At 47.0% G+C, this 68713-nt stretch overlaps 1 protein-coding gene across 1 annotated transcript; it reads right to left on the bottom strand.

The window, feature by feature from the left end:
• Positions 1-32787: 32787 nt before the first annotated feature.
• On the bottom strand, positions 32788-68018 carry TRAF1 (TNF receptor associated factor 1). The gene is made up of 10 exons (XM_088460911.1): positions 67562-68018; positions 62709-62793; positions 61469-61567; positions 59786-59947; positions 56525-56596; positions 55539-55607; positions 50419-50802; positions 49078-49255; positions 37330-37478; positions 32788-34172 (listed from the first exon to the last, which is right to left on the bottom strand). Exons 1-10 carry the CDS (start codon positions 67753-67755, stop codon positions 33954-33956), a joined length of 1611 nt encoding a protein of 536 aa, XP_088317037.1. The 5' UTR covers positions 67756-68018; the 3' UTR covers positions 32788-33953.
• Between the last annotated feature and the right edge of the window lie 695 nt (positions 68019-68713).

Below are 68713 nucleotides of genomic sequence, written 5' to 3'. Positions count from 1 at the left end.
GCGACAGGTGCACAGTAATCAGGAGCACAGGTGTACAGTAATCAGGAGCACGGTGACAGGTGCACAGTAATCAGGAACATGGCGACAGGTGCACAGTAATCAGGAGCATGGTGACAGGTGTACAATAATCAGGAGCACAGGTGTACAATAATCAGGAGCATGGTGACAGGTGCACAGTAATCAGGAGCATGGTGACAGATGCACAGTAATCAGGAGCACGGTGACAGGTGCACAGTAATGAGGAGCACAGCGACATGTGCACAGTAATCAGGAGCACGGCGACAGGTGCACAGTAATCGGGAGCACGGCGACAGGTGCACAGTAATCGGGAGCACGGCGACAGGTGCACAGTAGTCGGGAGCACGGCGACAGGTGCACAGTAATCGGGAGCATGGGGACAGGTGCACAATAATCGGGAGCACGGCGACAGATGCACAGTAATCGGGAGCACAGTGACAGGTGCAAGGAGCACAGTGACAGGTGCACAGTAATCAGGAACATAGCGACAGGTGCACAGTAATCAGGAACACAGCGATGGGTGCACAGTAATCAGGAGCACGGTGACATGTGCACAGTAATCAGGAGCACAGAGACAGGTGCACAGTAATCAGGAGCACGGTGACAGGTGCATAGTAATCAGGAGCACGGTGACAGGTGCACAGTAATCAGGAGCACGGCGACAGGTGCACAGTAATCAGGAGCATGGTGACAGGTGCACAGTAATCAGGAGCACGGTGACTGATGCACAGTAATCAGGAGCACGGTGACAAGTGCACAGTAATCAGGAGCACAGAGACAGGTGCACAGTAATCAGGAGCACAGAGACAGGTGCACAGTAATCAGGAACATGGCGACAGGTGCACAGTAATCAGGAGCATGGCAACAGGTGTACAGTAATCAGGAGCACAGGTGTACAGTAATCAGGAGCACGGTGACAGGTGCACAGTAATCAGGAACATGGCGACAGGTGCACAGTAATCAGGAGCATGGCGACAGGTGTACAATAATCAGGAGCACAGGTGTACAGTAATCAGGAGCATGGTGACAGGTGCACAGTAATCAGGAACATGGCGACAGGTGCACAGTAATCAGGAGCATGGCGACAGGTTACAATAATCAGGAGCACAGGTGTACAGTAATCAGGAGCATGGTGACAGGTGCACAGTAATCAGGAGCACGGTGACAGGTGCACAGTAATGAGGAGCACAGCGACAGGTGCACAGTAATCGGGAGCACGGCGACAGGTGCACAGTAATCGGGAGCACGGCGACAGGTGCACAGTAATCGGGAGCATGGCGACAGGTGCACAGTAGTCGGGAGCACGGCGACAGGTGCACAGTAATCGGGAGCATGGGGACAGGTGCACAATAATCGGGAGCACGGCGACAGATGCACAGTAATCGGGAGCACAGTGACAGGTGCAAGGAGCACAGTGACAGGTGCACAGTAATCAGGAACATAGCGACAGGTGCACAGTAATCAGGAGCACGGTGACAAGTGCACAGTAATCAGGAGCACGGTGACAAGTGCACAGTAATCAGGAGCATGGTGACAGGTGCACAGTAATCAGGAGCACAGCGACAGGTGCACAGTAATCAGGAGCATGGTGACAGGTGCACAGTAATCAGGAGCACGGCGACAGGTGCACAGTAATCAGGAGCACAGCGACAGGTGCACAGTAATCAGGAACACAGCGATGGGTGCACAGTAATTAGGAGCACGGTGACAGGTGCACAGTAATCAGGAGCACAGAGACAGGTGCACAGTAATCAGGAGCACGGTGACAGGTGCATAGTAATCAGGAGCACGGTGACAGGTGCACAGTAATCAGGAGCACGGCGACAGGTGCACAGTAATCAGGAGCATGGTGACAGGTGCACAGTAATCAGGAGCACGGTGACTGATGCAGAGTAATCAGGAGCACGGTGACAAGTGCACAGTAATCAGGAGCACAGAGACAGGTGCACAGTAATCAGGAGCACAGAGACAGGTGCACAGTAATCAGGAGCACAGCGACAGGTGCACAGTAATCAGGAGCACAGCGACAGGTGCACAGTAATCAGGAGCACGGCGACAGGTGCACAGTAATCAGGAGCACGGCGACAGGTGCACAGTAATCAGGAGCACGGCGACAGGTGCACAGTAATCAGGAGCACGGCGACAGGTGCACAGTAATCAGGAGCACGGCGACAGGTGCACAGTAATCAGGAGCACAGCGACAGGTGCACAGTAATCAGGAGCATGGTGACAGGTGCACAGTAATCAGGAGCATGGTGACAGGTGCACAGTAATCAGGAGCACGGTGACAGGTGCACAGTAATCAGGAGCACGGTGACAGGTGCACAGTAATCAGGAGCACGGTGACTGATGCACAGTAATCAGGAGCACGGTGACAAGTGCACAGTAATCAGGAGCACAGAGACAGGTGCACAGTAATCAGGAGCATGGTGACAGGTGCACAGTAATCAGGAGCACAGCGACAGGTGCACAGTAATCAGGAGCATGGTGACAGGTGCACAGTAATCAGGAGCACGGCGACAGGTGCACAGTAATCAGGAGCACAGCGACAGGTGCACAGTAATCAGGAGCACAGGTGCACAGTAATCAGGAGCACAGGTGCACAGTAATCAGGAGCACAGGTGCACAGTAATCAGACTCCATGAGCACTTGACCTCACATGTAGAAGATCTCCCACCTGCAACAATGAACAAATTACAAATATATTTATAGAACTGAATGACCTCAGACACATAACAGATATAACCGGCTCCTTTCCCAATGTGGATATCAAAGTGTCTACATACAAACCAAATGGAGGCTATGATCAAGTCATATAGGCACGCTGGGGTGTGGCCATATATGCATGGGAGTATGAGTAGATTTAGAGCATGATCTGGAAGTATCCGGGGTTTTCTTTTCTTACACTGGGGAGTTGCCGAATAAGCATGGGGGTATGAGTAGATTTAGAGCAGGGGTGGGGAACCTTTTTTCTGCTGAGGGCCATTTTGATATATATAACAGTATTCGCTGGCCCAGTGCAGGCCACGCCCTCTATGTGTGATGTGAAACGGGGTGTGGCCACAATCACTGGTGTAAGAGCAGCGGTCTGACCGTCTGAAGCGTCCTAAGGATGCTCCAGGTGACACTGCTGCATAGATTCTGGCTGCAGGGTGACATTCTAGGTACCATGCTAGCCAGATGAGGATAGCAGAAAAAAGCTCAGAGGGCCAGACCAAATGATTCCGCGGGCCTTAAGTGGCCCCCGGGCCTGAGGTTCCCCATCCCTGATTTAGAGCATGACCTGGAAGGATCCAGGGACTATTTTCTTACACTGGGGTGTGGCCATATATGCATGGGGGTATGAATAGATTTAGAGCATGACCTGGAAGGACCTGGGGCTTATTTTCTTACACTGGGGTGTGGCTGAATATGCATGGGGGTATGAATAGATTTAGAGCATGACCTGGAAGGACCCGGGGCTTATTATCTTACACTGGGGTGTGGCCGAATATGCATGGGGGTATGAATAGATTTAGAGCATAACCTGGAAGGATCCGGGGCCTATTTGCTTACACTGGGGTGTGGCCATATGTGCATGGGGGTATGAATAGATTTAGAGCATAACCTGGAAGGATCTGGGGCCTATTTTCTTACACTGGGGTGTGGCTGAATATACTTGGGGAAAAAAGAAGATCCCTTTTTAAAATGGCGCTGAATCAATATCACCCTGCAGCTGTGAAGGGGATGTGTGGGGCCCCCTGAATTGAGGTTTCCAAGGCATCCACTAAACAAACAGTATAAAAGAACACAGCGCTGAATGCAATATTTAGTGAATTGTAAGAAATTGTATCTGTGTGCAATATACAGATACAATTAATTAAAAAAGTAAAATTAAAGTGTATTTAAAAGTATCCACTGTACTGTGTCTATTTAATGAATATAAACACACTGAATATCCAGATAGTATAAAATAGTGCCTAAAGCACAATTCTGTAATTACCAATCCGTGTAAGGTGCAAACGGGAGTCCAAAAAGCAAAGGGACCTTTGTTAAGTGGTCTCCAGTCAGGGCCGGATTAAGTCTTGTGGGGGCCCCAGGGCAACTAAATTGTGAGGCCCCCTCCAAGCCACTAATCCTCATTGGTGAGATTGACATAGTGTCCGAACTCTTACAAACAGTAATTCCTAAGGAACAGCCCTGGATTGAATGGAATGGCAACGTCTGGCTCTCCAGCTGTGGTGGAACCATAAGTCCCAGCAGACCCTATCATCCTGAAGTTACATGCTTTGGGCTTATAGGATAAACTAAGCCACCCACTTCAGTCTCAGGGCCTGATTCAGCAAGAAACGAAACAGCTAATATGCGCGCAATCGGGCGATTGTTGCGTACTGCCCGTGCAAATGCATCACAATGCGTGTGTACGAACTAGCCACTGTGATCGGGACTGCGATTGCAGCGGCTACGCAGACCCATCGCAGAGTGATTGACAGGAAGTGCCGTTTGGGGGTGGTAACGGGGGGAGTGGTCAGCCGAAAGCAGGCGTGCCAGTGCGTTTGAACGCCGTTGCATGATGGGCGTGCATAAATGATCCACCGCGATGCCTTACACAGCCTGAGGCCTCGTAGCGCGTGCTGAAGTTAGCGATTTCTGAGTAAGGTCTGCCCTTGTGCCAGTGTGCATGGGGCTGCGTTGGTACTTGATTGTACCGATGTTTTCGCAGTCCTGATAAACGTTACGGATGTGTGTAAGGTAAAGTGAACGTCCTTATGTTGTGCTGAGATTGCATTGCGGTCGCAATGGTTTAGCATACATTCACAGTGGGACTGCGTGCGTAATGGTTATTGCATTCGCATCTGCGTTCAGTCAGGCCCTCAGACCGCTTGCCCAGTCAGAATAGAATATGGAATTATGGAATGGTCCTACACTGGGTTTTCACATTGTTGCTGCATTAGAACTTTCAGTAACATCATTTTCACCAGTTAACACACGCAGGGAGCAGACACAGTTTTTATACACTATAAGTGTCCAATTCCCAAACCAGTCTTTCTTCTTTTTTTCTCGCGCTCTCCAGATGTGTTGAATCGATGCCAAGAACGTAACAACTTAAAGATTTGTCTATTATCCTCGCAGATCAGATCCTGGATGCATCTTTGATTGGAGGAATTGTTGCCAGTTCTGTCACATCCTGAGTAGAAAGAATTTTTTGGCAAAGTGACTCAACTAAACTGCGTGTGTGTAGGTGTGTGTGTGTTTGTAGGTGTGTGTGTAGGTGTGTAGGTGTGTGTGTGTAGGTGTGTGTGTAGGTGTGTAGGTGTGTGTGTGTGTGTGTAGGTGTGTGTGTGTGTGTGTGTGTAGGTGTGTGTGTAGGTGTGTGTGTGTGTGTGTGTGTGTGTGTGTGTGTGTAGGTGTGTGTGTGTGTAGGTGTGTGTGTAGGTGAGTAGGTGTGTGTGTAGGTGTGTGTGTGTGTGTGTGTAGGTGTGTGTGTATAGGTGTGTGTAGGTGTGTGTGTGTAGGTGTGTGTGTAGGTGTGTGTAGGTATGTGTGTGTGTAGGTGTGTGTGTGTAGGTGTGTGTGTGTGGAGGTGTGTGTAGGTGTGTGTGTGTGTGTGTGTAGGTGTGTGTGTGTAGGTGTGTGTGTGTAGGTGTGTGTGTATAGGTGTGTGTGTGTAGGTGTGTGTAGGTATGTGTGTGTGTAGGTGTGTGTGTGTAGGTAGGTGTAGGTGTGTATGTGTGTGTGTGTGTGTGTGTGTAAGTGTGTGTGTGTAGGTGTGTGTAGGTATGTGTGTGTAGGTGTGTGTGTAGGTATGTGTGTGTGTAGGTGTGCGTGTGTGTGTAGGTGTGTGTGTGTAGGTGTGTGTAGGTGTGTGTAGGGGTGTGTGTGTAGGTGTGTAGGTGTGTGTAGGTGTGTGTGTAGGGGTGTGTAGGTGTATGTGTGTAGGGGTGTGTGTGTGTTTCCTGAGTAAGATGGGAACATAACAAATTCTTAATATTTTGACTACCTCTGGGCTTTATTCAGAGTTGGCAGCAAATATAATCACAAAATGTGTCTGGAACAAAAATTTGGGCACATATGCAGGTTACCAACTGCGACTCCCTCCCTTTCACATATCTGTGTGAGATGCAGACTGAATACATCTAGAGCCAGTGACATCACAGAAAATGCTACCTATCCCTTCACTATTAGCCAGTGACATTACTGAGCATGCAGTCTATCCCTTCACTAGGAACCAGTGACATCATCACTGAGCATGCAGTCTATCCCTTCACTAGGAACCAGTGACATCATCACTGAGCATGCAGTCTATCCGTTCACTAGGAACCAGTGACATCACTGAGAATTTAGCCTATCCCTCACTAGAAACCAGTGATATCACTGAGGATGCAGTCTATCCACTCACTAGGAGCTAGTGACATTATAATGACATCACAGATTGCAGCCTATCTCTCACTTGAAACTAGTGACATAACTGAGAATGCTGCCTACCCCTTCACTAGGAACCAACATAACTGAGAATGCAGTCTATCCAAGTTACTAGTAGCCAATGACATTACTGAGAATTTAGTTTATCCCTTCACTAGGAGCCAGTGACATCACTGAGAATGCAGTCTATCCATTCACTATGAACCAGTGACATCACTGGGACTGTAGACTATCCATTCAATAGGAACCAGTGACATTACTGAGAATGCAGCCTATCCATTCACTAGGAACCAGTGACATAATTGAGAATGCAATCTATCCAGTCACTAGTAGTCAGTGACATCACTGAGAATGCAGCCTATCCATTCACTAGGAACTAGTGACATCACTGAGAATGCAGCCTATCCATTCACTAGGAACCAGTGACATAATTGAGAATGCAATCTATCCAGTCACTAGTAGTCAGTGACATCACTGAGAATGCAGCCTATCCATTCACTAGGAACTAGTGCCATCACTGAGAATGCAATCTATCCAGTCACTAGGAACCAGTGACATCACAGAGATAATCAGTGGCGGAACTAGAGAGAGGTGGGCCCAGGTGCAAGAATATGCTTTGGGCCCCCCATGTAGTGGTACCCCTATGCAGTTCCCCCAGTAGTGCCCCCAGTAGTAGTCCCCTGCTATGCAGTGCCCCCAGTAGTAGTCCCCCCTATGTTCAGTGCCCCCAGTAGTAGTCCCCCCTATGTGCAGTGCCCCCAGTAGTAGTCCCCCCCTATGTGCAGTGCCCCCAGTAGTAGTCCCCCCCTATGTGCAGTGCCCCCTGTAGTAGTCCCCCCTATGTGCAGTGCCTCCAGTAGTAGTCCCCCCTATGTTCAGTGCCCCCAGTAGCAGTCCCCCCTATGTGCAGTGCCCCCAGTAGTAGTCCCCCCTATGTTCAGTGCCCCCAGTAGCAGTCCACGCTATGTGCAGTGCCACCAGTAGTGGTCTCCCCTATGTTCAGTGCCCCCAGTAGTAGTCCCCCCTATGTGCACTGTCCCCGTAGTAGTCCGCCTATAGAACAAACACACACAAAAAAACAAGAAAACACTTACTCCTTTGTCCTCCCGACCCGCTCTCGCTCTGCACTATGGGAGAGACGTCATGACATCGCTCCCATCACCCATTGCGGGAGCCGGAAGGCGGAGCTCATGCGTGAGCTCCAGCTCGGCTCCCTCCATGGACGCAGCAGCCAATGAGAGTCTGTCTGACTCTCATTGGCTGCCAAAACAAACACACTGCCGCCGGGTAGAACGAGTGTACTGCCCGAGGCCGGCGGCGGTGTTTGTTGTGTAGTGCAGACCGCACTCACTACACTGTGGGGCCCGGGGGACAGTGGTGACGGGTGAAGCGGTGCTGCTGGCTGCACGGGCTACGGGCCCCTGCACCACAGCGGGCCCCCGGTGCAAGCCACCGGCTGCCTCGTCACTAGTCAAGCCAATGGAGAGAATGTAGATTAGGGGGCAGAGTCACTGGGAATAATGCAATTGTCTTGATATTTAATGGTCGCCCAGTGTTGAAATTCAATTGTTCTGGGGCCCATCGATTATCGCGGTCATCGCGCCCTATTAGACCGGGATTAGCCATGAAAAACGGCTACACCCGTCTAAAGTCCTGGTTAGGGCCCCCAAACAACAATGTTTATTGCATATTTTTGCTCTCACCCTTCTTTTGATCACCCCTTGATGTATTACTAAAATGATAAACTGACCCAGAGCCCTTGATCTTTGTGTGGCATAATGGCATAACCTTTAAAACCCTTTTATGGCTTCAAGTTTAGCCCATCCTGTATGCACTGTGGGGAGTACCCCTGTTCCGTCTGCTCCGATGGTGCCAGTGACCATTGATCCAGCAGCTCTTTACTGGGGAAGCAATCGGGAAGCCGACTGCCTAAATACCGGCAGCCGGCTTCCCGACTGTCTTATCCCGGCAAGGGTGAAATGCCGGGCGTCTAGATGTAGACACCCGCATTTCCCCGACGCCGGGAGACCGGCGCCCGGCATCACGATCGTAGTGATGCCGGGTGCCGCGAGCGGACAGCCGTGGGGGGGGAGGGTTAGGTTTAGGGCTCCCGGGGGGGACTTAGGGTTAGGCACCCCCCGGGAGGGTTAGGGTTAGGCTAGGGGGAGGGAGGGTTAGGGTTAGGCACCCACGGGGGGGACTTAGGGTTAGGCACACCCCCGGGGGACTTAGGTTTAGGTAGCGGGGAAGGGGGTGGTTAGGGTTAGGCACTTAGAGGGGGGATTAGGGTTAAGCACTTGGGGGGGAATTTAGGGTTAGGCACCCCTAAGGAGGGTTAGGGTTAGGGGGGTTAGGTTAGGTTAGTGGATACTTACCTATCCACGATCGGGATTTCCAGCGCTGTCGGGCTTCCGCTGCTTCGTACTCTGCTCTTGTTGGGCTGCCGCTGACGGGAATCGAACCGACGGCCATGCGGCCGGCGGTATTTCATACCCATTCCCTTTACTGCAGGAGAGCAGTCCATGTGGCTGCATTTATCTTACCAGTGAGGAGACCACTATTGGGATCTATCAAAGTGTATTTGAGGTATAATTCCCGAAAACACACATTTTGGGGGGTTTACCTCAAATATTAAGTATCCCCCGTATGTTCTAAGGAGGGACCGCAGCAGGTATCTCCGATACCTGCTGTGATCCCTCCATTACAACTGGCAGCCGCCTCCCCCATAGGTTTCTATGGGGGATACCAAGAAGAAAAAAAAAGAAAAAAGAGGAGGCGCTATACTTAAATGTAGATTGATCTATATTGTCACTATCTCACACTCCTTCACCTCTGCTGCTGCTACCACTGAGGAGCTGACCCTCTGTACACACAATCATAATGGAGAACTAGTCTGGTGTGGAGCGCTGCTATAGGTTTAAGAAAATGCAATCAACATACAATAAATAACCTAATGGTATAAATTTAATAATACATACACATAAATGGATAAAAATTAATATCGATATGTATCAAAGTAAAATAACAATAAATAATGACCATATAAATAAAAATAAAAATAAGCATATATAAAAAAGGCATAAAGATGGGGGCCCTAAACTCTTATTTTCACATTGAGATAAATACAACAAAGTATCTCTTATCTCTCATCCTAACTTGCTGCTACATGCTCCTTCCTCCGTCTTCCCCATCTGTATCATGCCCGTCTGTCTGCCCCTCCCCTTTAGAATGTAAGCTCTTCCGAGCAGGGCCCTCTACCCTCTTGTGCTTCTCCTTACTTTACTTTCATCTACTTCTTACCCACCACTAGGACACCTAACACTTGGTGCCTATGCTTTGTTGCTTATGTGGGTGTTATAGCCACCTATGTATCAATCTATATTATCCATGTCCTTGTCCTGCATTGTATTGTATTGTACTGTAAGTCACTTTTTAGTTATGTACTATGTAAGGCGCTGCGGAACACTAGTGGCGCCATATAAATAAACGATAATAATAATAATGTTGTTACGTTGGTATAGGATATAAGCAATATTGTGTCTATTGGTGGTTACAATAGTAACCTAATTTCCCACAATATTGTTCAGAAACTCCTTGGTGAGCCTTTGCACAATAGTGTATTAGTATTGCTTCCAGCAAATGGATATTTCTATATAGCTGTGCCTTGGCCACGAGATAGTCTCTCATAAGTTATTGAGTAATTGTCTCTAGTAATCTGGATACATACATACACATAAAAAATTTAATCACTGCTGTTAGCGTCTCTTCATGTAATTAACTCCAGTAGAAATAAGTAAATGATGTCAAATTTGTCCATCCGCTCTTCTGATGATATGCGTCGCAGAGTTGATCAGGCTCTGGTAGAAATGACAAAAAGGTCCGTAGGAGATCGTACGAATTTCCGATCCCACACGTGAGGTTGTGTGGACGGCTGTGGTCTCGTCTGTGTGTCATGAGCCGGAATCTGTGTTGTCTGCGGCGCAGTTGTATTCACCACAGTCAAGAGGTGTGGCTGACGCATTTCTCGGCTGGTTGCCGTTTCTTCGAAAAACCTTTTTGAGGAATCAGCAACCAGCCGAGAAACGCGTCAGCCACACCCCTTGACTGTGACGTAGATTGGGAGTCCCCATCCATCCACTGCATTTCAGCGTCCTGTGTTCTCCCGCCCGTGGTGGATACAACTGCTTCCGCCCGTGGTGGATATTGCATGTTGATTGCATTTTCTTAAACCTATAGCAGCGCTCCACACCAGACTAGTTCTCCTTTATCATTCTATGGGGGACGCGATGCTGCCAAATTTACCAACATCTGGAATATGATGCATTCCAGATATTGGCCCCCTTAACTAACGCCATCTTAAGATGGCGTTAGCCTCTGAAGCCTAAGGCTACGCCGTACATAATTAGCCGACAGAGGGATCCGCCGGAACCCTCCCCGGCTATGACGGATGTGCAGTCCGCGGTACTGTGCAAGCACAGCACCCTCTGCCTTTTGGAGCCTGTGCCCCTGCATGTCCTGGATGATAAATCCGGCTGATGGGATCGCATTTTGCAATGCGACCATGGGCGTTACTGTTATGTCCTGATCGCGTTGCAAAAGTGATCAATGAAACATGGGCCCCTTGTCTCTTGGTAGCCTCATTCTGGAGTCGTCCCTATAAGGATCCACAACTCCTGCTTTCCTGTGCCTGATAGTTCCTCACTTATAGAACTCTATATAGCTCCGTTATATCTGACCTGCTTCTACTGAGTTGCTGGCTGTGTACTAGACACCTTCCTGACCCCTGGACTTCCTTGCTGGAGCTTGACATTGCTGGTACCCTTCTGGGATCTGCCAGCCTCTTTAGGCCTGAGGCTCCTGCCAGTGGTTACTTGGCACCAAGATCCTAACACAAAAGCTTTAAATGGCTTCTTCCCTAAGTCTGAGCATTTTGGATTGTTTGAGTCGTCTAATTCCATCCTGTACCTGACACTTGAAACAGTCGGAATATTTAGTCTGTGAAAGCATAGTCACTCCCCTTCCTACAGATTCCTTCCAGTTTGAACATGTTGAAATATAAAGTCGTCATATATCACAGGTTGTTTACGGAGAGACATTTAAAGAACTATGGTCTGCTCCCTGTGCTAAAGAAAATGAAAAAATATTTAGTTAAATAACAAACGGGTGGTGTCTAAACTAGCATCAAGGTCGGAATTTTCTCACAGACCTGGCCTATCTTGGTATCATCTGGATGAAAAGCCATTTAATTTGTGGGACCGGCTGAAGTTTCCTTTCACACCGGAGTAAATGATTCACCCATTCTGAAGATTTAACCTTTTCTGTGATTTTTTTTTTCATTCAGTTGATATGAGCAATGTTGAGAGCAGTAATAGCGGGTTGTACTAAGCGTTGCCTCCGCAATGCCGTACATACCACTCATTATCGGGTACATACCGGAGATAATATCGCCGGGATGTACCCAGAAAATTGCAAAGGGCATCCCTCCTAGTAAGAGCTGTAATGTGCGATAGAGCGACTTCTGGGTCTATGGAGGCGCCTGCCGCCGGGCTCCAGCTATGAAGGGGCACCTCCTCCAATGTCCAGAACATATTCACCCCACTTAGGGCTGTAACTATGTACCGTCATGGCCGCCCAATACATGGCACCTCTTCCCGGTACCTGAGAAGCCACCATACACTAGTGGAGAGCTCCAAGTCAGACCATCAGCTGCTGCCTTCATCTATCTATAGCCTGTTTGCATGCGAATTGCTACATTACAGTGTCAGCGACTGTGACGGGGGGGGGGCACCAAATTATAACTTGCCTCCGGGCATTTGGAATGAACTTACGCTACTGGTCCTATGTATGCTGTCAGAACCATGAAGTCTCCCTCTGTGTGACTGAGACTCTCCGTAAAGGTCAGTGTTTTCTTAACATTATGCACCAAGCGTTCTAAAAATATCATCTGATCTTTATACAAAGCAATGTCACATACAGTAACACTGACTGGTACAAGACAGATCTTAGTCATTGGGAAGTGGTTATTGGCTAGAGCTAGCAATAAACTCTTGAGATGTGTATTTTCAGTTTCGCCTGAGTGGACGCTCGTGTACGGTGATGCTGGAAGGTTTGCGAATAGTTTAGAATTTCCTGAATTTCTGCATAATTGTGACCTTGGTTACACTTTCCTACTCTAGCAGAATTTCTGGGAGAGCAGACATCCCCCCTGTACCCCCAACACTTATCCTATGAACTGAGGTGTTACGATACTGACAGTGCAATTTGCGGCATCCGGACCCCGCACCCTTTCCATCTGGACCTCCCCCTGCCTAGATCTCCTGCAATACAAAGCAGTAAAGTAGGTACATTTGCCTAAAATCTGTTCTACTAGCTATAAAAAATAAAAATCAAGAGAATGCAAAAAAGTATAAAACACACAAAGGATACTCTCCCGGTTGGTGCAGGAGGCTCCCAAATTTTCGGGTAGACCCCCGCACCACCGGAATAGTATCCCCAACGGCTGCAGCCCGCCCACTTCCTAATGAGGTGGGCAGGATGGGGAGATAATTGCCGTGAATCGCGACATAATTGCCGGTTATCGTGGCTCCATATGGAGGGGGGTTCTAAATGACACAAAAACGGGGTCTAATGACATAGAAACTCAACCCTGCCCCCCAAAATATCCAGCTGTGCAGGGGCATTTCTAGAGAGGAGGGGGCCCGTGTGCAGTTTCCGACACGGGCCCCCTCCTCTCTGCCCGATGGCCGGCAGCGCACTGAGCTGTGCACGGCCAGAGTTATAGACTCTGGGCACTAGAGTGTGCACAGAGTCTATAGTGTATGCACAGGTCACCAGGAAAATGGGCGACGCGGCCATTTTCCAGTCGTTTTACAGCGCCGGACCCCTGCACCGACGTGGGACTCCGGAGAGGTAGGTAATATTATGGGTGCAGGGTGTGCGGTGCGGGGCCCCACTGGACCCATTATAGATACGCCCCTGGTGCTGTTTCTCCTCTCGGGGCATCTCCCAGAGAGGAAATATTAAAAGTCGGTAAGTATGGTACAGATGGAAGTAAATCTAACAGACAGTGGCATCACTAGAGGGGTGCAGACCACACTGAGGACCTCATTCAGAGTCGGTCAAAGCGGCCGCACGGTCGTACGCCACCGATGTTCGCTATACTGCGCATGCGGAAAGTTCGCAATGCGCGTGCGCAAACTAGCCGCTACGATCAGAAATTTCTCTCTCCTTGAACACAGCCAGGTCGGTAGTTTGAGTGACAGATTGAGGCGTTTGTAGGTGGTAACAGGGGAAGGTGCTTGAAAACGGGGGAGTGGAGATCCGAACGCAGGAGTGCCTCATTATGCGAACTGCGTTTTATGGGCGTGCATACGGTTTATGGGAGTGCATAATTAACAAAGTAGCGTCATGGCACATGTGACATGGGAGGTTTTTACACTGACATGATCGTAGAGCTTAAGAGAGGGTATGGTCAACCTTAAGCTCTACGACCAGTTCCGATGGTTCCCGATGGTCTCGATTAATCCTTATATGCCCGGAGATGACGTGCAATGCGTACGAGAAGGGGGCGTATTTTTTTTAATTCCGGCCGCTTCCTCCCCTTGGTCGGCCAGCTACCGATCCAAACTTAGGGACGCAACTTGCGAGGGAATCATTTGCATATCCGGCCCCTTTTCCCATACGACCGTGCGGCCGCTTTGACAGACTCTGAATGAGGTCCTGAGTGTCACCGTCCAAGGGGATTACACCATAATGCCAGCTCCTCCTCACTGACCAGGAGCCGGGTGCTGCACTAAGATGCTATTGTGCAGTGCCCGGCTTAGATTTCAGTAAGGACTTACCCCTCCCTAATGTAACATCTTACACCTCCTCCACCTACTGTACAGCGCAGCATGGCTGTACCCAGGTGCAAAGGTACGTGTTCTTTTCTGCGTTAAACCCACCTCAGTGTCAGGCCCACAGCGCCATCTTGGCAAGCGTCGGACTCTTGGATCTGGCCGCATATATCATATAATCCTTTGATCAATTGTATAAAAGATACGTGCAGTTATCTGCTTTTATTTGATGCCTGAATGATATGGGGCTATAAGAGCTCCCATGTTTTTAGGTCTATTATTGTGGAACTCCTTCAGCTGGTGAGGATTAAAACGAGGTCCTGCTGCCTGCAATCAAAAAAATGCTGGTGGGGTGGGGAAGCGAGCGGATCAATTTGTCTTGTGACTATAAGTTTTAATGCTGTATTTCTGTATTTATTATTTATTTATTAACAGTTTCTTATATAACGCAGCATATACCGTTGCGCTTTACAATTGTAACATTAATAGAACAAAACTGAGTAATAACAGACAGATATATAGGTAGGAAGGCCCTGCTCGCAAGCTTACAATGTCACATGATCTTTTGTATTCAAAGATATTTCGTGTTGTTTCTCACTTTCACGAAAATGTGTTAATTGACGGCCATCCTATTGTTTTATCTGTATGCTTCTGCTCATTGTTTCAATAAAAATATTTTGAAAAAAAATAAATAAAAAAAATAATATAAATAAATATATAAATAAATAAATAATAATAATTTTCACTCAAAAGGGTAAAATAGGGAAAAAAAATAATAATAAAATATATATATAGCTATATATATATATATATCTATGTATATATATAAATGCACATATACGGGACGCCCTTCCCCTACAAATCCTGCATTTGCCCCTGCTTAGTCGGAAAAACCCAGCCTGCAGGACTCAGTACATGTTGTGACATGAACACCCCACTATAGGTCTGGCGTGCTGTACTAGTTTACAGCAGTAGGTGGTAATAAAGTCTGACCACGCAGGGAAGGAAGTCAGGATTGTTTCAGTTTTGCTGTTCTTGTTCTTATCTGAATCCTGAATAAAGGTGTTGGATGAGACTGAGGCTCTCTCTGGGACTGATAATGAGACGACCGCGATTCCGATGTTCAAGTAAGTTGTCGATTTTAGGCGACTGTGTGCATGCCTCTGAATCCCCAAAGAGTTGCACGGCGCACGAGTTGCGCGGTGTTAACGCACAGAGTGGCAGGACTGATTAGGTTGTGCGGATTCCGGAATGTGACTTCAGGAGGATGATGTATCAAACAAATCAGCTTCTACCAGTCAATTTATAGAATGTACTTGATAAATGACAGGCAGGATCTGATTGGTTGCTATGGGTAACTTCTGCACTAATTAGAATATATAATACATTACCAGATTCTTTAAATAGGCTTCCCCATACAGGGGCAGTTTAAGAGAGGAGGGAGCCCGCATACAGTTTCCATGCGGTCCCCCCCTCTGGCCAGCCATTTGCCAAAGACTGCGGCACTGATTTTTTTTTTGCACACACGCAGGTCTCCCTGGATGGGGAACGGACACCATTATCCTGGCAATTTCTCTGCTGCGCATGCACCATTTTTCTGGCGATTTCTGCGGAGCTGGCAGAGCGGTTAGTGTAGTAAATGAGTGCACGGTGTGCGGTGTGGACTCCCCTGCACCCAGGGCCGCCATCAGGGGGGACTTCCGGAACTGTAGTCTCGGGCCCGGACACTCCTCAGAAAGGAAGGGGCCCGGGTGTGCACTGGATCACCCATTAGCTAGATAGTCATAAATTCAATTGAATTAACCTCCGTGTCCCGCTCCCGCCTGGTCAGGACCTTCCCGGGAGCACTTAGGGCCTGATTCAGACCCGCTCGCGAGCGCACAGCGCTCGCAAGCGGGTCGATGTTCCCCCACTACGCATGTGCCGCCTCCAGCGCAAGCCCCAGCGAACGACAGCAGCTCCGTTGCTCCGGGGCTCACTACGAGACGGGGCGGCTGTCGATGTTGATTGACAGCTCACCCCGTTTTGTAGGCGGGGAGGGGGGGTGGCTGCACAAACGCAGGCGTTCCCTTAGGAACGCCTGCTGTTTGTGGGCAGCCCTACTGACATCACTCGTGATGTCAGTAGTGGACTTCCTGCTGTATTAGAGCAGGAAGTCCACTCGGGCTTGCGGGAGCCAAAACCCTCCCGCAGGGTCTCAACGCAAGCCAGATGGTTGCGACCATTGCCAGGCCACTCGCACTAGCTGTGGGTGGTAACCCACAGCTTTGCGAGCGGCCTGGAGGCCGAAACAAAAATGCCCTGATTCAGAGCGAGTGCTCGCAAACAGCGAGCGCCTCTGAATCAGGCCCTTAGTGAGTAGAGGCTGCAGTGAGTGAGTAGCAGCTGCCCCCTCCCAACCCAAGCTCCACCTCCCCTGCCGGCTTCCTCAAATCAATGGGCTTTCTGTTGATGACGCGCTCATGACGATGTCACACCTTGTACTTTCTTCTCACTGACTGCGAGTCCATGAAGAGCAGAGGAGCCGCTGGTGGAGGCCCGGAGCAGTGTGCAATCAACAGGAACAGGAGGACGCCAAAATGCCAGCTATACAGAGTTAACCTCAGTCACTTGCTGTTACACACAGACAGACCCTTTAAATACACCTATACAAATGAATATATACACCTATACAAATGAATATACTGTATACACCTATACAAATTTATACACCTATACAAATGAATATATACACCTATACAAATTTATACACCTATACAAATGAATATATACACCTATACAAATGGTCAGCTGCGTCTATTTTTTTTTTGTGTAATCTGTTTTTATTGAAATCAAAGTAGCATAGTACATATATGACCCACAATGGCCTACATAGACACCAAATAAGTACAAATAACAATATAGAATCAATGGACAAACAAATTCACAAAATACATTAAGAGAAAAAAAAAAGGTCCCAGATAAGCTAATATTTAATCATACTTTCATACATTGGTAGATAAAATAAAAACAAAAAACAAACATAACTAATAAAATAAAATATATAAAAATTGAGGAAAAAGAAACTATACATAGGAAAGAAAAGCAGTAGGGAAAGTCACTGGGCCTGATTCAGACCCACTCGCGAGCGGCTGTCCGCTCGCAAGTGGGTCGATGTTATGGACTGAGCATGCGCACGACGGAGGGAGCTCCGTCGTGCGCATGCGCCAGACGCGACGAGCGAAGGAAAGTCCTTCGCTCGTTGTGTCCGATCAAAGGGGGCGTGCTGTCAATGTTGATTGACAGCACGCCCCCTTTGGTGGGCGTGCCGGGGGCGTGCCTCCCTGACGGGGGCGTTCCTAAGGGAACGCCTCCCGTCAGAAGCCGGCCCACTGACATCACTTGTGATGTCAGTGGGAGTGATTTTGGCTCTGATAGAGCCAAAATCACTCCGGAGCTTGCGGTTGAAAACCTCAACCGCAGGCTCCGGCTCGCAAATTCGATGGTCGCGATGGTCTCGACCATCGCGACCATCACAATGCACGCTCGTATAGCCTGTGGGTGGTGACCCACAGCTATACGAGCGTCCAGGAGGACGCTCCATGAAAATGGAGCCCGGCCCTCGTTCAGAGCGTGCGCTCTGCTCAGAGCGTATGGCTCTGAATGAGGGCCACTATGTCCTAGGGGGCGTTGAGGTAATATGTATTCTATACTCAGAAGACTCTTTAAAATTCAACCAACCATACCAAATTGCTGTAAAATCAGAGGGAGGTGATCTCAAAGAGGAGAGTTCTTCCATAGACATATACTGATCTATTCATTGGGTGTCAGCGCTGTACAAAAAGCAGGAAAAATGGCCGCCGCGGGCATTTTTCCGGCGTTTTGCGCATGTGCAGTAGATACCAGGCACACTCTAGTGACCAGAGTCTACTAATGCTCCGGTGGCTGGCCAGCTGCGTTAGTCGGCTGCTGGCCGCCGGGAAAAAAGAAAGGGGCCCCGGACGGGGAATGTACACGGTCCCCCTCTTCACTAAAGACGCCCCTGGTCCCCCCTTTAGAGTGCAGATACAATATAATTGGTGTGACACATATATATTACACACAATACACTCAGAACAGAAGCAATCAATGTTGTTTGGATACAGCGGCGGAACTCCCGGAGACAATGGAGTCATTTGCTGCCAGGCGCCAGCCCTGAAGGGGGCACCTGGCTCCATTGTCCCCGGGAGCTGCATGGAGAAGGAGCACCGCTGATCGGCGCTCCACCTCCATTGGCGTAACTACGGAGGGTGCAGGGGGTGCGATTGCACCCCCTGCACCCTCCATTTGCCGGGCGCCCGCTGAGTGTGTTACCAGCGGGCGTCCGGCTCCTATTCAAACCCCCGGCGGCAGCCAGAGGACGGAGCTCCGTCCGTCTTCCAGGTCCCGCAGTGCACTATGGGAGTGACATCATGACGTCATTCCCATAGTCAGGGCCGAAACTAGGATATCTGTCACCCGGTGCAAGGCAGCAATTTTGCGCCCCCTCAATTCCCGTACCTGGATTTTGTCCTTGCTCCTCCACAAGGCAGTGCATTAGTCAAATGCCCATTACACATTATGCCACACACTGTAATGCCTATTACCAAAGTGCCACTTACATATTTGCCCAACACCATTTTATGCCCCACAGTAAAGCGTCTAATTATTTTAAAATTACCTGCTCATTGTCAGGAGTTTTATGCTCATTACCAGGAGTTCCATGCTCGTTGCCAGGGGGTTTCATGTTCGTTGCCATGGGGTTACATGCTCATTGCCAGGGGGTTTCATGTTCGTTACCAGGGGGTTTCATGCTCGTTGCCAGGGGGTTTATGCTCGTTGCCATGGGGTTACAGGCTCGTTGCCAGAGGGTTACATGCTCATTGCCAGGGGGTTTCATACTCGTTGCTATGGGGTTTATGCTCGTTGCCAGGGGGTTTCACGGGAGAAGTTGCAGCTTTCAGCATCTTCTCCCGGCACTTGCGCTGGCCTAACAGACACTAGAGGTCCAGTAGGACCTCTAGTGTCTGTCTCCTTCTTGGCGGCGGCCATTTTTGGATGGCATTTTTCAGGAGAGTCCATGAGGACGGCTGCCGTCAAGGAGGAGACAGACACTAGAGGTCCTACTGGACCTCTAGCATCTGTCTCCTCCTTGGCGGTGGCCATTTTTGGATGGCCGTTTTCTGGATCTGCAGCCCCCAAGCCACCATGAGTCAGCCCTTTTTCACCCCCTGCATTCCAGGCACCCGGTGCACGTGCCCCTCTAGGGGCCCACCCCCCCAGCTTAGTTTGCGACCAGGAGGTCGCACTTTAAAAAATGAAGAGCCCGCCCTCATTCAGAGAGAGCGATCGCTTCTTGCGACCGCCTCTGAATGAGGGCCATAATGTGCACAGACTTTTTTGAAAATAAAAAATACACATGTAACAAGGAGTGCTACCATTCCAGGAGCGGGGGCTGAGTAGCACTGACAGCCACCAAAGGCCTCACATGGGCAGGGACCGGTGGCCACTTCCCAGGATTCTGCAGTGAGTGAGAGGGGGCGCACCTAATACACCTGTCAGGGAGACATTTGCAGTGTGCAGCAGCAGTCCTAGCCTAATCTCTGGCCAGCATGGCAGTTCCACCTGCCATGACGCCAGAGGGGACCCTTCCTATTTTGTCAGTACCGGGCCCCGCAATTTCTGATTGCAGTCCTGCCTGCACCTATCATAGATACTCCCATGTCCCCAAGCCATGCCAAGGGAAACTAATTTACAGCTGATGGGGTTATTGATTTTTTTGACGGCAATGTGACTCTTTGCCCTTTGATAAATAGGCCCCTGGAAGCCATTATTGCTGCCACGCCCACACGTTGTTGCTCTCTGTAGCCCCAGTAACGTAGTGTGGGGTATTTCCCATTGAGTGGAACAGTGATATGTTCTGGAACGTTTGGTGTTCCGTCTCTGATGAGGAGCACAGGGCATCGGAGCTCCTATATAATCAGGGGCCAGGGCTTATGGATCTCAGCCAAAATTCATGTTTAACACCCAAGTGTGTGCTTGTTACTTAGTATACAGTTCCGGCAGAGGATGGCAGTGTCTGCACAGGCCCAGGCAGACAGGGGGAGAGCTCGGATTATCCACCTACATGTCCCAGTGATAAAAGAATGAAGAATTCAGCTGGAAGAAAAACACGTCTCTAATTCGTCTACTCGCACACGTCCCATTTATTGTCCTCTCTATTGTAATAATAATTCCTGGCAAGAGTACACTAATACTGTATATAGCATATAATATTATATGATGGGGAGTCTTTTCTTACTAAGGGCCGTATTCAATTAGGTGCGAAAAGTCAGTTTCTGTGGAAAAGTATCGCTATGCGAAAAGTTTCCTCCGTATTCAATTCTAAAGACTTTTCCTCGTTGCGGAAACTCAATGCAATGGGACCTGCAAAAAAGTTTCGCCTATGAATAGGTGACGAAAAAAAAGTGCAGAATTGGGGTTTTGGGGTACAAAGCGGAGGAAACCACCCTGCACCCTTGGGACAGTCCTCCAAAGGTAAACTGCGTTTAAAAATTCTTTAGATCACCCCAAAAAAGTACTTTCATTTTTTTGGGGGGGAAAAAGTCCAAAGTTGGGGGACAAAAATAAAACTAGCGAAATAGACTCCAGGGGGGTCCCCAATTATGCCCCCAGGTGTTTTTAAGTTTGCAGGTGCTTGCGGCAGGTGGTTATTTTTAAATTTTTAAATCTTCACTTTAGCAACTTAAAAATATGCTAGCCCCCATATTCATGTACCCCAAATTGGCTGGGACAACTTATTTCACCAAATAAAACTGCTAAATGCTATTCTTCACCACTTATGCAAAGACGCTAAATAGCGCCAAGTGAGATGATTTAAGTACCCCAAATACCTTCAGCTGTGCTATTCTCGGGTATCTATAGTGATCCCCAATGTCAGTTCGACATGAAAATGGTAGACACAAAAATGGTCGACAATTATTTTTTTTTGTCTTGTTAGCCCTAATCTTCACCCTAACCCTAATCTTCCCCTTGGTGCCTAACCCTCCCTCCTGGTGCCTAGCCCTAACCGTCTGGGTAAGTGCCTAACCCTAACCGTGTATAAACGTGGGGGTAAGTGCCTAACCCTAATCCTCCAGTAAGTGCCTAACCCTAACCATCTGGGTAAGTGCCTAACTCTAACCGTGTATAAATGTGGGGGTAAGTGCCTAACCCTAATCCTCCAGTAAGTGCCTAACCCTAACCATCTGGGTAAGTGCCTAACTCTAACCGTGTATAAACGTGGGGGTAAGTGCCTAACCCTAATCCTCCAGTAAGTGCCTAACCCTAACCATCTGGGTAAGTGCCTAACTCTAACCGTGGGGGTAAGTGCCTAACCCTAACCCTCCAGTAAGTGCCTAACCCTAAACCTAACCCTAATCCTAAAAAAAAAAATGTAAAAAAATGTGTCGACCATTTTTGTGGCGATCTTTTTCATGTCGAACTTTTGACCCTGTCGATCTTTTGTATCTATCAAACTTTTTACATGTCTAACTTTAGTGTGTCTGACTTTTGTCTGTGTCGAACTTTTATCCTTGTCTAACTATTAACCGTCTAACATCTGGTGCCTGTATCTAGACTTTGCCTAACTAATTACTGTCTGTCTATAGTCCGTAACCCTGGAAGGAGCAGGGTCCCCCAACGGCACAGAGTTGGGATGAGGGATGCGTATGGTGATAAATTCATGTCTACGTGCAAAAAATTCATGCATCCAATTAGTTTTTACCTTTGGAAGGCGTCATGTCAATATGAAGATACCTAACCAAGGCCTTTGCCATATTATCTGCCTCTCCTGCAAATAGTGCTCATCCTATATCCCAGCGACAGCACCAGGAGCGCCAAACCCGGGACAGAACATTGTTATTATAACTGAGCCAGAAATGGAACTTTCCAACCAAGTGTTGTAATTAGCTGTAACATTGGGACTAGTGCCCAGTACTTTATGTACAAAACGCTGTTTCAAAGTGTAAAGCAGAACCTTTAACAAAGTATTAATTAGGGGATTATTTCATGCAAAGGCTTCGGGGCTTTTTGTCCTTTTGCCATTATTTGCAACTTGTGTATATTCCTTATACAGTTATTTTTTTATTCACTGAGGCTACTAATACCAGTCAGATAAGGTTATTTTTGTTGTCAGAGTATTATTATCAGCAGGTACTGATCCTTATCAACATCTCGCCAATCAGATTAGGGCCGCGGTCGGTGGACGTCTCAGTAGGAAGCCCGTCAGCTGCAGCATTAGTGCACTGCGCAAAAAGAAACAGTCGCAGCTGCTATAGCGACCGCCACTAAAAGCGCGACCTCAATACGCAAATGCCCTCAGGCCAAAGCAGCTCCAACATATAAACCGGTTCATCATTCTCTCTGTTTATTTCCCAGGACTAAAATATGAGAAATTCCCTCAAATTTTACAACTGATTCACCGAATGGTTTGAGTTTCAAAAAGTGCCCGGTTCTAGCATCTACAGCAACTGCTGTTCTGAGGCACCATACGGAGAATAGTTCATCATCTACATTAGGTATGCCATGAGCAGAGCCGTAACTAGACTTTATGGTGCCCTGTGCCAGAAAGAGCATTGGTGCCCCCCTCATTTTTCAAAGGGACATAATGAACCCAAAAAAGGGCCATGGCCTCATGGGGAAGGGCCAGGGAAGAGATAGGGGAGGCCAGGAGATGCTGGGGATAAATAGGGACATAATATAGTGCACCTGAGAGAGGGCCATGGCCTCATGGGGAAGGGCCAGGGAAGAGATAGGGGAGGCCAGGAGATGCTGGGGATAAATAGGGACATAATATAGTGCACCTGAGAGAGGGCCATGGCCTCATGGGGAAGGGCCAGGGAAGAGATAGGAGAGGCCAGGAGATGCCGGGGATAAATAGGGACATAATATAGTGCACCTGAGAGAGGGCCATGGCCTCATGGGGAAGGGCCAGGGAAGAGATAGGGGAGGCCAGGAGATGCTGGGGATAAATAGGGACATGATATGGTGCACCTGAGAGAGGACCATGGCCTCATGGGGAAGGGCCAGGGAAGAGATAGGGGAGGCCAGGAGATGCTGGGGATAAATAGGGACATAATATAGTGCACCTGAGAGAGGGCCATGGCCTCATGGGGAAGGGCCAGGGAAGAGATAGGGGAGGCCAGGAGATGCTGGGGATAAATAGGGACGTAATATAGTGCACCTGAGAGAGGGCCATGGCCTCATGGGGAAGGGTCAGGGAAGAGATAGGAGAGGCCAGGAGATGCTGGGGATGAAATAAGAGGAAGCTACAAGCAAGAATCATAATAAACAGAGATTTGACAGGCCCAAACAGCGCCCCCTGACCTGTGGTGCCCTGTGCGATGGCACCGGCCGCACTACCCTAGCTACGACCCTGGCCATGAGGACACCTTCCCAGGCACCTGAGGGGAACCAGCAGAGCATGGATGGGAACTGATAAAAAAGTTATCTATATCTCAACTATCCGTCAGCTTCCAATTCACTTCTGGGCAGCGAGAGATCATTAATGCTAGGTATTAATGCTTAGTTCTAAATACACTAAAAGGTAAAAGACACCACAGAAATGGGTAATCACCCCAATTTATCCAATTCATCCCCACCTGGTAATATTTCCTGTAAATTAACACTGACAAACACACACACACTTACCTCAGCGCATACACTTCCGTCCTGCTCCCACCTGTAGAATGACTGATTAAAAGTTCTCAGTTACAGGCTATTTTTGGAGTGTGGGCTTCACCTCCATCATTCCCCATTTTACTCTGATTCTTTGGTGAAAAATGCTCCTCTGCATATGATTATTGTGTTACACGCACCTGTGTATATGATTATTGTGTTACACGCACCTGTGTATATGATTACTGTGTTACACGCACCTGTGTATATGATTACGTTGTCACACGCACCTGTGTATATGATTACTGTGTTACACGCACCCGTGTATATGATTATGGTGTTACACGCACCTGTGTATATGATTGCAGTGTTACACGCACCTGTGTATATGATTACGTTGTCACACACACCTGTGTATATAATTACGGTGTCACACGCGCTTGTGTATATGATTACTGTGTTACACGCACTTGTGTATATGATTACTGTGTTACACGCACCTGTGTATACGATTACTGTCTCACACGCACCTGTGTTTATGATTACTGTGTTACACGCACCTGTGTATATGATTACTGTGTTACACGCAACTGTGTATATGATTATGGTGTTACACGCGCCTGTGTATATGATAATTGTGTTACACGCACCTGTGTATATGATTGCAGTGTTACACGCACCTGTGTATATGATTACGTTGTCACACGCACCTGTGTATATAATTACGGTGTCACACACGCTTGTGTATATGATTACTGCGTTACACGCACTTGTGTATATGATTACTGTGTTACACGCACCTGTGTATACGATTACTGTGTCACACGCACCTGTGTATATTATTATGGTGTCACACGCACCTGTGTATATGATTACTGTGTTACACGCACCTGTGTATATGATTATGTTGTCACATGCACCTGTGTATATTATTATGGTGTTACACGCACCTGTGTATATGATTACAGTGTTACACGCACCTGTGTATATGATTACGTTGTCACACGCACCTGTGTATATGATTGCGTTGTCACACGCACCTGTGTATATAATTACGGTGTCACACACGCCTGTGTATATGATTACTGCGTTACACGCACCTGTGTATATGATTACAGTGTTACACGCACCTGTGTATATGATTACGTTGTCACACGTACCATATGATTACTGTGTTACACGCACCTATGTATATGATTACTGTGTTACACGCACCTGTGTATATGATTACTGTGTTACACGCACCTGTGTATATGATTACTGTGTTACACGCACCTGTGTATATGATTACTGTGTTACACGCACCTGTGTATATGATTACTGTGTTACAGGTACCTGTGTATATATTACTGTGTTACACGCACCTGTGTATATGATTACTGTGTTACACGCACCTGTGTATATGATTACTGTGTTACACGCACCTGTGTATATGATTACGGTGTTACACGCACCTGTGTATATGATTACTGTGTTACACGCACCTGTGTATATGATTACTGTGTTACACGCACCTGTGTATATGATTGCGGTGTTACGCGCACCTGTGTATATGATTACTGTGTCACACACGCTTGTGTATATGATTACTGTGTTACACGCACTTGTGTATATGATTACTGTGTTACACGCACCTGTGTATATGATTACTGTGTTACACGCACCTGTGTATATGATTACTGTGTTACGCGCACCTATGTATATGATTACTGTGTCACACACGCTTGTGTATATGATTACTGTGTTACACGCACTTGTGTATATGATTACTGTGTCACACACACCTGTGTATATGATTACTGTGTTACACGCACCTGTGTATATGATTACTGTCTTACACGCACCTGTCTATATGATTATGGTGTTACACGCGCCTGTGTATATGATAATTGTGTTACACGCACCTGTTTATATGATTGCAGTGTTACACGCACCTGTGTATATGATTACGTTGTCACACGCACCTGTGTATATAATTACGGTGTCACACACGCTTGTGTATATGATTACTGCGTTACACGCACTTGTGTATATGATTACTGTGTTACACGCACCTGTGTATACGATTAATGTGTCACACGCACCTGTGTATATTATTATGGTGTCACACGCACCTGTGTATATGATTACTGTGTTACACGCACCTGTGTATATGATTATGTTGTCACATGCACCTGTGTATATTATTATGGTGTTACACGCACCTGTGTATATGATTACAGTGTTACACGCACCTGTGTATATGATTACGTTGTCACACGCACCTGTGTATATGATTGCGTTGTCACACGCACCTGTGTATATAATTACGGTGTCACACACGCCTGTGTATATGATTACTGCGTTACACGCACCTGTGTATATGATTACAGTGTTACACGCACCTGTGTATATGATTACGTTGTCACACGCACCTGTGTATATTATTATGGTGTCACACGCACCTGTGTATATGATTATGTTGTCACACGCACCTGTGTATATAATTACGGTGTCACACACGCCTGTGTATATGATTACTGCGTTACACGCACCTGTGTATATGATTACTGTGTTACACGTACCTGTGTGTATGATTACTGTGTTACACGCACCTGTGTATATGATTATGGTGTCAAACGCACCTGTGTATATGATTACTGTGTTACACACACCTGTGTATATGATTACGGTGTCACACGCACCTGTGTATATGATTACAGGGTCACACGCACCTGTGTATATGATTACTGTGGTACACGCACCTGTGTATATGATTGCTGTGTTACACGCACCTGTGTATATGATTATTGTGTTACACGTACCTGTGTATATGATTACTGTGTTACACACACCTGTGTATATGATTACTGTGTTACAGGTACCTGTGTATATGATTACTGTGTTACACACACCTGTGTATATGATTACTGTGTTACACGCACCTGTGTATATGATTACTGTGTTACACGCACCTGTGTATATGATTACTGTGTTACACACACCTGTGTATATGATTACTGTGTTACACACACCTGTGTATATGATTACTGTGTTACACGCACCTGTGTATATGATTACTGTGTTACACACACCTGTGTATATGATTACTGTGTTACACGCACCTGTGTATATGATTACTGTGTTACACGCACCTGTGTATATGATTACTGTGTTACACGCACCTGTGTATATGATTACTGTGTTACACGCACCTGTGTATATGATTACTGTGTTACACACACCTGTGTATATGATTACTGTGTTACACGCACCTGTGTATATGATTACTGTGTTACACGCACCTGTGTATATGATTGCTGTGTTACACGCACCTGTGTATATGATTACTGTGTTACACGCACCTGTGTATATGATTACTGTGTTACACGCACCTATGTATATGATTACTGTGTTACAGGTACCTGTGTATATGATTACTGTGTTACACACACCTGTGTATATGATTACTGTGTTACACGCACCTGTGTATATGATTACTGTGTTACACACACCTGTGTATATGATTACTGTGTTACACGCACCTGTGTACATGATTACTGTGTTACACGCACCTGTGTATATGATTACTGTGTTACACGCACCTGTGTATATGATTACTGTGTTACACGCACCTGTGTATATGATTACTGTGTTACACGCACCTGTGTATATGATTACTGTGTTACACACACCTGTGTATATGATTACTGTGTTACACGCACCTGTGTATATGATTACTGTGTTACACACACCTGTGTATATGATTACTGTGTTACACGCACCTGTGTATATGATTACTGTGTTACAGGTACCTGTGTATATGATTACTGTGTTACACGCACCTGTGTATATGATTACTGTGTTACACACACCTGTGTATATGATTACTGTGTTACACGCACCTGTGTATATGATTACTGTGTTACACGCACCTGTGTATATGATTACTGTGTTACACGCACCTGTGTATATGATTACTGTGTTACACACACCTGTGTATATGATTACTGTGTTACACGCGCCTGTGTATATGATTACTGTGTTACACGCACCTGTGTATATGATTACTGTGTTACACGCACCTGTGTATATGATTACTGTGTTACACGCACCTGTGTATATGATTACTGTGTTACACACACCTGTGTATATGATTACTGTGTTACACGCGCCTGTGTATATGATTACTGTGTTACACGCACCTGTGTATATGATTACTGTGTTACACGCACCTGTGTATATGATTACTGTGTTACACACACCTGTGTATATGATTACTGTGTTACACGCACCTGTGTATATGATTACTGTGTTACACGCACCTGTGTATATGATTACTGTGTTACACGCACCTGTGTATATGATTTTTGTGTTACACGTGAAGGGCACCTCTAAATGAAGTTCCTACACTGTTGTTTCCTCAGGGAGGGGAGCAGGCAGAACAGAGAGTTGAGTATAATAAGATAATGAGATGTACTGTACGTAATGTAATAGGATTTTCCAGGGATTTCTGCCTTCTGACTAACTCGTGTTGCAATGTGATTTGGGAAACACTTATTCAGAGACCAATGACGCCTGGGTGATGTGTACGGGAAGGTCTGTGTATATCATCTACCAGGCAGCCATCGGGCACATGGAGGGTGGCACATGGAGGGTCTCCATTTAGGCATAAAGGGCCACAAAAAGGGAGTCATTTGTATACAGGGTAAATTGTGCCCCTCTCCCCTTCCATCACGCTGTCCCCAGATGCAGGGTCTATTGCAGCTTTCCTAACATCATCCTATAGGTTGTTTTACTTGTGAACATTACGGGCCTCATTCTGAGTCGTCGCAAATGTGCACATGGCATCAGCGTCCTATAGGTTGTCGCCCATTGACAACAAATGCCGCTACAACCTCCTTCACTTGTGTACATACGTTCGCCCGCCCATGCAAGCTGTGAGACGCCCACTTTTAGCGTCCGTACACGCTGTAATACCGATTTTAACTTCATTATACGCCACCATCGCTTGCACCATCATTTCACCAACGCTATGGGAGGTGTCATTTTTCCGTCTGACTACGGCCTACTAGATTTTTTTTGTGGGTACTCCCCTGCACCCCCAGAAGAGTGGATGGATAATACCGGATAAAGCGTGTCCATAGAGAGGGGAGGGGGCTACAATGGTGCATATTGTGTCATGTTAGACCTGCCCCCTCCTCACAGAGCCACAAGGATGAGGCCCAGTGACATAAAGTCTGGTCCCACCCCCAAAGTGGCCATTTGCATCTTCTCTCTGCCACCCTCCTGCTACGCCCCATCTCGCTCTCTTCTCTGTCCCGCCCCTTCTGTTCTGACCCCTGCTCGCCCCTCCCCCCTGCTTCCATACCTCTCCCATTCCTCCTCTCATAGGGCAATCCCATCTCTTCATTGAGCGCGTTTCCACTGCGCGGTCATTGTGTCATTGAAAGGACAGAAAAGACCCTCTGTAAAAATGTAATTTTATATACTGTGTATATATATATATATATATATATATATATATATTATATATATAATTATATATATATATATATATATATATAGCAACAGACTGGCAGCGGCAATTGGAGACTTTCATATAATGCTGTATTGAGGATGCAAGGTGACCTCTCTTAGAGTCGCATTAAATTTGAGCCGAGCCGCGTTAAGTTAACGTGGCCCGGACTTAACGGCGACTTCGCCTGTTTTGTAGGTGTTAAAGTATTGCGCGTGTGCCAGCTTTACCCCGTATTCAATTTGAAAGTACGCGTAAACGGCACCCGGCGATACTGTAACTAGCGGAAAGTACTGTCATTTTTGGGGAAATCAGCCTGTCACCCCCCAAATGATGCTCTGACATGGGGGTTAGCTCTGGTTACCCCCGATTTGGCTCGCTGAAGGTATTTGGTGTTTTTATACGGGCTGAATATCTGCTAAATAGCGTTTTTCTATACGTGGTGCAGAACAGTATTTAGGAATATTTTTTCCAGATAAAAGTTATCCCAGCAAATTTGGGGTACTTGAAAACGGGGGATAGCATATTTAAAATTGAAAAAGTGAACTTGAAAATATCGTGAAAAATCCTGCCGCAAACACCTGCAATGAAAAAAACACTTGGGGCATACTTGGGGACCCCCCCAGAGTCAAGTTCGCTAGTTTTTAAGTTTGTACCCCAAAATTATTTTTTTTGCCCCCTTTTTCAAAGTAAATTTTTGGGGTGTCCTTTTTTTTTGACACAGTTTACCTTTGGGGGACTGTCTGAAGGCTGCAGGGGGGTTCCGGAAACATTGCACCCCAAAACCCCAATTCTGCACTTTTTTCCGCCTGCCATTCATAGGCGAAACTTTACCGCCTATTACATTGCATTGAGGCGGAAAGTCTTTCAAATTGAATACGGGGTAAAATCAAAACAGGCGATGACATCATCGGCGGTAACTTACGCGGAGCCAGACTTAACGCTTCAAATTGAATACGGGCCTTAGATGCAAACCTGCAGTAACGCAGGGCCGCAACTAGGGGGGGGCTGGAGGTGCACGTGCACCTGGTGAGCCGCTGTACCCGGTGCCAGTGACCTCCAGCCCGGTGCTGCAGAGAGGCTCCAAGCCGGACGGCCGCTGGTAATATTTATTACCAGCGGGCACCCGGTTCCTTCTCTGCAGCAACGCGGTGTAGCCGGAGCCGGAGGCTCTCCCCATGGACACTATGGGAGAGACGTCATGACGTCTCCCCCATAGTTCCGAGGAGCAGCCGGTGGCCCGGACGCGACGCTGGATGCAGGAGCAGGGTTCAAGGTGAGTTTTTTTTTTTGAATAAGCTGCACTACAGGGGCATTATTATGGGGGCATGGGCATTACCACAGGGGCATTACTATGAGGGCATGGGCATTATCACAGGGGCATTACTATGGGGGCATGGGCATTACCACAGGGGCATTATTATGGGGGCATGTGCATTACCACAGGGGCATTACTATGGGGGCATGGGCATTACCATAGGGGCATTACTATGGGGGCATGGGCATTACCACAGGGGCATTACTATGGGGGCATGTGCATTACCACAGGGGCATTACTATGGGGGCATGGGCATTACCACAGGGGCATTATTATGGGGGCATGGGCATTACCACAGGGGCATTACTATGGGGGCATGGGCATTACCACAGGGGCATTATTATGGGGGCATGGGCAATAAGGGGCATTACTAATGGGGCATGCACACTACAGGGGCATTATTATGGGGGCATGGGCATTACCACAGGGGCATTACTATGGGGGCATGGGCACTACAGGGGCATGAACACTACAGGAGCATTACTATTGGGGCATGAGCACTACAGGGGCATTACTATTGGGGCATGGGCACTACAGAGGCATTACCACAGGGGCATTATTATGGGGGCATGGGCATTACCACAGGGGCATTATTATGGGGGCATGGGCATTACCACAAGGGCATTAATATGGGAGCATGGGCTCTACAGCGGCATTACTATGGGGGTATTAACATATGGGCATTACTATGGGGGCATTACAATATGGGCACTACTACAGGGGCATTGCTATGGGGCATTACTATGGGGGCATTATCATATGGGGACTACTACAGGGGCATTACTATATGGGCACTACTACAGGGGCATTACCTCAGGGGACATTACTATAGGGGCACTGCTGCAGGGGGAATTACCAGGGGGGGCGCCAAATTACTGTCTTGCCCCTGGTGACAAAAATCCTAGTTATGATTTTAATGTGGGCTTTTACCATACTTTGTACCTCTGAAATACAAGTTGTATTGATAGGAGTCCTGTTGCTCTGATTAAAAAAAATCTATAATTTTTTATTTTCCATGGGAATATTGAAACCTCACCGCAGACTAACTTGGCCCCCGGTTATTATAAGCAGCGCTGTGAGAAATTAATCGCTTAATTACAATTGTGTTCTGTACACCTTCAAACCTGCTTCTTCCCCTTAATCCTTATATGTAATAGAATCAAGCTGTGAGACTCAATTTTCATTTGTTTGAACCAAAATAGAAGCAGTTGCAGTGGCGGCCGGCTCCTGTCGCTCTGATTGTTTAGTAATAAACGTGTAACCCAATAGTGGCGGGATGGACGTGTTCCTCCTCGGGGCAAGTGGATGAAGAAAAGTGGGATATTGTAGAGTATTAGCTGGGGAGAGATAGTAGGGATGTATACAGCTGCAGCAGTAATCACTTACATGACATTACAGGCAGAACTGTAATCTTACAGCCAATAAAACACAGTATTATCCCATGGCGGGCAGAAAGGTGATCTGGCTAGAAGGCCCTGTGTCTTTCATATCTCTGTATATATCATGTTACTCACGTCTAGTGCTGTGGGGAGACTGACCTGGCCGCACCCAGCATCAGAAACTCTTTGCAATCAGTTTTGCACTTTTTCTATCCTCGGTTACTTCTAAATGTAACAATTTAAAAAAAATTGTATATATATGTATATATATTTATATATATATAGATATATAGATATATATATACATACTGTATATGTATATATACATTTTTATTTGCTACTGGGTTGCTACTTGATCTCCGTCCACTTGATCTTTCTTCGAGGCTTAGTACAAAGACCCCTACAGAATATTCCCTGTACTATTTTTAATATATATTATTCAATGACTGTAATATAAATAATTAAGTTTCATCTTTGCAACGTTGGTTTTCCTTTCATTTCATCCCACATTTACTTCTCCTACGATGTCAGTTTCCTTTGTACAGTATTGACCAAATTAGGCTCCAAGTCCATTAGTTTTTTTTTAATTGAGTATTTTTTATTGAAAAATGTTTTTCCAATTAAACAATGCAATATAACAATATATATATACATATATATAAAAAACACAATAATTATCACACATCAAAATCGTAAAACATATCCATCACAAATATATAAAACACTTAATATAAATAACACATTCGCAAACTGCAGAGCATAAAAAAAACTACAGCATATATAAACATATGATATATTTATATAAAAAAGAGAATAATAGACTCAGTGCAGAAAAGTATCAACATCATCTAGTACAGAATATACAATATATATTACGCTAGAGCATTAACACTTAAATGCTAGGGCACAGAATGTAGAAACGTCCATTCCCTATACAATAATTAGATAATCATATATACGCAGCATCAAGCAAGATCCAACCATAGTCTGACTCCCAATCAATAAACATAACATCAAATTTAGAGTCTAGGTAAAGTATGCTGATCCGGCGGTAACTTGGCGTATGTAGATTGTAGCCATCTCTGCCAAATTCGGTCAAACTTAGATTCAGCTTTACGAGTAGAATATACGGTAAATACCGCTCATGAGATATTGTGGTATTAACTAGAGCAACCCACGTTTGAAACTCAGGACCTGTAGTAACCATCCACGCTCTCGTTATACATACCTTGGCCAAGGTACATAAATTAAGGATGTATTGTCTAGTGTACCTATCAAAAGCATCCTTGGGCAAAGTACCAAGAGTACAAACTGCTGGAGTCAAAACAGATTGGGGTATATTTGATGATGCAATCACTCCAAGCCCCAGAAACTCTGCACCTTAGGGCAGAACCAAAGGAGATGCCAAAAGGTCCCTTGGTAACACCCACATTTAGGACAAATATCATCAGCACGCCCCCCAAATTAAAGGAGACGTACAGGGGTGCGGTAAGTCCTGTGTAGTATAAATAATTGAATTTGCTGGAATGGAATAGTTGCCGTGGATTCTCTTGGACTACCAAGGGCCAGAGACCAGTATTCACCACACACCAAGTACATTATTAACTAACCAATACCTAGAGTACTACAAGCTAAATATTATTACAGACTCAGTATTCATATACTGTAGCACATATGGCAGGATTTCAAGTAGTAAATTCACAATCTCTTCATATGTCCATAACAGTAACCAGTGTTCTGACAAAGCTCCTTACTAGAGATATGTATATACATGTATTCATGCACAGAAGATAATGTATGTTTCAATAGCGGACTGCGTTTTCCCATTCGCTGGTTGCAGCTAGTCGCCTCTAAGAGTTGGTGTCTATAATACACCGGATAAACATGGTGTCATCTCTCACGTAGATGTTCTTTGCAGACTGTAGCTTAGAAAGGGGGCAAAACAAAGGGCAGCCACTGGCGATATTCATGTCATTTACAGGCCGCTGGAAGGAGGCGGAGGAGATGTCTGGGCGAAACGCGTCAAGAACATGCTCTCGATTGCTCTGGTCCAGAAGCATGAATGTCACCTGGGAGACATGGATGCAAAACAGTTAGTGACAACTAACTCAAAAGCCGGACACTTCTGACCTCCACTATAGGGCACAGTGTCACATTGGGGTCACCCATGTTCTAGTTTACTGTCGCCTCCAGCGTCTCTTGGAAACTTTGGTTGTATGAGAGCGCCTTGAGGAGGGGGTGCCATGGTAATGAGTGCAGCCATGGTAATGGGATTTATCATCGCCGTGTGTTTGTGCTCCCTGATCCCTCTCCTCCTCTGTACCACAAAATCCTCTGCCACATCCAGGGGGGTAACCAGGGATAAAGAATCACCATTCTATTGTCATTTCCTCAATTATCAGAATAGGCAACTCTGCAATTAACTGCTGATACAGGAACATATCAGACAGAGTTAGTCCTTAAGTTCCTGACATACAAACACTGACTCGTTCTGTGACTACTGCTGGCTAGAACTAAGAGCCTGATTCAGAGCCAGATGCTCTGACAGAGCGCTCGCTCTGCATAAGGGCCGGCCCTTTGGTTTTTTTGAGCGGCCTCCTGGCCGCTTGCATAGCTGTGGGTGACCACCCACAGCTATAGCGAGCGGCCAGGAAGATGGTCGCAATGGTCAAGACCATCACGACCATAGGGCTTGCAACGAGACCCTTGTAGTAGGGTCTCGTTGCCGCAAGCCCAAGAGTGCTTTCGGCTCTAACAAGGCCGAAAGCACTCCCAGTGACATCACTTGTGATGTCAGTCGGGCCGGCCCCAGACGGTAGGCGTTCTCATGGGAACGCCTCCGTCTGGGCAGCCATGCCCCCGGCACGCCCACCAAAGGGGGCGTGCTGTCACTCACCATCGACAGCAAGCCCCCTTTGGTACGAGACCCGGAGCGACGGTTTGCCCGTTGCTATCCGGGTCTCGCGCATGCGCACGACAGAGCCTGCTCTGTCATGCGCATGCGCACTGGGCAACCATCGACCCGCTTGCGAGCGCATAGCACTCGCGAGCGGGTCTGAATCAGGCCCTGAGAACTTATGCCGACTGCTATGTGCAGGAAACTGCGTCATAAAAGCACAGCATTCCCGAGACTAATACACATAGGCACGCAAGGCGCTCATGTGACGTTAGCCCTAGGAGCTTATATTAGTACCCTTCTAACCTATCTACTTGTGAACTGGAAAGTTTTAGCCAACATTCATCGTATCATATTAAAACATAGAAGTCAGCTTTAACATCCATGACATCCATCCATGGCAGACAGCTATTGAATAGATTCTTAAGGGGAGATGTCCATACCGGCCAATCACCTTCTAGCTATCATTTCTCTAGTATATTCTATAAAATGATAAGCAGACTCTGATTGGGCAACACTTTTCATTGTCCACTCTAGAAAGTTTGATAAATCTCCCCCTACGTTTGGTGTAGCAGTGTCGCTGGGCTCTGGGGGATGTTTTCCCCTGTACAGTAATGTCACCCAGGAGTTTTACAATTCTAGTTTCTACCCAGGAACCTGCTGATCTGTGAAGATGTGGATTAGGCCTGCAGACATTACAGTGAATGGAGCTAAGCAGTAAAGTCATTTTACCGCCCCAAACGCTGCTAGCTGATCGCTGCAATTTGTCGGTCTGAAAACCGCTGCGTTACAAAACGACGCCACCTGTAGAGCTGGGGAGAAACTGGTGAGATGCTCAAGTCGTCCACGATCCAGAGAATCGGTTCTAAAGTGTGAAATTTTTCTTTAAATATTTCTCGAATTTTAGAGCCACTAAAAATTGAGAAAACCAAACTGTTTTCAACATATTCGACAGTGTTCCAGTTAAATTAATAACATTCTGAAAATGTTGAAGGTTTTTGTTGTAAACGGCGAACCTGGAGCGCACGCTGCGAACAGTTAAACTTTAAATCATTTTCTACTATCTAAAAAAAATATTATTTAAAAAAATAAAAATAAAACACTAAATTAAACGTGAAGCTCAAGCGGCAAATCTAGAACCTCCAATACTGAACCACAAGTGCACGCTGCAAATATCAAATTTGTACCAAGAACATGTTCGGGGCTCGTTAAACTGGAGAACTTCAATTCAAATGAATAGTTTTCAGTAACAGAGATAATAAATAATGTTTGCAAATCATCTTATACTTATTTCTTTTCTTTTTTACAATCCGATATAATGTAAACTATATTGCGCACTAGTTATAATAAACGGAGAAGCCTAACATACAGTATGGTAAAAGGTACTAGGCAATATCTAGCTCTCCAACAAGTATCACCATGCCGTCTTTGGGAGCATGCTGGGACTTGTAGTTCCACCACAACTGGAATGTCACACATAGCCTATCCTGGGGATCGTGGGCAGAACCATTAAAAAAAACGAATTCTACAAGTGATTAAAAAAGAAACTATCACGCTTCATATTGTGGTTTGTATATGTATATATATATATATATATATATATATATATATACAGTATATACTGTAGCAGCATATAAATGTTATTGATGTAATATAAAGGAATCGGTATGAAATACCGATTCCCGACAGCGCCTGGCTGACCAAAGCAGAGTTCCCGGTAGCGCTGGAAATCCCGATCGTCGATGGCTAAGTACTGACTAACCTAACCCTAACCCTCCTTAGGGGTGCCTAACCCTAACCTCCCCCCCCAAGTGCCTAACCCTAATCCCCCCTCTAAGTGCCTAACCCTAACCCCCCCTTCCCCGCTGCCTAAACCTAAGTCCCCTAGGGGGGTGCCTAACCCTATGTCCCCCCAGGGGTGCCTAACCCTAACACCCTCCCTCTAGCCTAGCCCTAACCCTCCCGGGGGGGTGCCTAACCCTAAGTCCCCCCCGGGTGCCCTAAACCTAACCCTCCCCCCCCCCGCGGCTGTCCGCTCGCGGCCCCGGTATCCCTTCGATCGGGATGCCGGTGCGCCGGTCTCCCAGCATCAGGGAAACGTTAGGCGTCTACATCTAGACGCCCGGCATTTCACCCTCGCCGAGATATGACAGTCGGGAAGCGTATTAAGGCAGCCGGCTTCCCGATTGTATAACAATATAAACACTCCGCTATGATTGCTATAATTTGCCTCATACAGTATACAAGTCACATGGCAGGAAAATAAAGCATACTCTTCTCTTCCCAGTCACCGGTAATCACACAGAGAGAGGACTGTGCGCTGTATTTACCTTGTGTTTAAATGGCCATGAGAGTAAGGCATCATATTCTCCTCTCATGACACCAAAGAACAGGGAGATGTGGGTCCCCCTTCCAGCACCGTCTCCATTTAAATAAGCCCGCAGGCACACCTTGTAGCCATACTTTGCCGTGTAGAATGCTGGGAATAGGAATAGTGACAGGTTAGTATGCAGGTATTGTTACATCATATATGTTCTGCTGCTCTAATATATATATCCCTTTGTTGGCTGGTGGTCACACTGTAGCGCACTGCTCTGTGTGCTAGGAGTAAGCCTCACATTGGTGTCTGCTCACACTGTGACCCATAGCTCGCAGAGCAGCAGTATCACATTGGTGTATGCTCACACTGTGACCCATAGCTCGCAGAGCAGCAGTATCACATTGGTGTATGCTCACACTGTGACCCATAGCTCACAGAGCAGCAGTATCACATTGGTGTCTGCTCACACTGTGACCCATAGCTCGCAGAGCAGCAGTATCACATTGGTGTATGCTCACACTGTGACCCATAGCTCGCAGAGCAGCAGTATCACATTGGTGTATGCTCACACTGTGACCCATAGCTCGCAGAGCAGCAGTATCACATTGGTGTATGCTCACACTGTGACCCATAGCTCACAGAGCAGCAGTATCACATTGGTGTCTGCTCACACTGTGACCCAAAGCTCGCAGAGCAGCAGTATCACATTGGTGTATGCTCACACTGTGACCCATAGCTCGCAGAGCAGCAGTATCACATTGGTGTATGCTCACACTGTGACCCATAGCTCACAGAGCAGCAGTATCACATTGGTGTATGCTCACACTGTGACCCACAGCTCGCAGAGCAGCAGTATCACATTGGTGTCTGCTCACACAGTGACCCATAGCTCGCAGAGCAGCAGTATCACATTGGTGTATGCTCACACTGTGACCCATAGCTCGCAGAGCAGCAGTATCACATTGGTGTATGCTCACACTGTGACCCATAGCTCGCAGAGCAGCAGTATCACATTGGTGTCTGCTCACACTGTAACTCATAGCTCGCAGAGCAGCAGTATCACATTGGTGTCTGCTCACACTGTAACTCATAGCTCGCAGAGCAGCAGTATCACATTGGTGTATGCTCACACTGTGACCCACAGCTCGCAGAGCAGCGGCCTCACATTGGTGTCTGCTCACACTGTGACCCATAGCTCAGAGAGCAGCAGTATCACATTGGTGTCTGCTCACACTGTGACCCATAGCTCGCAGAGCAGCAGTATCACATTGGTGTCTGCTCACACTGTTGGCCTGATTCAGAGCCGCTCGTAAGCGGCAGTACGCTCGTTCCGAACGATGTTCGCCTATCTGCAACATGCGTACGGTTTTTAATACGCATGCGCGAACCAGTCAGTGCGGCCGAAAATCGTTTGTTCGCTATATAGCGAATGCCTGCTATTTTGAGTGACAGAATGAGGCGTATGTGGGTGGTAACAGGGGAAGGTGTTTGAAAACGGGGAGTGGAGATCCGAACGCAGGCGTGCTTAGAGGTCAAAGCGGGCGTTTTATGGGTGTGCATAAATAATACAGCAGCGTCATTGACCACGTCACTTGGTTGTTTTATAGTCAGAACTGCTCGCAATATAGTGGTAGGAAAAACCAACCACAAGAATAGCGAGCAGTTCATATGCTGGTCGATGTACTCGATTAATCTAATAAATAGCGGACATGACGTATGATGCGAGCGGCCAGGGGGCGTATTTTTCAAATAAACGTCCGCATGTTTTGTTCGCTCGTTCAGACTTAGAGGCGTCAACAGACCGCAAGGAGCGAACGGTTCATTTGAATAGCCACCCCCTTTTTCTGTACGAGCGAGCGCTAATAGCGTCCGGCTCTGAATCAGGCCCCGTGACCCATAGCGTGCAGAGCAGCAGCCTCACAATCTGCTCACACTGTGACCCATAGCTCGCAGAGCAGCGGCCTCACATTGGTGTCTGCTCACACTGTGACCCATAGCTCGCAGAGCAGCGGCCTCACATTGGTGTCTGCTCACACTAACTCATAGCTCGCAGGGCAGCGGCCTCACATTGGTGTCTGCTCACACTGTGACCCATAGCTCGCAGAGCAGCGGCCTCACATTGGTGTCTGCTCACACTGTGACCCATAGCTCGCAGAGCAGCGGCCTCACATTGGTGTCTGCTCACACTGTGACCTATAGCTCGCAGGGCAGCGGCCTCACATTGGTGTCTGCTCACACTAACTCATAGCTCGCAGAGCAGCGGCCTCACATTGGTGTCTGCTCACACTAACTCATAGCTCGCAGGGCAGCGGCCTCACATTGGTTTCTGCTCACACTGTGACCTATAGCTCGCAGGGCAGCGGCCTCACATTGGTGTCTGCTCACACTGTGACCTATAGCTCGCAGAGCAGCGGCCTCACAATCTGCTCACACTGTGGACCTGATTCAGACCCGTTCGCTAGCAAGCGCTTGCTCGGAGCGAGCAATGTTTTTCTCATATACCTCAATAACACTCCCTGGTGTGTCTGCGCTCTCTATACCTCAATAACACTCCCTGGTGTGTCTGCGCTCTCTATACCTCAATAACACTCCCTGGTGTGTCTGCGCTCTCTATACCTCATTAACACTCCATGGTGTGTCTACGCTCTCTATATCACTCTATAACACTCCCTGGTGTGTCTGCGCTCTCTATACCTCAATAACACGCCCTGGTGTGTCTGCGCTCTCTATACCTCAATAACACTCCTGGTGTGCCTGCGCTCTCTATACCTCAATAACACTCCCTGGTGTATCTGCGCTCTCTATACCTCAATAACACTCCTGGTGTGCCTGCACTCTCTATACCTCAATAACACTCCCTGGTGTATCTGCGCTCTCTATACCTCAATAACACTCCCTGGTGTGCCTGCACTCTCTATACCTCAATAACACTCCCTGGTGTATCTGCGCTCTCTATATCTCAATAACACTCCCTGGTGTGCCTGCACTCTCTATACCTCAATAACACTCCCTGGTGTGCCTGCGCTCTCTATATCACTCTATAACACGCCCTGGTGTGTCTGCGCTCTCTATACCTCAATAACACGCCCTGGTGTGTCTGCGCTCTCTATATCTCAATAACACTCCCTGGTGTGTCTGCGCTCTCTATACCTCTATAACACGCCCTGGTGTGTCTGCGCTCTCTATACCTCTATAACATGCCCTGGTGTGTCTGCGCTCTCTATACCTCAATAACACTCCTGGTGTGCCTGCGCTCTCTATACCTCAATAACACTCCCTGGTGTATCTGCGCTCTCTATATCACTCTATAACACGCCCTGGTGTATCTGCACTCTCTATACCTCAATAACACTCCTGGTGTGTCTGCGCTCTCTATATCTCAATAACACTCCCTGGTGTGCCTGCGCTCTCTATACATCAATAACACTCCCTGGTGTATCTGCGCTCTCTATACCTCAATAACACTCCTGGTGTGCCTGCGCTCTCTATATCTCAATAACACTCCCTGGTGTATCTGCGCTCTCTATACCTCAATAACACTCCCTGGTGTGCCTGCGCTCTCTATACCTCAATAACACTCCCTGGTGTGCCTGCACTCTCTATACCTCAATAACACTCCCTGGTGTATCTGCACTCTCTATACCTCAATAACACTCCCTGGTGTGCCTGCACTCTCTATACCTCAATAACACTCCCTGGTGTATCTGCGCTCTCTATACCTCAATAACACTCCCTGGTGTGCCTGCACTCTCTATACCTCAATAACACTCCCTGGTGTATCTGCGCTCTCTATACCTCAATAACACTCCCTGGTGTATCTGCGCTCTCTATACCTCAATAACACTCCCTGGTGTGTCTGCGCTCTCTATACCTCAATAACAGTCCCTGGTGTATCTGCACTCTCTATATCACTCTATAACACTCCCTGGTGTATCTGCGCTCTCTATACCTCAATAACACTCCCTGGTGTGTCTGCGCTCTCTATACCTCAATAACACTCCCTGGTGTATCTGCACTCTCTATATCACTCTATAACACTCCCTGGTGTATCTGCGCTCTCTATACCTCAATAACACTCCCTGGTGTGCCTGCACTCTCTATATCTCAATAACACTCCTGGTGTGCCTGCGCTCTCTATACCTCAATAACACTCCCTGGTGTATCTGCACTCTCTATATCACTCTATAACACTCCCTGGTGTATCTGCGCTCTCTATACCTCAATAACACTCCCTGGTGTGCCTGCGCTCTCTATACCTCAATAACACTCCCTGGTGTATCTGCACTCTCTATACCTCAATAACACTCCCTGGTGTATCTGCGCTCTCTATACCTCAATAACACTCCCTGGTGTATCTGCACTCTATATACCTCAATAACACTCCCTGGTGTGTCTGCGCTCTCTATACCTCAATAACACTCCCTGGTGTGCCTGCGCTCTCTATACCTCAATAACACTCCCTGGTGTATCTGCACTCTCTATACCTCAATAACACTCCCTGGTGTGTCTGCGCTCTCTATACCTCAATAACACTCCCTGGTGTGCCTGCGCTCTCTATACCTCAATAACACTCCCTGGTGTATCTGCACTCTCTATACCTCAATAACACTCCCTGGTGTGCCTGCGCTCTCTATATCTCAATAACACTCCCTGGTGTATCTGCACTCTCTATACCTCAATAACACTCCCTGGTGTGCCTGCGCTCTCTATACCTCAATAACACTCCCTGGTGTATCTGCGCTCTCTATACCTCAATAACACTCCCTGGTGTACCTGTGCTCTCTATATCTCAATAACACTCCATGGTGTGTCTGCGCTCTCTATACCTCAATAACACTCCCTGGTGTGTCTGCGCTCTCTATACCTCAATAACACTCCCTGGTGTACCTGTGCTCTCTATACCTCAATAACACTCCCTGGTGTGTCTGCGCTCTCTATACCTCAATAACACTCCCTGGTGTGTCTGCGCTCTCTATACCTCAATAACACTCCTGGTATGTCTGCGCTCTCTATACCTCAATAACACTCCCTGGTGTGTCTGCGCTCTCTATACCTCAATAACACTCCCTGGTGTATCTGCACTCTCTATATCACTCTATAACACTCCCTGGTGTATCTGCGCTCTCTATACCTCAATAACACTCCCTGGTGTGTCTGCACTCTCTATATCTCAATAACACTCCTGGTGTGCCTGCGCTCTCTATACCTCAATAACACTCCCTGGTGTATCTGCACTCTCTATATCACTCTATAACACTCCCTGGTGTATCTGCGCTCTCTATACCTCAATAACACTCCCTGGTGTGCCTGCGCTCTCTATACCTCAATAACACTCCCTGGTGTATCTGCACTCTCTATACCTCAATAACACTCCCTGGTGTATCTGCGCTCTCTATACCTCAATAACACTCCCTGGTGTATCTGCACTCTCTATACCTCAATAACACTCCCTGGTGTGTCTGCGCTCTCTATACCTCAATAACACTCCCTGGTGTGTCTGCGCTCTCTATACCTCAATAACACTCCCTGGTGTATCTGCACTCTCTATACCTCAATAACACTCCCTGGTGTGTCTGCGCTCTCTATACCTCAATAACACTCCCTGGTGTGCCTGCGCTCTCTATACCTCAATAACACTCCCTGGTGTATCTGCACTCTCTATACCTCAATAACACTCCCTGGTGTGCCTGCGCTCTCTATATCTCAATAACACTCCCTGGTGTATCTGCACTCTCTATACCTCAATAACACTCCCTGGTGTGCCTGCGCTCTCTATACCTCAATAACACTCCCTGGTGTATCTGCGCTCTCTATACCTCAATAACACTCCCTGGTGTACCTGTGCTCTCTATACCTCAATAACACTCCATGGTGTGTCTGCGCTCTCTATACCTCAATAACACTCCCTGGTGTGTCTGCGCTCTCTATACCTCAATAACACTCCTGGTATGTCTGCGCTCTCTATACCTCAATAACACTCCTGGTGTGTCTGCGCTCTCTATACCTCAATAACACTCCTGGTATGTCTGCGCTCTCTATACCTCAATAACACTCCCTGGTATGTCTGCGCTCTCTATACCTCAATAACACTCCCTGGTGTATCTGCGCTCTCTATATCTCAATAACACTCCCTGGTGTGCCTGCACTCTCTATACCTCAATAACACTCCCTGGTGTGCCTGCGCTCTCTATATCACTCTATAACACGCCCTGGTGTGTCTGCGCTCTCTATACCTCAATAACACGCCCTGGTGTGTCTGCGCTCTCTATATCTCAATAACACTCCCTGGTGTGTCTGCGCTCTCTATACCTCTATAACACGCCCTGGTGTGTCTGCGCTCTCTATACCTCTATAACATGCCCTGGTGTGTCTGCGCTCTCTATACCTCACTAACACTCCTGGTGTGCCTGCGCTCTCTATACCTCAATAACACTCCCTGGTGTATCTGCGCTCTCTATATCACTCTATAACACGCCCTGGTGTATCTGCACTCTCTATACCTCAATAACACTCCTGGTGTGTCTGCGCTCTCTATATCTCAATAACACTCCCTGGTGTGCCTGCGCTCTCTATACCTCAATAACACTCCCTGGTGTGCCTGCACTCTCTATACCTCAATAACACTCCCTGGTGTATCTGCGCTCTCTATACCTCAATAACACTCCCTGGTGTGCCTGCACTCTCTATACCTCAATAACACTCCCTGGTGTATCTGCGCTCTCTATACCTCAATAACACTCCCTGGTGTATCTGCGCTCTTTATACCTCAATAACACTCCCTGGTGTGTCTGCGCTCTCTATACCTCAATAACAGTCCCTGGTGTATCTGCACTCTCTATATCACTCTATAACACTCCCTGGTGTATCTGCGCTCTCTATACCTCAATAACACTCCCTGGTGTGTCTGCGCTCTCTATACCTCAATAACACTCCCTGGTGTATCTGCACTCTCTATATCACTCTATAACACTCCCTGGTGTATCTGCGCTCTCTATACCTCAATAACACTCCCTGGTGTGCCTGCACTCTCTATATCTCAATAACACTCCTGGTGTGCCTGCGCTCTCTATACCTCAATAACACTCCCTGGTGTATCTGCACTCTCTATATCACTCTATAACACTCCCTGGTGTATCTGCGCTCTCTATACCTCAGTAACACTCCCTGGTGTGCCTGCGCTCTCTATACCTCAATAACACTCCCTGGTGTATCTGCACTCTCTATACCTCAATAACACTCCCTGGTGTATCTGCGCTCTCTATACCTCAATAACACTCCCTGGTGTATCTGCACTCTCTATACCTCAATAACACTCCCTGGTGTGTCTGCGCTCTCTATACCTCAATAACACTCCCTGGTGTGCCTGCGCTCTCTATACCTCAATAACACTCCCTGGTGTATCTGCACTCTCTATACCTCAATAACACTCCCTGGTGTGTCTGCGCTCTCTATACCTCAGTAACACTCCCTGGTGTGCCTGCGCTCTCTATACCTCAATAACACTCCCTGGTGTATCTGCACTCTCTATACCTCAATAACACTCTCTGGTGTGCCTGCGCTCTCTATATCTCAATAACACTCCCTGGTGTATCTGCACTCTCTATACCTCAATAACACTCCCTGGTGTATCTGCGCTCTCTATACCTCAATAACACTCCCTGGTGTACCTGTGCTCTCTATACCTCAATAACACTCCATGGTGTGTCTGCGCTCTCTATACCTCAATAACACTCCATGGTGTGTCTGCGCTCTCTATACCTTAATAACACTCCCTGGTGTGTCTGCGCTCTCTATACCTCAATAACACTCCTGGTATGTCTGCGCTCTCTATACCTCAATAACACTCCTGGTGTGTCTGCGCTCTCTATACCTCAATAACACTCCTGGTATGTCTGCGCTCTCTATACCTCAATAACACTCCCTGGTATGTCTGCGCTCTCTATACCTCAATAACACTCCCTGGTGTATCTGCGCTTTCTATACCTCAATAACACTCCCTGGTGTGCCTGCGCTCTCTATACCTCAATAACACTCCCTGGTGTGTCTGCGCTCTCTATACTTCAATAACACTCCCTGGTGTGCCTGCGCTCTCTATACCTCAATAACACTCCCTGGTGTGCCTGCGCTCTCTATACCTCAATAACACTCCCTGGTGTATCTGCACTCTCTATACCTCAATAACACTCCCTGGTGTATCTGCACTCTCTATACCTCAATAACACTCCCTGGTGTGTCTGTGCTCTCTATACCTCAATAACACTCCTGGTGTATCTGCGCTCTCTATACCTCAATAACACTCCCTGGTGTATCTGCGCTCTCTATACCTCAATAACACTCCCTGGTGTGCCTGCGCTCTCTATACCTCAATAACACTCCCTGGTGTGCCTGCGCTCTCTATACCTCAATAACACTCCCTGGTGTGTCTGCGCTCTCTATACCTCAATAACACTCCCTGGTGTGTCTATGCTCTCTATACCTCAATAACACTCCCTGGTGTGCCTGCGCTCTCTATACCTCAATAACACTCCTGGTGTGTCTTCACTCTCTATACCTCAATAACACTCCTGGTGTATCTGCGCTCTCTATACCTCAATAACACTCCCTGGTGTATCTGCGCTCTCTATACCTCAATAACACTCCCTGGTGTATCTGCGCTCTCTATACCTCAATAACACTCCCTGGTGTATCTGCACTCTCTATACCTCAATAACACTCCCTGGTGTATCTGCGCTCTCTATACCTCAATAACACTCCCTGGTGTGTCTGCGCTCTCTATATCACTCTATAACACTCCATGGTGTGTCTACGCTCTCTATACCTCAATAACACTCCCTGGTGTGCCTGCGCTCTCTATAAATCAATAACACTCCCTGGTGTGTCTGCGCTCTCTATACCTCTATAACACTCCCTGGTGTATCTGCGCTCTCTATACCTCAATAACACTCCTGGTGTGTCTGCGCTCTCTATATCACTCTATAACACTCCATGGTGTGTCTACGCTCTCTATACCTCAATAACACTCCCTGGTGTGTCTGCGCTCTCTATACCTCAATAACACTCCCTGGTGTGTCTGCACTCTCTATACCTCAATAACACTCCTGGTGTGTCTGCGCTCTCTATATCACTCTATAACACTCCCTGGTGTGTCTGCGCTCTCTATACCTCAATAACACTCCCTGGTGTGTCTGCACTCTCTATACCTCAATAACACTCCTGGTGTATCTGCGCTCTCTATACCTCAATAACACTCCCTGGTGTGCCTGCGCTCTCTATACCTCAATAACACTCCCTGGTGTATCTGCACTCTCTATACCTCAATAACACTCCCTGGTGTATCTGCACTCTCTATACCTCAATAGCACTCCTGGTGTATCTGCGCTCTCTATACCTCAATAACACTCCCTGGTGTGCCTGCGCTCTCTATACCTCAATAACACTCCCTGGTGTATCTGCACTCTCTATACCTCAATAACACTCCCTGGTGTATCTGCACTCTCTATACCTCAATAACACTCCCTGGTGTGTCTGTGCTCTCTATACCTCAATAACACTCCTGGTGTATCTGCGCTCTCTATACCTCAATAACACTCCCTGGTGTATCTGCGCTCTCTATACCTCAATAACACTCCCTGGTGTGCCTGCGCTCTCTATACCTCAATAACAATCTATACTCTATCTGCGATGTCAGTCCCACTATAGTACTCCCTACTCTGCCTACACATGAATTACGTCTTCTATGATACTTGTCCCTTCTCTGTGTTCAGTATGAGGAGAATCTCAAAACCATGAAAATGATACATTTGTTTTACGTAGTGGATGACTCATAGTAATTATAGGGTTTGAGTGACATTTTTTAGAACCTTTAGCATTTTAAGTGAACACCACGGAATTGGGCAGCGCTCCAATCCCACACTGTAGACAAAATACCCCTAAATGCATTTTTATGTAATACTGTACAGGGATTATTTTCTTCAACTGAACCATTTCCCACTAAATGTTTTAAGTAAAAAATATCGCATTTCAGAAATGGAAATTAATAAAGGGATTATTTAGCTTTTCTATAAATCTATTAAATAATATGTAAAATATATAAGTAAGTAGTGACATGAGAATACTCTAATATAATATACTTCTTTTATTACAAATTGGCTTTGGTGTAACTTTCCCAATACTGTTCCTCAAACCACCAGCATTTTGTTCCAGAGTAAATCTGATGTGTATGAGAAGAGGAGGGGATAGAGAACAGATTTTTAAAATTAATCAAAACCATATCCAACTTACAGGGTATATAGAAAAAGGTTCTCATAATCCTGGAGGATCTCCAAGGTCCGGAATTGCAGTGCAGTAATTGTCACTACGGTCCTCCACGCATTTCGCCAAACTCTCCAGTAATGTAATTGCAAAAAGAACTGGGGGTCTCATTCAGACCCAGTTGCAAGCCAAGTTGATGTTAAGGCCCTGCGCACACGCGCGTGCGCAACCCCGGAGCGAGAGAGAATTTCTCTCGCTCCGGAGCTCGCTACAAGACGGGGCGGCTGTTGATGTTGATCGACAGCTCACCACGTTTTGTAGGTGGGGCGGGGGGGTGGCTACACAAATGGAGGCATTCCCAAGTGAGTGCCTGCCGTTTTGTGGGCGGCCGCACTGACATCAGCAGTGATGTCAATGGGGAGCTTCCTGCTCGATCAGAGCAGGAAGCTCCCTGGGGCTTGCGGTTGCCGAGACCCAACCTTAGGGTCTTGTCGCAAGCCCCGATTGTCACGATGGTCTTGACCATCGCGACCATCACTCTGGTCAGTCGCTAATCTGTGGGCACAGCTTAGCTAGCGACCAGGAGGCCGCACTAAAAAAAAGAAGCGGCCGCCCTCATTCAGAGAGAGCGATTGCTTCTTGCGACCGCCTCTGAATGAGGGCCTAGGTCCTTTGTCAGGGGATCACTAAGCGATTAATCTATAGGGGTTTGGAGCTACTGCCTATTTATGAAAGGCCCACTCCTGGTGTTGGCTGTTGCCACCTATTGCAAATGGTATAGTCTACATTGGGGGGACTTCTACAATGCTTCCGTCTACTTATCATGGGCATACTAATACTGCTGCTGTCCTCCAGTGGGTAATGCCATCTTAGAATGGTAAGTTGCCCTGGTGACCCTAGAATATTTTCTATCTCCGTGTTGAGTAGTGATAGAAATTCTTATTTTATGAGGGGGTCTTAAGAAATAGACTAATTTCATTAGATCATCACGTTGAGTAAATATATTTTTTAAATAATGTCATTTATTTAAAAGGTTTTTAATATATTTAATATTTTTAATTCAGGCTTGTCAACCAACGAGATTGTTGTGCGATATTATTCAAAGCTCAGTAGATTCCTTTGCATAGTGAGCCATTAAAAACGTCCGTAGGATCGAAACGCGTTTCACCTTTTCTACCATATCACTGGACCTTATGGTGGAGTGTATGGTGACAATTACTGTATTTTTTTTACAGACTATGGTAAGTTTGATTATCACAACTATTTCCATGATTATGGTAAACTTACTTTCTATCTGTGCTGTAAGTCTGATATTGTTTTGGATATGAAATGAAGTGCAGTTATTTTATTATTCCTCTCTCCCCTTTTCTTCGTATGAAAATAACTAATGTTTCAGTTTACATGAAAATGGTGAAATGATATCAATGAGTCACAATAGTTATTATAATCATTAACAGTTCAATTAAGTTGATTTCCTCTGGGAAATGTAGTTGCCGATAGTTCGTACCTGGAGAATAGAGGCTGATGGCTTTTCCGGTGATTGCATCATGACATTTCTGTCTTAGGTCAGTGATTTTCCATAAAAATATCCCATCGAGGGAAGTTTGCTCTAGGGTGGCGAAACGCGCATATAAATCATTCAGTGCCATGTCCTTCCTAGCCAATGTGCGATGCAAATTAGCAATCTGGGAAATAAAATGAATAAAGTTTTTGTTAGTTTGCAAGTCAAGTATCATTTGTTTCCTGACGTTTATATGGTGATCTGTACGACAATGCCCAACAAGGCGGCTAGGGCCCGTATTCAATTAGTTTCGCATACGCAATAAAGTTTCACCTGTTGGAGTTTTTCTCTACATCGCGTATTTCGTGCGCGTACCTGCGATTCGCCCTATTCAATTCCAAAAGACATGAAAACAGGCGAAAAGTGATGTCTGAATCGGGGAAATCAGCCTGAACCCCCCCAAAAATGTGGAAACATTGGGGATCAATGTAGTAGTGCCCGATTAGCCATAATGAAACAGTTTGGGGTACTTAAGTTCACACAACTGCCTCTAATTAGCGTCTTTGCACAAGTGGTGAAGAATGGCATAAAGCAGTCTTTTTAGGAGAAAATAAGTAGTCCTGTCAAATTTGGGGTACTTGAAAATGGGTGCTAGCATATTTAAAAGTCGCTAAAGTGAAGTTATAAGAAACGTAAAAAACGCACCTTCGGCAAACACGAAAAAACACCCCGCCCATACTTGCAGACCCCCAAAAGTATATTTTGCTACTTTTTATGTTTGTACCCCCACTATTTCGCCCCCATTTTCAAAGTGCTTTTTTGGGGTGTTCCTCACTTTTTTTTTTTTTTTACGCAGTTATCCTTTGTGGACCTATCTCAAGGGTGCTGAGTGGTTTCCCCACCTTTGCACCCCAAAATAGCGATTTTACACTTTTTTTTCCTCCACCTATTCAGAGGCAAATCTTTTTCGCCTATTATATTGCATCGCGTTTTCGCGTATGCGAAAAAGTGATTGCAATTGAATACGGAGATAAGTTTCCGCCTGGCAAAAAGTCGCAATCGGCGATACTTTTTAGTGGATCTCGGCTTTTCGCTACCAGTTGAATACGGCCCTAGAAGTCATTGATATTACGGTAATTACTTTCACAGAAATGTATCAACTTGACTGTCATGGTGCAATGCGATTCCTAGTGATGTGCACAAAGTATATATAGAATGGATGGGCGTAGGCACTCCGTGACCAATGACTCTGCTAGTTTTTCCTGGCAGCCCGTAGAGGTTATGCACTAATACATATACAGAAACACAGAACCTTGGCTGGCAGCGGCTGCAGTGAACGCGTTTTACCTTCTGCTCACAGGCCTTTACTTTCATCTCTTCCTCGTTCCTCTGCTCCAGGGCAGCAGTTATTTTGCCGCTGGAGCTGTCAATCTCCCTGTTCAGCACAGCGATGATATTTTCAAAGACTTGTGTCCGGGCCTCCACAACAGATAACCTGCTGATCAGATCTTGCATTGTGATCATTCCATTATGGTGGCCACCACAGTCCACATCGATATCCCCATTCACATGACTTGCATCCCCATTGTGCATTTTTGAAAATACTTTCTGGGCCCCTCTGGCTGTTGATCCTGATAGGCTGGATTTTATTTGCATTAGAACAGGAATAACCAGTGCTAAGTGAGCAGTTGCAGATGACTTCTCATGTTCCTTCACCTTTTCTCTGCTTCCCTAAAAAGTGAAAGTTGACAACTGATGTAGCTTTTATATATGTCCTTTTCCGGCTACAAGATAGGGACAGTGACATGATGTGTGGAGAGGAATGAAGGCAGCAGAAAGCCACAGACTGAGAGGTATATAGTGGGAGGAGCAGGGTCCCCAGCAGCACAGAGTATATCAGAAGATGAGTGATGCGTTAGTGAGGACAGGGGTAGTGACATGATCTGAGGAGGGGAATGGGGGCAGCAGGAAGCCACAGACTGAGAGTTATATAGTGGGAGGAGCAGGGTCCCCAGCAGCACAGAGTATATCAGGAGATAAGTGATGTGTTAGTGAGGACAGTGCTGCATGTGACAGGGGCAGTGACATGATGTGAGGAGGGGAATGGAGGCAGCAGGAAGCCACAGACTGAGAGTTATATAGTGGGAGGAGCAGGGTCCCCAGCAGCACAGAGTATATCAGGAGATGAGTGATGTGTCAGTGAGGACAGGGCTGCATGTGACAGGGGCAGTGACATGATGTGAGGAGGGGAATGGAGGCAGCAGGAAGCCACAGACTGAGAGTTATATAGTGGGAGGAGCAGGGTCCCCAGCAGCACAGAGTATATCAGGAGATGAGTGATGTGTTGGTGAGGACAGGGCTGCATGTGACAGGGGCAGTGACATGATGTGAGGAGAGGAATGGAGGCAGCAGGAAGCCACAGACTGAGAGTTATATAGTGGGAGGAGCAGGGTCCCCAGCAGCACAGAGTATATCAGGAGATGAGTGATGTGTCAGTGAGGACAGGGCTGCATGTGACAGGGGCAGTGACATGATGTGAGGAGAGGAATGGAGGCAGCAGGAAGCCACAGACTGAGAGTTATATAGTGGGAGGAGCAGGGTCCCCAGCAGCACAGAGTATATCAGGAGATGAGTGATGTGTTGGTGAGGACAGGGCTGCATGTGACAGGGGCAGTGACATGATGTGAGGAGAGGAATGGAGGCAGCAGGAAGCCACAGACTGAGAGTTATATAGTGGGAGGAGCAGAGTCCCCAGCAGCACAGAGTATATCAGGAGATGAGTGATGTATTAGTGAGGACAGGGCTGCATGTGACAGGGGCAGTGACATGATGTGAGGAGGGGAATGGAGGCAGCAGGAAGCCACAGACTGAGAGTTATATAGTGGGAGGAGCAGAGTCCCCAGCAGCACAGAGTATATCAGGAGATGAGTGATGTGTTGGTGAGGACAGGGCTGCATGTGACAGGGGCAGTGACATCATGTGAGGAGGGGAATGGAGGCAGCAGGAAGCCACAGACTGAGAGTTATATAGTGGGAGGAGCAGGGTCCCCAGCAGCACAGAGTATATCAGGAGATGAGTGATGTGTTAGTGAGGACAGGGCTGTATGTGACAGGGGCAGTGGCATGATGTGAGGAGAGGAATGAAGGCAGCAGGAAGCCACAGACTGAGAGGTATATAGTGGAAAGAGCTGGGTTTCCCAGCAGCACAGAGTATAACAGGAGATGAGAGATGTGTGAGTGAGGACAGGGCTGCATGTGACAGGAGCAGTGGCATGATGTGAGGAGGGGAATGGAGGCAGCAGGAAGCCACAGACTGAGAGTTATATAGTGGGAGGAGCAGGGTCCCCAGCAGCACAGAGTATATCAGGAGATGAGTGATGTGTTGGTGAGGACAGTGCTGCATGTGACAGGGGCAGTGACATGATGTGAGGAGGGGAATGGAGGCAGCAGGAAGCCACAGACTGAGAGTTATATAGTGGGAGGAGCAGGGTCCCCAGCAGCACAGAGTATATCAGGAGATGAGTGATGTGTTGGTGAGGACAGGGCTGCATGTGACAGGGGCAGTGACATGATGTGAGGAGAGGAATGGAGGCAGCAGGAAGCCACAGACTGAGAGTTATATAGTGGGAGGAGCAGGGTCCCCAGCAGCACAGAGTATATCAGGAGATGAGTGATGTGTCAGTGAGGACAGGGCTGCATGTGACAGGGGCAGTGACATGATGTGAGGAGAGGAATGGAGGCAGCAGGAAGCCACAGACTGAGAGTTATATAGTGGGAGGAGCAGGGTCCCCAGCAGCACAGAGTATATCAGGAGATGAGTGATGTGTTGGTGAGGACAGGGCTGCATGTGACAGGGGCAGTGACATGATGTGAGGAGAGGAATGGAGGCAGCAGGAAGCCACAGACTGAGAGTTATATAGTGGGAGGAGCAGAGTCCCCAGCAGCACAGAGTATATCAGGAGATGAGTGATGTATTAGTGAGGACAGGGCTGCATGTGACAGGGGCAGTGACATGATGTGAGGAGGGGAATGGAGGCAGCAGGAAGCCACAGACTGAGAGTTATATAGTGGGAGGAGCAGAGTCCCCAGCAGCACAGAGTATATCAGGAGATGAGTGATGTGTTGGTGAGGACAGGGCTGCATGTGACAGGGGCAGTGACATCATGTGAGGAGGGGAATGGAGGCAGCAGGAAGCCACAGACTGAGAGTTATATAGTGGGAGGAGCAGGGTCCCCAGCAGCACAGAGTATATCAGGAGATGAGTGATGTGTTAGTGAGGACAGGGCTGTATGTGACAGGGGCAGTGGCATGATGTGAGGAGAGGAATGAAGGCAGCAGGAAGCCACAGACTGAGAGGTATATAGTGGAAAGAGCTGGGTTTCCCAGCAGCACAGAGTATAACAGGAGATGAGAGATGTGTGAGTGAGGACAGGGCTGCATGTGACAGGGGCAGTGGCATGATGTGAGGAGGGGAATGGAGGCAGCAGGAAGCCACAGACTGAGAGTTATATAGTGGGAGGAGCAGGGTCCCCAGCAGCACAGAGTATATCAGGAGATGAGTGATGTGTTGGTGAGGACAGTGCTGCATGTGACAGGGGCAGTGACATGATGTGAGGAGGGGAATGGAGCCAGCAGGAAGTCACAGACTGAGAGTTATATAGTGGGAGGAGCAGAGTCCCCAGCAGCACAGAGTATATCAGAAGATGAGTGATGCATTAGTGAGGACAGAGCTGTATATGACAGGGGCAGTGACATGATGTGAGGAGAGGAATGGAGGCAGCAGGAAGCCACAGACTGAGAGTTATATAGTGGGAGGAGCAGGGTCCCCAGCAGCACAGAGTATATCAGAAGATGAGTGATGCATTAGTGAGGACAGAGCTGTATATGACAGGGGCAGTGACATGATGTGAGGAGAGGAATGGAGGCAGCAGGAAGCCACAGACTGAGAGTTATATAGTGGGAGGAGCAGGGTCCCCAGCAGAACCGAGTATATCAGGAGATGAGTGATGTGTCAGTGAGGACAGGGCTGCATGTGACAGGGGCAGTGACATGATGTGAGGAGGGGAATGGAGGCAGCTGGAAGCCACAGACTGAGAGTTATATAGTGGGAGGAGCAGAGTCCCCAGCAGCACAGAGTATATCAGAAGATGAGTGATGCGTTAGTGAGGACAGGGGCAGTGGCATGATGTGAGGAGAGGAATGAAGGCAGCAGGAAGTCACAGACTGAGAGTTATATAGTGGAAAGAGCTGGGTTTCCCAGCAGCACAGAGTATAAAAGGAGATGAGAGATGTGTTAGTGAGGACAGGGCTGCATGTGACAGGGGCAGTGACATGAAGTGAGGAGGGGAATGGAGGCAGCTGGAAGCCACAGACTGAGAGTTATATAGTGGGAGGATCAGGGTCCCCAGCAGCACAGAGTATATCAGGAGATGAGTGATGTGTTAGTGAGGACAGTGCTGCCTGTGACAGGGGCAGTGACATGATGTGAGGAGGGGAATGGGGGCAGCAGGAAGCCACAGACTGAGAGTTATATAGTGGGAGGAGCAGAGTCCCCAGCAGCACAGAGTATATCAGGAGGTCAGTGATGTGTTAGTGAGGACAGGGCTGCATGTGACAGGGACAGTGGCATGATGTGAGGAGAGGAATGAAGGCAGCAGGAAGCCACAGACTGAGAGTTATATAGTGGAAAGAGCTGGGTTTCCCAGCAGCACAGAGTATAAAAGGAGATGAGAGATGTGTTAGTGAGGACAGGGCTGCATGTGACAGGGGCAGTGACATGATGTGAGGAGGGGAATGGAGGCAGCTGGAAGCCACAGACTGAGAGTTATATAGTGGGAGGATCAGGGTCCCCAGCAGCACAGAGTATATCAGGAGATGAGTGATGTGTTAGTGAGGACAGCGCTGCCTGTGACAGGGGCAGTGACATGATGTGAGGAGGGGAATGGGGGCAGCAGGAAGCCACAGACTGAGAGTTATATAGTGGGAGGAGCAAGGTCCCCCAGCAGCACAGAGTATATCAGGAGATGAGTGATGTGTTAGTGAGGACAGTGCTGCCTGTGACAGGGGCAGTGACATGATGTGAGGAGGGGAATGGGGGCAGCAGGAAGCCACAGACTGAGAGTTATATAGTGGGAGGAGCAAGGTCCCCCAGCAGCACAGAGTATATCAGGAGATGAATGGCGTGTTAGTGAGGACAGGGCTGAATGTGACAGGGGCAGTGACATGATGTGAGGAGGGGAATGGAGGCAGCAGGAAGCCACAGACTGAGAGTTATATAGTGGAAAAACTAACAGCAGCACATAGCAGTGATGTGAGGATCTAATTGTACTATGGGAGATTTTGATGTTAATGCACCTTCTATTAGAAACATCCATCTTCTTTGTTGGGGTATCCATTGATAAAGCATATAGTGTGCTCAGTTTCCATAATTCATATATTATCCTACATTTCATTAAATGTCACACTTACATTAAAGGTGCATCCAACCAGGGAAAAACTACACCTGTCCTTCCAGGAAGCAGCGCCTGTGTTGTGATTCTGTAATGAGTCCAACATTTTAATTAATATAATTTGGTAATGAAAACACATTTCTCTCCATTTAAGAAGCACCTGCTAGTGATGTGTGGGACAGATATTTACCCATATATGGCAGGTAACAATGAACAACCTTTGAGTTATATCATGAAAGAATGGAATTGTGAAGGAATGGTGAAAGACTGTCAGGATTCTTGCTGTCCCTAAGTCCCCCATCAGACCTCTGGTGCCTGTATTTTTCAGGTGTAATAGTCTGCAGATATCTGCATGTGGGTGGCTCACCCATATGATTGTGGGATGTCTGCTGCAAAGCGACTTGTCAGCTGCCTTGTGAAGAATTTGTATATCTCTGATATTCATGTGTCTGAGGCTGCAGCAGCGGGTAGTCTGTGTCATAGCACTTCCTTGTTCTCATTAAACCCACAGAAAGCCACAGGTTTGTTTGTTTGTTTAACCACAGCTATCCCGTCACATTACAGGTAGTATCCAAGGGGTAGATGTGTAAAACTTTGTCAGGAGACCATATCAGCTGCTACTTATCATTTTATAGAATCCCTTGGATGAAACGGGCGACTCTGCCGCAGTGTTACTGGCTGCAGGAAGCCATTCCAGGGACCCTGCAAGCCACATTAAGGCGGCGTCGGGCAGCGACAGTGCTGCCCCCAGGGCCCTGCGCCCTGATCGACAGCACCGCTCGCACACCTAGTTATGGCCCAGGTTCAGCCCTTGGACTTCACACATACTTATCATAACATTCCTACTAACATTAAAAATTGTCAAATTGTGACAAAAGGGCCATGCCCCTTTAACTGGATGCAAACTGGGATTGTTCGATAAAATCAGGACTGCCTGAAGGTACGCTGCAATCTGTCACTGAGTCTCACAAATTCCTAAAATAATCTTTTTTAGGCATTTATTACCTTCCCCTTGGCCGGGAGAGCTGGTTTTCTGTGATTCTGAATCTCAGAAGAACTTTTCTCACAATTGTGGCTCTGAAACGATATAAAATGTTCACGATTAATAATGTTTATGTCCCCAACACTTTTCTGTGTTCTAGCTGCAATGTGGCGTTGGACCGGATCCAAAGATGGACGTGATGGAGGTGTTTACGCAGTTTGAGAGATTATTGGCAATCTGCCCACGCATCTGAGCCACCCAAATTGTGATACCATTAGATTATATACACAACTTATCACACAATAGATTCCATGAGGCAAGAGGGTGTCTGGTGGCGTGAGATGCTGGGCACCAAAAACCCCCTTCCCTCACACACCATCATACAAAACAAAAACACAATCCCTACACACACATGACACATCCATCATACCCCCTTTATCTCCCCACGCAAACACACATGTAAATACTTGCACATGTATAAAACAGAAAAAGGACATATTGTTTTATATTTGATCATGTATTATATCATGCTTAATATACGATTTTATGTAAATATTATTATTGTTAATAAACAACATCTTAAATTAAGCTAGATTTTGCATGCAATCTGTGTTTATATAAATATAATTACCTTTGCGGAATTCTAAAAAGTTTGGCCAACTTAAAACCACCTTGTGAGTTATTAATGTAATTCGATATTAGTTTTTAAATGATCATTAGTGTATTTACTTCACTACTATACACTATTATGGGTATATCTGTGATACTAGTGTATGGGGACAGCGGGCCATTCCGGGAGAGGAAGGTAAGCAGGAGATATCTGTGATACTAGTGTATGGGGACAGCGGGCCATTCCGGGAGAGGAAGGTAAGCAGGAGATATCTGTGATACTAGTGTATGGGGACAGCGGGCCATTCCGGGAGAGGAAGGTAAGTAGGGGATATCTGTGATACTAGTGTATGAGGACAGCGGGCCATTCCGGGAGAGGAAGGTAAGCAGGAGATATCTGTGATAGTAGTGTATGAGGACAGCGGGCCAATCTGGGAGTGGAAGGTAAGCAGGAGATATCTGTGATACTAGTGTATGGGGACAGTGGGCCATTCCGGGAGAGGAAGGTAAGCAGGAGATATCTGTGATACTAGTGTATGGGGACAGCGGGCCATTCCGGGAGAGGAAGGTAAGTAGGAGATATCTGTGATACTAGTGTATGGGGACAGTGGGCCATTCCGGGAGAGGAAGGTAAGCAGGAGATATCTGTGATACTAGTGTATGAGGACAGCGGGCCATTCCGGGAGAGAAAGGTAAGCAGGAGATATCGGTGATACTAGTGTATGGAAACAGCGGGCCATTCCGGGAGAGGAAGGTAAGCAGGAGATATCTGTGATACTAGTGTATGAGGACAGCGGGCCATTCTGGGAGAGAAAGGTAAGCAGGAGATATCTGTGATACTAGTGTATGAGGACAGTGGGCCATTCCGGGAGAGAAAGGTAAGTAGGAGATATCTGTGATACTAGTGTATGGGGACAGCGGGCCATTCCGGGAGAGGAAGGTAAGCAGGAGATATCTGTGATACTAGTGTATGGGAACAGCGGGCCATTCCGGGAGAGGAAGGTAAATAGGCCATTCCGCAATAAGAAGGTAAGTAGGAGATATGTGTGATATCTTCTGCTTTACCTTTGTGATGAATGGCCCAAATACTTAATTTTTACAATTGCAGGTGAAAATGTTCAAGTGATGATGAATAGGCCCCACAATATGAGTAAGAATGAAAAATAATCTAAGTGGTTGTGTTTTGCCTTCAGACAGCTTTATCTCCTGCAGCTATTACTACATATATGGTACATTCCTTTTATCATTTTGGATTCTGTCTATATTTTCCACTAACAACGTCTTATAGGCAGAGAGCGTTTGTTCTCACCACCATGTCGTATCACTCAAACCTGCCAGATGTATCTTATGCAGGGAGGAGAGGGCACATTCCTCTGACAGTACAAGGAAATCAACCGACAACACAATAAAGTTACTGCAGAGGGAAAACCCCTATATATTGTGTACTGCACAGACTCACTTCTAGCAGGAAGTTCTGCACCAGCATATACTGTTCTGTCTGTGGGTATGTGTTAGAGTAGCGGTGGGGTATTCACATTCTACTGTCCCCTGGAAACTTTTAAACTTATACAAAGTTCTCAACATTTACTCAGTGTTATCCCCCCTAGAAATAAAACAGGAACACACACACACACACGTATGTTGCATGTATGTATGTATGTATGTGTAACAACAGGCATGGCTTTTTTGTTCAGATTGGGTACAATAGTGTTATTAGTGTCTGTGTTGACAATAATTCCAATATAAAAAATGATTATTAAATATATGTCGAGTGATAATAATAAAATCCCGGAGTTAATGGATTGTTAATTAATCTCAAAATAACTCAAACTCATGGGCCCCATCCATCCGCGACGGATTGCCGCGATCCCGCGATGCTGCAACCCGGCATCACAGAAATCCAACATGTTGAATTTTCCCGTTTTGACAATCGCGATCAAAAAATGATCGTGATTGTCTAATCGGGGACATTTAACATTGAAAATTTAGCGATCCTGCGATGGATAGCTGACCATCGTTGGTGGCCGGCCACCGTTTCCAACCGGCAGATCGGCGTTTCCGATCGCGTCGCAGGATCTTGCGGAAACCCCACTCTGATATATGGGTACCTTCAGTTCAACTTTAGTCAAAATAAGTACACATCCAGCTGACAGTTACTTCCCCACATTAACTCCTCAATTGCTGCTGGTGGTTGGGGGCGAGAACAGGAAGCGTTACAGAAAACGGGGGTGTGGGTGTAGCTGGACTGTTTTTCAGGGTGATTCAGCCAATCTGTAACCTCTGTGAAAGGTGAGGACAAGATTGAGTGCTGAATTCTGTGTAATACCTTCTAGTAGACATCCGTGTCACTGGCATGGTGAGAGCGTCCTTTTGTGACAACTGAGGTGGAAAATTGGTAAAAAGTGGAGATTTTTTTTTTACATTTATGCAAAATCACATGACAGTGACGATCCCCCAACTTCCTGTTACTGTGTCTGTATTACATCATAGAACTGATGCAGCATGTGTGATGTCATGTCATGTGATGTGCTGTGATGTCATTTCCCTTACTGGTTGCTAAAGACTGTTGTTTCTGGTTACTTATGAAGCCCTGACACGTCGTTATTCTCCGTGTGCTGAGACCATTTACGAGAATCCGTTTTCCGTTGATATAAAAGAGCTAATTAGAGTCTTACTGGATATTCATTACCGGGGACCCTCTGAGAGCATCTTCGACACATTGTTGTAGAATTAGTACATTCCCTTTCCAAATGGTCGGCCAGATGTCTCCGCTGAACCGTTTGCCCACAGCCGGTGTGGCACGGTATCGGGGCGTAGTCACAGAGGCTTTGGTGACCCTGGAAAATCAGAGGATGGGGGTTATTAGTTTGTTCTTCTATGCGATGTTAGGATTCTCTTATCTTTCACATTTGTTTTTCAACCTAATCCTATTTAATTTTGTCTGACTTTATTTGTTATAATACTATGATAACAGTTCATCATGATTTGTGCCATCTGAATTGCCAGGTGCGGTATCACTAGAAAGGCCCGAGGAGTTGGGAAACCTTTGTCGATAGGAATTTGGTGTAGCGATCGGGAGGTTTAGTGGGGGGCAATTGCCATATAGATCAGACTTGTCGGTCACACAGACCCCCATAGGACAGCAGAGCAGGATTTGCATTACCTCCCGACCTCCCTCCTGCATGTCTGTGTATCTAATACCGACAATCAGGACAGGCGTGTGTGGGCACCGTGATGTGCTTGTGATATCATGCTATGACATGTGAGTACAGACTCCTGTTAAATCTTGTCCCGGCCGCTGTGTAACCTTGCTACTCCCCTGCAGTCATTTGCTTCTTTCGGTTACCGAGTCTGTTCCTCCTTTTGAGGACAAAGGGTCTTATTGGTGTAGCCAAAATCCCCCCGCGGCTGCGATCCCACCTGTATGAATATGCAAATGCTGCAGCCGCTGGGATTTGTGTTGAGACGCCCACTAGCGGCATCTCAAGTCCAACGCTTGCGTACACAGACGCACTATCGGTTGCACATCAGTCACAGCAGCAATGTTCTCAGCAACCGTTTGGCCACTCAGAATGTCCATGAGAAGTGAGCTACCGGACACATAACTGCTGTGTATCAATTCGCCGTTGCAGGCACCCCCCCCCCAAAACATGTCACACCTGCGTTTGAGTCACAACCCTCCATTACCTCTCACAAACGCTCCCTCACTGTCAGTCACTCTGGTTCCAAGTCACTCAGTGCAGCCACCGATGGAAATTAAACTCGGTGCATGCACAGTACAAAAATAATCGCTCAAACATCGGAATTGCGTCCACCTCAGGCCCAAACTGTGGTCCGATATGAGCGGCAATGCGTGTAGCTTGATGTTATGTTTTCCACACAGGAAAATCCTTTGGACAACCTAAGTGACTGTGACCAGACCAGACTACGGCCTCCCTTCATTTACCGATGGTGTAAAGTTTATGGGAAGAATCACTACACGATTAATGTACTGAACCTACACTCAGCTGATCCCCATTTTAGAAAAATTACTTAATTACTTTGAGTTACACTTCAGAACATGATACAATAAAGATTATGCCTGTAACATGGGATAATGCATTTTAAAATTATTAGCTATTAGGATGTACATGAGGCCGCAGTGTAATGAGCATATTTATGAGAATGTGACCTCACCGAGGCACGAGGCACTTCGTTTGAGTAATTCCTCTGTGATGTTGCAGCTTTGCAATGAATTGAAGGACTGCATGGACTTAAATATCACTTCCGCTCAGGAGGATTCGGCCTTCGCCGCGGGTCAGCGATAGATACACTAATTATTCCCTACAGCTGCCATAGAGAAGACGAGTTAAACTTACATCAAAGTCTTTGAGGACGCCGCCCCAGCCGCACCCCGCTGTCATACAGTGGACTTTTAATTCTGAGATTTCTTTATTAATAGCAGCATCACTGAAGGCCTAGAATAGAAACATCACATTACAGCAATGACGAGAGGGACTTTCTGTGACAGAAGACTGAGATACTGCAATTAACGGTCAGTTTCAGGATACAGTCAAAAGGAAAGTCTGACAGCATCAGCAAAGCTCATAGAAATAGATGAGGAAAAGAGGAAGGTGAGGACAAATATAGTCATTATATAACACAACAGGCTCAATTTACTAAACGGCAGGTGTTTTGACGCATTTCGCCAGTGGATTTGACCTCCAGAATGCTGGAAAACCAGCCACAAATCCGCCACAAACCTGCCACTATCTATCTGGCTAATCAGAAGATGAGTTATAACAATACGCTCATAATAAGGGCAGGCATCATGTACTAAGCAGGTAACTAACATTAACTATTCTATTATGGTGGCATTATTATTTTATTAATATACAGTATGTTATTGAGAGAGCACTATTATTTATTAATCATATTAAAGGATTAAAGCAATATAAGTTGCTAGTGTAGAAAAATGTTTTATAACAGTTACAACATTGATTCTATACAGCGTTAATAAGGTCCGGTTCTTATCCATGGGGCTGTACGGCCTGCGCCATCCACAGTATGACTGTAGCGCTGTTGCGTTTTGCCGCAGAACAGAATAAAGTGATACTACTACACCATTCATTCATTTATCATTCATTAAATCCTGTTTCTCAGGGAAGCCTCCCAGCAGTCATTATGACACGTGCGCACAGCACCATATGTGGGCGCATCTAGCGAATGTTAGACAACTGTACATAAGCAGTAGCAAACATTCGAATCTTTGTAGATCTTCGGTTGACTTGGAGTTGGGGGGATCTCGCCCATTTCCCTCCGTAAGTGTTAACTAGGCGGCGACAATGAGTACGCACGTCTCAAGGGCCTATCGTGGGAGTGTCATGGGCGAGTCAGGTGTTTGCCGAGAGGACCCCTGTGTCAGACAGATCTCTTGCAGCCAAGGGGTAGATATATGCGCCAATTATTATAGAAACGGCTTCTACTGACAATGGAAAGAGGTAAAATATCAGTGTTCCGAGAGCAGCCACCTACGGCGCTGAAATGTGACTCCGAATATTTTATAGTACTAGTGAAGAAGCAGATAGAAAACATATACTCATGTCTGGCAAAACCTACCCGGTCTTCGGCTAAATAGCTGTCTTCCGTCAGAGAATTGGGGTCTTCTTGTCTACACCTGGGACAGACGGGTCTTTTGTGATTCCTGGTACAGGACAGAGATTTACCTTTATTATGAGATATTTATTACTCTGTAGCACATTTTATGGTAGATAATTGAAATTAAGAGTTATGAGCAATGGAACTCTCTGAACTTGGAGTAACATTAATGAATACACATTACTACTACAGTAAAATAATAACAGCTATTACTATTTACTAGGTAAATGCCAGTCGTCGCTTAAAGCACAAAACCAACATATTTTAAAAGGTATTTTTTTCTTCTTTAAATAGTAAGTCAACTACCATATAAGCATAGCCTCTCAGAAAATCATGTGATGGTAGAGGGGGGAGAAAGAGGGGGAGGATGGCACAGTGCAGAGAGAGCAGATAGGGGAATTCCAAAGCCTCTCTGTACACTACGTTAGATGCCAATTAACTGTGGTTGCCATGGCAGTCACATGACACTGTGCAGAATTATAAATCATTAGAAGCAGCCTGAAGATTTAGACCAATAGAGAATGATAACTATCAACATTCTTCTTATAACCTGTTACATTGATAATAACAATTGTTGTTTATATAGAACTGCCACAATGTAGGGAGCACAGAGTTATCGAGAACATCTCTATACTTCTCAGAGTTAATGTGACCATACGTTACAGCTAGTGGACCTATGACAAACCAGCTGAAACGCGGGGTGTCCAATCACTTTTGTTGATTTAGTGTACTATGAGGGGGACTGTAACATGAAAACTGTAATTATGCCTATCAGAGGGAAATCCAAAAAAAACAAATAAATGATTGTCCAAGAGCTTCGAAACTATTCAGTAAATAGCAGCTTCCAATATAATCTAATAACACATTATCAAGAATAAAACTGAAATGTGGAAGAGCTGAGAATACAATATACAGTGTGTTGTCACGAGTAAGCCATAATGTACACATACTGTGCAGTCACTGAGAAATGCACAAAGACAAACAGTATCCCAAATATGTTTATAGTCCCTTTTGTGAATAATACCCCTTTTACACCGGAGCTAAAACCCGGGTTATTGCAGGGGTAACCCGGGCAGCTCCCTGGTGTAAAAGGAGAGAGAGTGGGATCGCCGGGTCGAGTGACCCGGCAATCCAACCCAGGTAACTAGCAGGGTTTAACACGGGGGCGTAGCCCGTGAAACCCTGCTGTGAGAACAGCGCACTCCGGGTCACGATGACTTGGAGTGCGCTGCTAGCTGGCCGATTGGTCCGGCTTCAGTGGTGCTTGGACATGATGTCATCTCCAAGCGTCCACTTTCACGCCGGGAAAGCCAGGTCTATGCAGACCCGACTCTGGTGCGAGCGGCGCCAACTCGGGAATATCCCGAGTCGGCGCTGGATAAATTCCGGGTCTGACCCGGATAGGAACTCAGGGCCTGATTCAGACCCGGTCACAAGCCGCTCGCAACCGGGTCGATGGAGGCCCAGAGCGCATGTGCGAGACCCGGATAGCGACGGGCAAACCGTCGCTCCAGGTCTCGCACCAAAGGGGGCGTGCTGTCGATGTTGAGTGACAGCACGCCCCCTTTGGTGGGCGGGCCGGGGGGTGGCTGCCCAGACGGAGGCGTTCCCATGAGTACGCCTACCATCTGGTGGCGGCCCCACAATGTGATGTCAGTGGGAGAGCTTTTGGCTCTGCTTGAGCCGAAAGCTCTCTGGGGCTTGCGGCAACGAGACCCTACCACAAGGGTCTCATCGCAAGCCCGATGGTAGCGATGGTCTTGACCATCGCGACCATCTTCCTGGCCACTTGCTGTAGCTGTGGGTGGTCACCCACAGCTATGCGAGCGGCCAGGAGGCCGTTGTAAAAAAAAAAAAGAACGGCCCTGATTCAGAGCGAGCGCTCTGTGAGAGCGTCCGGCTCTGAATCAGGGCCTCTGGGCCTAATTCAGACCCGCTCGCGAGCGCTGAGCGCTCGCAAGCGGGTCGATGGTGCCCTAATGTGCATGCGCACGATGGAGGGAGCTCCGTCGTGCGCATGCGCGAGACCCGCATAGCGACAGCCAAGCCGTCCCGCATAGCAGCAGCCATAGCTGTCGCTATGGGTCTCGCACCAAAGGGGGCGTGCTGTCGATGGTGAGTGACAGCACGCACCCTTTGGTGGGCGTGCCGGGGGCATTGCTGCCCAGACGGAGGCGTTCCCATGGGAACGCCTACCGTCTGGGTCCGGCCCCACTGACATCTGATAGAGCCAAAAACACTCCTGGGCTTGCGGCAGCGAGACCCTACCGCAGGGTCTCGTCGCAAGCCCGATGGTCGCGATGGTCTTGACCATCGCGACCATCATTTTGGCCGCTCGCATAAGCTGTGGGTGCTCACCCACAGCTATGCGAGCGGCCAGGAGGCCGCTCCGTTTTTAGGTAGGAGGGCCCTGATTCAGAGCGAGCGCTCTGGTCAGAGTGTCCGGCTCTGAATCAGGCCCTCTGTTCCAACTCCGGGTGAGACCCGGAATTTTGGTGGAAAAGTGTATGGACCTCACAACAGCTGAGATGGGAATGGGGGGTGATGCTGCAGCTCTCCCTACCTTTCCTTACTAATCGCTGATACCGCCGGGACCTCAGCAGGTAACATCATTAGACTCCCCTCTAAGGGGTAAATTTACTAAAGTGAGAGTTTTTAGAAGTGAGTTTTAGAAGAGATGTTGCCCATAGCAACCAGTCAGATTCTAGCTATTATCTTCTAGAAAGGTGCTAGTTAAATGTTAAGTAGAATCTGATTGGTTGCTATGGGCAACATCTCTTCTAAAACTCACTTCTAAAAACTCTCACTTTAGTAAATGTACCCCTAAGTCTCAGTGATGTCAGTGTTGTGGGAGTGTCACTCTGTTTACAGATATCCCCGATTTTCTAAGAAGTCGCTTCCTCTCTCCAGTCACGTTCTACGGGCCTGCTTCAGAGATGTACATTCATCCGAGGATGAACACACATCGCCGATGTTTTGGGGTCTGAACAGAACAGGTCATGCGATCTCGCTTGCAGAAATTGATTGACAAGCTGCGTATCGCCTCCATTTTCCCGGGAAGGACGAGGCCAGGGTCTACGTCAGCGGACGCAGATTCCTGTCCTATTGCGTGACTAGGCAGCGACCAGCCTGACCAAAGGAGCAACCATGGCGACCATCAGTCATGATGGTTGCCATGGTGATCCCAGTCTGTGATGTTGGTCGCAGTGCTTGGATCGCTAATGCTACAAGGAGGTATTCGACACCCTCCTTCTGAATTTGCATCGGAGACGGACAGAATTGCGCAGGCGCTCGTGTGCGGCTCTACAAAGTCTCCATCTGTCAATCAGGCTCAATGTTTTTTTGTATTGCAAGAAACTTCAATAACTTCGTATTTTTACGATGGCGTAATAGAAAGGAATTGGAAACACTCTGAGTTTTCAAACCTTTTTGATATTATTCACCGGTTCACCAATCCTGATCCTAAATGTACTTATTGTAGTTGTGCGGCCCATATACTGAAGACCACAAGGGCACTCTAGGCGCAGGGCCGATGCAAGATTTTTCCGCAACCTAGGCAAAACTGCAGCGTACTGAACCCCACCACTGCCACAAATACCCACTTTCCAGCCCGTCAGGTGAAAGTGAGCAGACGTCACCTTAGTTCCACAGCCACCACCTACATTTAGTACAACAAGAATGTCTCTCTCAGAGATATCCTTAATATTGTGATGGGCAGACTCTGTGGCGCCCCCAAGATCCTGGCGCCCCTAGGCAGCTACCTAAAGCTGCCTAATGGTAGAGCCGGGCCTGTCTAGGCGGTATAGCACTCCTTCTGTATGCAGCCAAGATGTTGATTGATTTTAAATTTTGTTCCTGTTGTGTTTTGTTGAATTATTCTCTGTATTTAATTTTTTACGCCCTATACAGTTATTGCAGAAATAAGGGCCTCATTCAGAGGCGGTCGGAGGATGCAAGCGGTCGCTCAGAAACTGGGCGGCCGCTTGCATCCTGACCGCCCGCCTCTGTTGTGGTCGTTAGGCTGTGGGTTAAAATTTCCAGATCTATAAAATTGACTGTCTCTCTACTGCATGCAAATGTGAATTCCACTGGTTCCAGTCCATGTGGGTTATAAATTGGTGAAGGGTTTTTCCATCACCATTCCAGTTAATGAATTTCATTCTGATACCAAAAATAATTGTGATCCAGAATATACTCAATACTTCTCTTTATAACATTGATTTGGTTGTTTGGAAGGTTAGACAAGATACAAAAGGTAGTGATAAGTACGATCATAGCCATGTGCCTGCTGTACGTAGGTATAAAGCGGCTTCACATCACAAGTTCAGTTGTTGTAGAACTGCTATAGTGACTATTTAAGACTGTGCGCAATTGTGATTATTCAGGACTAAGCCCACTAGTGACTATTCAGGACTGTGCCCAGTTGTGACTATATAGGACTGAGCCCACTAGTGACTATTCAGGACTGCGTCCACTAGTGACTATTCAGGACTGTGCCCACTAGTGACTATTCAGGACTGTGCCCACTAGTGACTATATAGGACTGAGCCCACTAGTGACTATTCAGTACTGTGACCTCTAGTGACTATTCAGGACTGTGCCCACTAGTGACAATTCAGGACTGCGTCCACTAGTGACTATTCAGGACTGTGCCCTTTTGTGACTATTCAGGACTAAATATCCAGTATATTAATAACCTGACTACTGTATTATATAATAATCTGCTATAGGAAAAATACCAGATGGACTACAATTAGCTGTATAAGTCGCTGACCTGTCTATGTGGAATGGACCAGATGGACCGTAACACTGACCTCACTATCCAGGACAGGCATGGCGAGCAATATCTGTGACCACACAGCGTCTGTTGCGCCTCCTTCAGGACATTGTTACAGTTGCAGCAAAGATACTTTTTCCCGGGAACGTCGTTGCAGATGCTGGTGGGATACCCAGACACAAACTCGTTCTCATCAGGCGTAGAACAGGGGCCAGTCTTCAGCCTGGCCATGACGCAGGTCCCCGGTGACTGGTGCACTGTCCTCCTCAGGTGCTGCTGGCGCAGTCTCTCAGTAACTGAGTGATACCAAATATATGAGTAAAAATATACAGTCTGCTCGGTAGAGTGCCTGAAAGTCCTGTTTTGTCTTGAGTGGGAAATAGTTGTGAAATTCCCCTGATTACTCCACGCGTTGACAAATGGTGATTCCCCAGCATGTGTGACAGTAATAATATATCATTGTAGAGAACAGGTCACAGCAGAAGCAGCATCATTCTAGCAGGAAACACGTTCAGCTATTCCACTTCCTGGCTCATAGCAATGACAAAGTTATTTGCAAAGTTTTTTTTGTAATATGCTAAGATTGCTAAACCTTCTATCGGATGAGGCGTTGTCATGTGTGCAAACCATTTACCCTGAAGCTAAAAGTAAATAAAGACACTGAAACATAGATTTGGCAGAGAAACTGATGGCTGTTTATTGGAGCAATATTATTTATTTATTATTTATTTAATTTAAGGATGTATGGTGGCAAAGAAAATTATGTCCCTATTTATCCCCAGCATCTCCTGGCCTCCCCTATCTCTTCCCTGGCCCTTCCCCATGGAGCCATGGTCCTCTCTCAGGTGCACTATATTATGTCCCTATTTATCCCCAGCATCTCCTGGCCTCCCCTATCTCTTCCCTGGCCCTTCCCCATGAGGCTATGGCCCTCTCTCAGGTGCACTATATATTATGTCCCTATTTATCCCCAGCATCTCCTGGCCTCCCCTATCTCTTCCCTGGCCCTTCCCCATGAGGCCATGGCCCTCTCTCAGGTGCACTATATTATGTCCCTATTTATCCCCAGCATCTCCTGGCCTCTCCTATCTCTTCCCTGGCCCTTCCCCATGAGGCCATGGTCCTCTCTCAGGTGCACTATATTATGTCCCTATTTATCCCCAGCATCTCCTGGCCTCCCCTATCTCTT

This window comes from Taudactylus pleione, unplaced genomic scaffold, assembly GCF_031769625.1.
Source record: "Taudactylus pleione unplaced genomic scaffold, aTauple2 ptg000988l, whole genome shotgun sequence".
NCBI lineage: Eukaryota > Metazoa > Chordata > Amphibia > Anura > Myobatrachidae > Taudactylus > Taudactylus pleione.
Note: the sequence above shows the minus strand (reverse complement) of the source record. Positions and strands in the feature narration are given on the sequence as shown.

Coding starts and splice junctions, on each gene's coding strand:
- TRAF1 (XM_088460911.1), bottom strand. CDS start 67,755: ATGGCCAGGCTGAAGACTGGCCCCTGTTCTACGCCTGATGAGAACGAG. Junction 50,803..55,538: donor TGGTTGGATGCACCTTTAAT/GTAAGTGTGACA, acceptor TTCACTTTTTAG/GGAAGCAGAGAAAAGGTGAA. Junction 34,173..37,329: donor CATGGCCATTTAAACACAAG/GTAAATACAGCG, acceptor CATGTCTCCCAG/GTGACATTCATGCTTCTGGA.